The sequence below is a fragment of the Uloborus diversus genome, chromosome 7 (genome assembly GCF_026930045.1).
Source record: "Uloborus diversus isolate 005 chromosome 7, Udiv.v.3.1, whole genome shotgun sequence".
Classification (NCBI taxonomy): Eukaryota; Metazoa; Arthropoda; class Arachnida; order Araneae; family Uloboridae; genus Uloborus; species Uloborus diversus.
Genome location: NC_072737.1, coordinates 117,786,166 through 117,858,254, shown reverse-complemented (window position 1 = coordinate 117,858,254; position 72,089 = coordinate 117,786,166). Strand labels below are relative to the sequence as shown.

The 72,089-nt window shown below is 33.3% G+C and overlaps 2 protein-coding genes across 2 annotated transcripts; both read left to right on the top strand.

Annotated features, from left to right (window-relative positions):
* Positions 1-17,165: 17,165 nt before the first annotated feature.
* On the top strand, positions 17,166-53,911 carry LOC129226855 (uncharacterized). Its single transcript, XM_054861485.1, has 13 exons — positions 17,166-17,256; positions 19,641-19,708; positions 22,970-23,052; positions 32,768-32,874; positions 34,513-34,604; positions 37,433-37,527; positions 39,209-39,315; positions 46,259-46,438; positions 48,053-48,437; positions 49,609-49,664; positions 50,849-51,223; positions 53,721-53,801; positions 53,849-53,911. The coding sequence occupies exons 5-13, from the start codon at positions 34,513-34,515 to the stop codon at positions 53,909-53,911; spliced, it is 1,434 nt and encodes a 477-aa protein (XP_054717460.1). The 5' UTR covers positions 17,166-17,256; positions 19,641-19,708; positions 22,970-23,052; positions 32,768-32,874.
* On the top strand, positions 53,751-63,506 carry LOC129226385 (uncharacterized). Its single transcript, XM_054860987.1, has 3 exons — positions 53,751-53,962; positions 56,982-57,064; positions 62,673-63,506. The coding sequence occupies exons 1-3, from the start codon at positions 53,922-53,924 to the stop codon at positions 62,975-62,977; spliced, it is 429 nt and encodes a 142-aa protein (XP_054716962.1). The 5' UTR covers positions 53,751-53,921; the 3' UTR covers positions 62,978-63,506.
* Positions 63,507-72,089: the final 8,583 nt, after the last annotated feature.

Genomic DNA, 72,089 nt, shown 5'->3' with positions numbered 1-72,089 from the left:
AAAATGCATTAAATCAGGACTGTCCACCCCATAAGAACAGTAACTTACGTCCCAAAACGAAATTATGTACTAAAATATTATCCTTCCCCCACCCCCTCTAATGGTGCACATTTGATTAAATGGCCAGAAAAATAACGCTGAACTGTTTTTTGCTTTCAAATGATTTCTCCTAAGCTTGTAACAAAAAGTCTTTGTTATCAAGATGTTTTTTGGAATCTAGATCCTCAGCAAAATCGTTATTGTTTCAGCTATGTCTAACACAGTTTGTGCATATAATTGAGCACTTCAGTCCACTTTCAGACTTTTCAAACATTCACTATATCCAATGAACACCTCAGAGCAAGCACGAGATTTGAGATATAGAAACTGTCCTAGAACAGTTAATCAAGAAGTAGGGAAACTTTGGTCAATTTGAACTTTTTTTATGCTGCACAGGAATTTTGTTTTCCAGCGCTCTAAACAGTTTAATAACTCCAGTCACAAGTAATTTGGTCACTGAGCTCGCTTAGATCTTTTAGAATTATCATTCTGACATTACTATATCATTGTGAGGCATTTTGTACTTCGGAAAAGTTTAAGCCAGGGAGATTTTTTCGTGAACTTCACTGCAATAGTTGATTTTAGAATGTAAATTCAGGCCCCCCCCCCCTCAAAGCGATGGCACACCCCTTAAGTGTGACGGAGTACCCATCAAGAATAAAAGTCCTCAAAAAAGAAAGAAATACCCCTTGAAAAAACTGCCTTAAAAATTCCAATGACGCAAAGCTGTTAGGCATAAATGCCTGTTAATAACAACAGTAAATAATCCTATCCCATCACCTCACAACACCAATAGTAAAAGAATGTTTTTCCTTACTTATAATGTATTACCAATCATTCTGCATGACTGGGGTAAAAGATTCTTATCAGCACTCATTCACATTGGTCGAATCGACCGAATGTTTGATTCACTTTCGTTCACCTTTGGCGGGAACTCCGTTGTGGATGACGTCATAGAAAGCTTCTAGAAGGAATCTGATGGCACGTGTGCTTAACGATAGCAGTGATGTGTCCGTTCACGTGACTCGGATATGCTAATGACCCGGGGGGATATTTAAACTGCTCGCGGCTTTAGTTCGCTCTCTCTCTTTGATCATCTCTCGTCGTGGTAGGCGGACGCTCGTTCGGCATTCGAACTTGCTTGTTCGTGCCGTTCGCCCTTTATTAGAAATGATTAACTGGACTTAGCTTATTTCCCAATGGGTCTACTTCATCAAAGTTTTTAGTCAATAGTCATGCAGTTTGCGTTGCACTGTTAGTTATCTCATGCAGAAGTAGCATGTGGAGAGATTATGTTGTTAGTATTTATTTTTATCATTTACAGCGTGTTTTTATCTATTTACATTATCGTTTAAATAAACTTCATGAAAGTTAGAAATAGTTTGTCAAGTTCTTATTTCCGAACTCACTCTGCTAGTATCAAAGAAACATTGGGGAGATATTATTAGATTAGAAATTCTCCCCAACAAAAGCTGCTCCATGGACCCCCCGCCTGCGCACCCCTGTTAATTAGAATTTTTTTCTGTGAGAGTTTATTGTTTTACTATTATAGAGTGGTTTCTGCGAGGTTTGAGTTTTTTTTTAAGTAATAGAAATTATTTTTATTTAAATACAGGATTATTTCGTCCCCCTCCCTTCCCCCAAAACCCGACGCGCAAAGTGCTGGGACTTTTTACCCCTTCTTGCTGGAAGGGTAAGAAGTAATTTGCAACAGGTTTCATCTTCTTTTTTTTTTTTGGATGTTTGGGTTTGGCCATTTTTTGACCTAATTTTACTGTACTATAACTTAAATGAAAATACTCTTTTAACATATTTTAATAATGAAGACTGTCATAAAAATTAATGTTTGTTGATTCTTCCACTATTTGTACATGAGACTTTTATTATATTGGGATAAAAAAAATTCTTTGAAAGGTGAAAATTTGGCATATTTTTTAATTACAGCACAGAGTTACACGAATGTTTTCTGTTTTCATAATTTTATACATTTTCTTTTCTTGCTCTGACTGCATCGTCTATCGGGGATGCAAAGAGTGTGCAGGTATAATGGCAATTTTATGCCTACTCTAAGTTTCTTGAACTATTTTTTTTTTCTCCTGTCATTTAAATATTCTAGTGTTAAGATATTTTTACACTATGTATCGCTTCAATAATGCATAATCTGTCTCAAAAAATCTGAAGTAATCAAGAAAATTAAGTAATATATGAAGTTTTGGTTGAAATATGCTTGTTAGACTGTTTTGAAATGCAAAAGACTGAAAAATAATGATAATTAAAAATTATAAAAAAAGCTACTTGGATTTTTTTTCCATGTAATTTTTGAAAAATTTAGTTGGTCTACCTTCAGGGACGGCAAATAGGGGGATCAAGAGGGGGCGGTCTCACCCCCAAATGTTTTGAGAGGAATGATAAAATGTGAGCAAATTCAATTTACGTAAATCGCCAATCAATGTTCATGAAAAACAACCTTGCTGGTTCTCCGTAATGGTTGATGAAACTCGACACATTTGCAGACAAGAGCAAGTGTTTTCCGTACCTTAAATTATTAGAAATTCATCAAGCCTTTACCAGCTTTTTCAGAACAGAAAAAACTGATGAAGAATCGTGGTTAATTTTAACTAAAGACGTAATTTCCTCATATAAGCTAAATATCTCGTTCTTGTGTGCTCTGCATAACGATGGCTACGAGAGGCCCATGCAGTTATGTGGCTGCATGATTTTCACAAGAAAATCCCTTGGTATTTACCCGACTGCGTGACGCAAAGGAGGGTAATGTGTTTATCAGTCTATATATGTATGTCCGTTTCTATGTGGGGTTCTACAGGCTAAACGCCTTGACCAATTTTGGTAATTCTTATGACAATCGTTTTGCCTTAACATTGGGAGTGTCACTAAACACATGACAGTAATCAAAATTCACCAAATCAACAATCAGTTGCCATATTTTGTCAGTTCGGGATCGGCGCACGTTTGGTGTTGCTCATGATACCATTGATAAATGATATCACCTATTAACTTTAATACTTCTTGCAGAGTTAGTGAAAGAACTAACATTTCATCAATTTTCTGTGAATAACAGATGAAGAGACTTCTTTAAAATAAACTAAAATTTATTAACACATGAGAAAAAAGTAAATATAATTGTATAAACTATTAACTGAAGCCTAAGGTAAAAGATTAATTAAATCTGACTAGCAAGTTATACAAATACAAATACAAATGTGACGACCAGCAACAGGCTCTGGGCCCAGCTAGGCTGGTCCTGGTCAATTAATTAGTCCCCAATGAAGATCAATGGCCCTCTTAAAGCTATCCACTCCCTTGCTCATTACCGCCTCTTCCGGTAAGCTATTCCAAGTGCCCACGACCCTGCTAAAGTAGTAGTTTTTCCTGATTTCCAAGTTAGCCTGAGATTTAAATAGCTTAAAACAATGACCCCTTGTCCTGCTTTCCCCGCAAAAATTTATTCCATTTACATCTTTCATTTTGATAAATTTAAATAACTGAATCATGTCCCCTCTGACTCTCCTTTGCTCTAGGCTATACATGTTAAGCCTATTAAGTCTGGTATCATAATCTAAATCTGAGAGTCCCCTTACTAATTTAGTTACCCTTCTTTGAACCCTTTCCAATACAAAAATATCTTTCTTCAGATAAGGCGACCAGAATTGCACAGCATACTCCAAATGAGGTCTTACTAAACTCCTATATAAAGGCAGAAGAACTTTCTTAGATTTGTTTGAAATAGATCTATTGATGAACCCAAGCATTTTGTTGGCTTTGTTACTAGCAATACTGCACTGTTGACTAAACTTGAAGTCCTGATTTATAAAGACACCCAGATCCATAACATTTTCTGCCTGATTTATGACTGAACCCTGTAAACGATATCTCATACGCTTATTACCATGACCTAAGTGTAGCACTTGACATTTCCCTACATTAACTGCCATACCCCATTTATCTGCCCACTTAGTAATATGATCTAAATCCTCTTGCAGCTGTTTTACTTGTTCTTCATTTTGGACAATCCCCATAACTTTTACATCGTCAGCAAAACAATTCATGCTTCCAGAAATATTTTCATTGATGTCATTCATAAATATAATAAACAAAAGAGGCCCTAAAACTGATCCCTGAGGAACCCCACTTAAAACATCACTCCAATTAGAGTGATTTCCTCTCACAACTACTCTTTGCTTCCTACCAGTAAGCCAATTTCTTACCCAAAGTAAAGTTTTTCCTCCTATTCCAATGTCAGCTAACTTGCTGAGAAGAGCAACATGCGGTACCTTGTCAAAAGCTTTTTGAAAATCAATATAAACAACATCCACACATTTTTTGTTATCTAAAGCTGAGGTAACCTTGTCGTAGAAATGCAATAGATTAGTAGTACAGGATTTACCTTTCCTGAAACCATACTGCAAACTAGTCAACAGACTATTAGTCTCTAAGAACATCATGATCTTAATTTTGATCAAAGTTTCGAAAATCTTACAAATCACCGAAGTCAAACTTACAGGTCTATAATTCCCAGCAATACCTTTAGACCCCTTCTTGAAGAGTGGCGTTATGTTAGCCAGCTTCCAGTCCTCTGGCACCGTCCCCGAGTTATAAGAAGCATTGAAAATAATCAAAATAACATCCACTAATTCCTCTGCACATTCTACTAAAATTTTTGGATAAATATTATCTGGTCCCGGAGCTTTAGTTGCTTTAATCTTTTTCAAATGAAATAAAACCTCCTCCCTGGAAAATACAAAATCCTCAAGCTGTATAATAGCTTGTGTCTTGTTAGTGTCAACTGTTGAGATACAGTTATCGTTAAACACACTGGAAAAAAAGTTATTTAGAACATTTGCAATATCCCTATCGTTTTGGATTAAATTTCCATACTCATCAACCAAAGGCCCAATTTGACTGTTTCGAGCTTTCCCAGAATTAGCGTAAGCAAAAAACCTCTTAGGATTCCCATCAATGTCATCTGCCAGCCTTTGCTCCAATTCCCTTTTCTGAATCCGTACCAAATACTTAAAATTTCGCCTTGCCTTACTATACTGGAGTCTCTCTGCACTCTGACCAGTTTCTTTAAACTTACGAAAAGTGGCTTGCTTATAATTAAGAGCTTCTTTAGTCTCCCTGGAGAACCACATGGGCCAAATTTTAGTACTAACACCTTTTCTCCTAAATGGAACATAGTCCCCAACGGTTTTAGCAAGTTTATCCTTAAATTCCGTCCATTGCTGATCTACGTCGCTATTTTCTAACCCTGACGAAAAAACCTCTTTCAAGCTCTGCTTAAGTGCAACAAAATCGGTGTTTCTAAAATTGGGCACAAACCTAAAATTATCATCTTTGCACACTTCAAATTTAACCCGGAACCTAATGCTGTTATGATCACTATCTCCAATATGCTCCCCTACACTCAACCCCTGAACAAAACTACCTATGTCACAAAAAACTAGATCCAAAATTGCCTCCTCTCGAGTTCCCTGAGTTACAACTTGATCTAAGAAACAGTCACCAATTACTTTTAAAAATTCCTCTTCTTTGCCATTACCAGAATAAAAATTATTCCAATCAATACCCGGAAAATTGAAATCCCCCATTATGATAACGGATCCCTTACTGGACATGTCACTAATAATACGGTACATCTGTTCATCTTGTCCCTGGTTTGAATTAGGCGGCCTATAAATGTTTCCAAACCGTAGCTTTTTGCCCTTACTGCTCATCAACTCCAGCCAAACCATATCAATATCAGTAGGCTTATCATTTATGACCAATTCATTGCAAATAAAATTGTCTCTAACATAAAATAAAACCCCACCTCCTCTTTTGCCTACTCTATCCTGTCTGAACAAATTATACCCAGCAATATGTAATAACTCTGCATCAGATTCGGTAGCCCATGTCTCTGTAATTCCAATAACATCCAACTTCTCATCCATAACTATGCTTTTCAATTCATCCATCTTGTTCCTAATACTGCGAGCATTGGTATAGAAAACTTTAAGCATGCCTAAGTTGCTTTTATTTAACACCCTGAAATTTCCTAAATTACAATTGTTAACATTACTACTCTTGTTCATCACTTTATTTCCATTTCTAGCAATACCCAAAAAAATTTCATTCTCTCGATACCTGATGCTTGAACCATGCCCCCCATTCCAACTTAGTTTTTTGACTCCGAAGCCCTTAAAATTAATCCACTAACCATTTTGACCCCTGTAGAGCTCAGATGCAGGCCATCCCTAGCAATCCAATCCCGTTTACAATGACTCCATACATCAATGAACCTGATACTGCGCTTTTCGCAAATTGACTTCAGTAGCAAGTTCATACACCTCGCACGTTGATTTAGCCAGCTCCTATGCACTCCATACCTGGGAAGCAAACCAACCACTTGGACATTCGTCGAAAAGCTGGTTGCTTTATCCAACAGGGATTCCCATTCCCTAGAAAACTCCTCATTTTTACTGTGGCCTACATCATTTGTTCCCACCCACAAAGTAACCATGTCCTCCTTATTCAATACTCCCTTCTTTTCAGCAACCATATTAACGTCTTTTACCCGAGCCCCTGGTAAACAACACCTAGCCACCTTACGCTTTACTCTCCCAACTGTGTTACCCACCTCCCTTACCATAGAGTCCCCCAAAATTACACCCTTAGTTTCCCAATCTAACTCCTCATTTGAAACTTCCCCCTGAATCTCTGGAACATTTATACCCTCTACAACTGGCTTACACCCTAATGCTAACTGGGCATCCAAAACTAGCATCTTAAGTCTTAAGTCTGAGAGTTCAGCACATTTAGTGCAAATATAATCCTCCTCAAAAACAGACTCATTTTCCCCCTTATACAGGCAGAACATACAGTTAGTTAAGCTCATCCTAATACTGCTCGCTAATCTATTACTACGATCAGCTAAGCATCATCAGCAATCCGCCGAGCAATACGAGCTACACCCAAGCTACCTTTTACAGGACAGACATCACCGAACGAGTCTTAAAAAAGAGAGAGCGAATCTCAACTCCGTTCGCTGTTAAATAGCCTGTCCTCATCAGTATTCACATCAGTGCCCTCACGTCCACGCAACTAATGAGGATGCACCAAATGGCAGAGACGCCTCCCTGCTAAGCCAATGGCGGGAGTCGTTACGTCACGCGTCTGATCCGACCGCTCACTTCCGATTCACTCGGATCGTTAGTCCGAACGAGCATCTGTTGATTATCGTGAAGTTCAGTTGCATGGGCAAAAGTAAGTGTAGAGATGATTGTAGCAATTCTATTTCTAACAGCACACTGTGTCGGACGCAACCTGCGTGCGACAAATGCAGGTAATTTTCGCTGCCGGAAATTTTTTTGTTTACTAATTGTACTAATTGGGATCTCAGTGGCCGAGTGGTCTGATCGATTGCTTCTCCCACTTGAGGTGGTGGGTCAAGACACCCTACCTCCGGATGTACTTTCCCCTCTTTCTGATATAAATTCTTTCATGTGTTCTTTTTTTTTTGTATTCTGTACTGTAATAAAAAGTAGATTATGCGTAACGAAGGCAAGACACTCAGATTATAGTCCTTATCAAAATAAACCCGTTCAATAAGCATCAAAAGAAAGTAAGACTACTAATTCAATTTTCATCTCTAACATGTTGCATTTGTTTTTGCCTTGATTCAATGGACTGAGTTTCGCGACGTGTACTTTCTCGACTGGCTTTTTCAGTTTTGTGAGAAAGATTTGACTGACGGGCAGTTTCTGATTTCGCATCATCATGAGTTATACAGGCTGTTTATATAGCTGTGCTGTGGTTGACTTAAGTTCGTGCATTTTTGCCGAAGGTCAAGCACATGTTGCTTTAAGCGGAGTAAGGTCCCTAGAGGGAATAATTATCAGTAGTTTAGACCACCGCAAGTTACTTAATAGATCTCATGATACAAACAAACTCTTTCAATGAAATGACAATATTGTGAAATGTACCGTATCATAATCATAATAACTAAGTCAATGAAAATTAACTAAAAAGTGTCAAATAAAAAATTATTAAATAAAAACAAAAAACCCAACTGCGTAAAAACCAAAAAAACTAAAAAGAAAAATTTATAAACCCAGTAGTTTAGAATATTATTAAGTACTACTGAATAACTACACCGTTGAAATAGTTTTATAACTGTACACAGATAAGACAAATCATAAATTCAAAAGCAGAATAGAAGTATCTACAGTCGGGGCTCATTCAAATTTTACGGGGTTCCTTGAATCAGAAAGGAATGAGCCTCAACTGTTGATCCTTCTATTCTGCTTTTGAATTTATGATTTGTCTTATCTGTGTACGGTTATAAAACTATTTCAACGGTGTAGTTATTCAGTAGTACTTAATAATATTCTAAACTACTGGGTTTATAAATTTTTCTTTTTAGTTTTTTTGGTTTTTACGCAGTCGGGTTTTTTGTTTTTATTTAATAAATTTTTTTACATTCATTGTTACGCTCATACTTTAAAATGCGTCTGTTTAATGAGTGCTCATTACTTTCTTCTGCTAGAAACACATTTCAGCTGCTCAATGCATTGTATGCTTTCATAGATACTCTTTAAAAATACATACTATTTTTGAAAATAATATCTCACATCAACAAATATATTTTCTGTGGGCTCTTTAACTATGCATAGTCCGTGGAGTTTGTGACAAAAATAACAACAAAACATTTCACTTCGGGATACCAGTCTGAAACTTTGCACAATGCTTATGTACATATCTAAGAACAAAAATCCGCCGGGGGGCACTTGAACAGAGGTCACGAATCCCCTGTGATGACGTCATCAAAATGGCTGCCATTTTAAGAAGAGTACGTTCGTTTAGCTGCTTAGAACTCTATTATGGATCTTAATATTGTGATATTAAAGCATATCATTTAAAAGCGCTTTAAAAGAGCTATTTAATAGTGATTGAATTTTTTTTCCATCGCAAATAGTTTAAGAGTTATTACAATTAACGTCATCAAAATGGCTGCCTGGAAAGGTAAGTATGTACGTTTAACTGCTTAGAACTTCATTACAGATCTTTATACTGTAGTATTAATGTGTATCATCTGAAAGAGCTTTAAAAGAGCTATTTAACAGAGACTGATTTTTCCTCCGAAGACAAGTAGTTTTAGAGTTATTAAAATTTCCGTCATCAAAATGGCTGTCGTGAAAAGGTGAAAAGTTTCGTTTAACTGTTCAAAACGCCATTAGAAATCATTCTTCCGTAAAAAATAGGTGCACTAAATAAAAACTCTCAAATAAACTAGAAAAATATGCATTTGTCCCCCCCCCCCAGTAAATAGTTTTAAAAATTTCACTGCAATAACGTAACTACATGGAGCGGGAGGGGGGGATTCTCATTAAAATGTTCCAACTGTTCCGCCGCATCTAACCCGCAGTGAAATTTTTAATTAAAAATTCCTTAATAATTAAATATACATATGTATTGTCCCATAATAATTCACTTCTCTTGCAAGTGCGAACGACTGCCGTCTAGCGGCAAGAATCAGAACGACTACTCGATTTTTTCCCGGCAACAAGCTGTAACTTTGAACTGCAGTCCACCTATCTCGTTTCTTTCCAGTTCTGCTGCTCTCAGCAATAATTAATTCCATAGTGATATGTTTATTATTCAGATATAATTTTCAATAACTGAATATTTGACTGGTTAATGCTGTAGCAAGTAGTATCAAATAAAGGTGAGTCATATAATTCTATTATGATTTGAAATTGATAACTTTGATTGTTCGTTCCATCTAGCATTAAAATTATCATATATAGCTTGTATTCATTCCTTTACGTCATTTTCAATAAGCAAAACGTATTAAAAACTCGCAATATTTTTTAGAATAAATTTCTTCTTCATTTGTTCCATGTGACCTCAAAATACTAACATAGGTTGCAATCACTTCTTTAATGTGCTTTTGAAAAAGTAAAATATTTAATGAATTAAGTGTTTGTAATCTAAGTCCCATCTACGTGCCCAGCTAAAATCTGTTCAGTGGGCTATGCCGAATGAGTATGGCGAAAATGAAAAGTTGGTCATGTTAGGTGGCCTCCACATAGAAATGGCTGTTTCATCTGCAATAGGTTGGGCTTGAAGAAATAGGATGAACTGAATTGCTAGTAGAAACTCACGTAACAACATCGGGAAGAGAAGAAGGAACACTGAAAGTTTCGTATGTGAAGAGAAGTCGATACACTCACGATTTTGCAGTAACCACTCTCCAAGTTCTGTTAGAGAAAGAGTATCAAAATCGAAAAGATATAGACAAAACATTTACAGACTGGGTGAAGCGAAGATCAGAAGAATAATCTGCTGCGCATTATTCGTTAAGGAAATTTCTCAGGTTTTACTGCCACTCTTGAGAACATATGTCCATAGATGTTTGCTCTTGATCATACAAATTATGCCCGACGGCCTTCAGTATTTCTCTTCAATTGGAAGCAGTTACCAGAGATGCATCCAACTATTTTCCAAGAGTTTATAAGAAAAATATATCCGGTTCCAAAACTGTGAGGAAATTTTCTAGGATGGCACACGACCATTTGCATGAGCAAAACAACAAATTAATTTTAAAATCATCAACTAATCTATCCCGTTTAAGTCATATAAGGCCTCATTAATACAATGGATCTTTACTGGACCGGAAGTTGTGCCCATGATTGTGGAGTTTGAAGGAAATCAAAGCCTGAAGTCTGACGTCACTACTGAAAAGCTAGATACTAGATACATGAAGATACTAGAAGCTTTTGTATTCAGTATGAAACTCATGTTTCCAGCCTAGTTGAAACAATTGAAGAACACGGGAATCCTCTCGAAGATGATGATTTAACTGCAGTAAACAGCAACAAAATTATTCTCTCGGAAGAAAGTGCCATTTCTGTGATGTCTGTGCAAGCCAATTCAATACATTTGTAGAAGATCGCTTAGTGTTAAGAAAATTATCCATACATGATGTTATTAAAAGAAACAATCTCCTCTTGATGAGCAGAAAATATTTCTGTTCAGTCCAAAGACAAGCAAAACATCGTTGATTTGAGGAGGGCAGCACTCTTTTTGCTAAGCTATATGTTGCCAGCCAAGCAACTCAAATGGATGTAAAAGAATTTTTCCCATGAAAACAGCTCGCGTCCACCTTTTATATCCAACCTTGGCAAACTTAGAAAACCAAATAATAAGTCCGACGTAGTTTCTTGTATCGTCCAATCTACTGGGCTGGATTTGACGGCTATTCCGGAACCAAATGCTTCTTCTTTTATCATTTATGGGGATGCACTGATTCACCTGCTTGTTCCTCAGTCTACTCGAACTGTCTAACAGTACTGCGATCAGATTGTGAAGCCGTACATATTAATGAGACTAAAAAGCGTTCATAGGGTAGATTTAGTTTTTGATCGGTATTCAAAATGAAGTTTAAAAAGCGGCACGAGACACTCGAGAGGCTCTGGACCAAGAATAAGTATTAAATCCAATGTTTTGATACCAAAGTCATTTACCAAATTTCTTGCGAAAGATAAAAATAAAGATGAGCTTTTCGAATTTTTGTCAGAAAATCTCGTGAAGATGGATCTACCAGATGGGAATCAGGTTGTATTAACCTACAAAGACACTGTAATTGCTTCAGTCAAGAACAATTTTGAAACCATGTCTCCTGTATCCCACGAAGAAGCCGATGCGATGTTATTCCTTTATATGCATCATGCAATAGAAGACTCGAGTCATGCTAAGATCACCGTGAAAGCTGTTGACAGGGATGATGTAGTGATTGCTATATTCTGAGTTCAAAAACTGCAAGAGCTATGGGTGGAGTATGGAAGTGGAGAATATCTGCGGTATCTTTCCATCCACGTTTTGCACCGTAAAGTTCCACAAGGTGTACCAGATCTTCTGCCTTTTTTCCATGCCTTTACATGAGTTGATCCGGTGTCTAGTTTTGCCAGCATTGGTAAAAGTAGGTACTGCATGGATAATGTGGATGGCGTTTAGAGATGTTTACAAAGTTTTTTTGTACTATACTAAAGTACCTGAAAGCATCAATGAAGTCAATAAGCATTTCCTACTTATTCAGCGTTTTTTCGTCCTGACGTATCATTCATCAAGCTCAGTGGAAACCGTAAATGCGGCTAGGAGAATTTTCTTCACCCAGCAAAATAGACCAGTTGAATGTATTCCACCATCTAGCAATGTTCTTCTGCATCACTTAAGGAGAGCAATGATGCAGTGTTCACTATGGACAAAATGTCTTCAGCAAAATTTTCAACTCTTGGATCCATGTCAGTGGGGATGGAAAAAAATTGGGGAAAAATTTGAACCTTTTTGGTATGAACACCCAGAAATAACAATTGAAAAATTACAGGAACTTATATCATGCAAGTGCAAAGAGATGTCTACATGCTGTCGGTGCGTCAGATCAGGTCTGAATTGTACACTTCTTTGTAGTTGTGAGGGTCAGTGCAATACGTGAAACGTTCCTTTAAAAAAACTTATTACAGTTTTCTTTATAACAGGTACTTTTTCTTTGTATTAAAACGTGTAATTTTCATCTATTTCTCTTAAATGTTTAAAATGTAAGAATGTTTAACAAAATTGTTTTATTAGCATTAATAGTTAAGTCCTCGAACCATTTGGGGTGGTGACTTTGATTATTTCTGCGTTTAAACCTCCTTTCATTCAGTATACAGGTAAAATACTGACAAAAGGTGTCAAAACATGAAGTACAAATTTAAATTTAATGAAACTGGAAAAGGTTCTTTTATAATGCAGGTATAACAGTAAAAATTTTACTCCAATATTGGCGAATACAAGAAAGTCATTGTTTTCCTATCAATTTTCTCGTTAATATTGTAATAATTATTAAACTATTTGTCTTCTTTACTACTAATAATAATAAAGCTCAAAGTTTGGATATCTGTCGGGATGTCTCTCCGGCTGTCTCTCTGTGACGTGCATAGCGCCTAAATCGTTCGGCCTATTTTCACGAAATTTGGCAGAGAATTAGTTTTTAGCATGGGGGTGTGCACCTCGAAGTGATTTCTCGAAAATTCGATTTTGTTCTATTTCTATTTTAATTTAAAGAATATTTTATGGAGCAAATTATCATAACGTGGAACCGTAACACAAAAAAAAATTGTTGAGAAGGCCAGGGCTCACCCAGGGCTGTCTTGCAACTAAGGAAGGAAGGAAGGAAGGAACCATAAAATGGCCGAGCAAATTAACATAGCAAATTGGCGAAAAATTCATCATCCATTGTGGGCAAATATACAAGCGAATCAAATGACCTTTTAATTTTTTTACAGCAAGCAAAGCCGTGCGGGTACCGCTAGTAGAAAATAAAACTAAACACTGTTGAAGAGCTTTTTTAAACGGCTTTCAGATAATGTATTTGAATTTTGCAAAATTATAATCTATTATGTAGTTCTAAGCAGTTAAACCAACGTACTAACCGATACATGGCGCCCATTTTGATGACGTCACCACAGGGGGGTTTTGACCTCCAATCAATTGCCTCCCGGCGTTTTTTTGCTCTCTTATATGAACATAAGTGCTGTACAAAATTTCATACTGGTATCTGGAAGTGAAATGTTTTTGCACAAACTCCACCCCAGTCTCCCACCCAGGTTTTGCAGTCTCCCCCCATATCATGATTACTTGCTGTTAGTCAATATGTGTTTTGTTCCATACTGGGGTGATTCGTATTTAAGAATGTCGACCCCCCCCAAATGAAATGCTGAAATGCCGTCCCTGTCTGCCTTGTATGTTTATGTACTTAATTGAAAAACTGCATAGATTTCAAAATATAAAATTAATAAAAACTATTGGGTCATTCCATAGAAATGTCAACCTCAACCTCAGAAATTTTTTCCCCGCAAAGCCTTAATTGTGACCTATCATTTCATTCAGCATACTTTCTAGTACATAAATCCAGTAACAGTTTGCAAAAATTTCATTCGGTGTTTTTCTTCTGGCTCTAAACGTGCGAGGTTGTAGAAAAGGCTTAGCATGTGCAAAAAACATGCGTCTACGTTTTCTTGTGTAATGTAAAATTTTTTGAAAATTTTTAAAAGAACTATGTTTATTCTAAATGATTAGATGTTGTCCCAATAAATTGACTGTTCTTTTTGCATACATTATAAGATAAGTATTTTAATTAGTTTGGTTATTTCACTGAAAATATTTACGTTACGTTAGTCACGAAAATGTTCTATTTTCTGCTTAAAAACTAAACCAGATGATTGAACCAAACAGCACTTTTTATTTTCTTACATCAGTGTAATATCTACTTAAAAAGTGCAAAATATTTATTTTAGTATTAGTAGATAAAAAATAATTAGTGTGACTAATGTAACATTTCAGCTGTGACTAACGTAACGGTTTGCACGTGACTAATGTAACATTTTAAAAATCACCGCTAATATTTAAAATTTATTTAATTTAATGTACATTTTCATGAACAATTTTGAATATGTAGGCACTCTATATTGATTATAAATATAAAGGGTGAAAAATACCAGTAATATTACATTGTAGACCTTCTGTTTACTTAGAAAAATACTTTTTTAACAGTCTTTAAAAAGATACTTCCAATTTAAAGAATTATTAAAAAGGAAAAAGGTGAGTAAAGCAAAATGAGTACTCTGGTGAATGTGCATTCAACACAAGAATCCAAGCTTAAAAATTAAGATAATAGAAATACAGTCTTAACAAAGGAGAACGTCTCTATTTTTTAGAAAATACATCTCCACCTATTATTAAAATAAAGTAATGGCTGCTCGTTGGAAAACATTTGAAGATGTTACATGATACAGTGACAATAAGCGCTGCAGCCATATATTTCAGAAAATGCAAGAATGATCATTTAAAAATTCAAACATTTGCTGTGATATCTGGAATTAAAATGCATTCTGCAAAAACGTTCGAATATTTTTTTTTTTCAATATTACATTTTAATTCAAAAGGATGCACTACACTATTCGTTCGATGAATCAGTAAACCTTAAAAAATAATATGCCATTGAAAATACTAGGAGTTTCTTATGACGATAGCTAGTATATCTGCAGAATATTAGAATTCGGTGAAACTATCAACTTGCATTAAGTTAGTTTTTTAAAAGAGAGATATTTACGATTTATTTAGCCCAAAATAATGTTATTCAGCTTGTAAAAGCAGTTTTTTTTAATTTGTTTATTTTTTTTTTCGCACATTCAAATTGAGTTAATTGAACTGAATCCTTCCATTCAATTTCTTACACTAATATAGAACAAAAAGTAAAGAAAGAACCATAATGCAACACAAAGAAGGTTCCTAAAAAGTGTAAAAGTAATATAAGAGCAAGAGATTAATTACAAAAAGTTTTTTATATGCATTCATTGCTTGTTATTCGATGGTTACGTTAGTCATGTTACGTTAGTCACACACAGTTTTTCGTAAAAGTACCATTAAGGGCCAAAAAATTCATCTGTTATAAATCTGTAGTACATTTTTAAAAATAGATTGTTTACCTCTTACAAATATATCGGCCAATTTTAAATGCCTGCAGTGGTTTCAGAAAAATTTGCCTCGTAACATAAGCATTGTTTCTCAGGGTTGCAAAAAGGTTACGTTAGTCACAATGCCTTTTTTGGTGAAAAAACACCTGCCAGCGCTTATTTTGCTTCAAATTCTTGGCAGAAATGTAAAATAGTCACCTTATACATTTTAAATCTGCATATTAAACCAAAACACATTTATTTTTACTCCCGGTGTAAGTAAAAAGAGTTTGAAAATCAGCTGCGAATGTTACGTTAGTCACTATGGAATGACCCTATTTAGCAAACTTGCATTACCTTAAAAAATATAAGTTTCTAAAATTATTAAATCTGTATTTTATCTATAAAGCTTTGCTAGTTACAATGCATTAATTAGATTTTACTTTTTGCAGTAATATGTAAAATTTAGGAACACATTTGGGAAAAACAATTAACATTAAAAAAAAAAAGTTTTGCAAAAAAAAAAAACATATGGTTAAAAAAAACACTTGGTTTAAACCAAACAACCCTGTAATCATCATAGCCGAATGATCTTAATAATTATTTTTTAAACTACCATTTTTTCCATCTTTTTTTTTTTTTTTTTTGTTATAATTTCGACTTTAAAAATAGTAAATAGTTTATTTCAATTTGTTTTTCTACACTTTCCCTAATTTTCGCAAAATAATTTCAAAATATCATCCCTTTGAGCCAATGTTCGTATTATTGTTTATGAAATTACATTATGTTAACTAGACATGACATATGTATATTTATTCAAAATGGAAAAAACTGAATAAAAAAATAACATTACTTCAACCATCAGTTTATAAAAAAATAAAATAAAATGTGTATAATTTTTTTAAATCAAATCCAAATGATATTTAATAATTAATTTTTTGTGGAATAAAAAAATAATAATTTCTGAGTAAGTTGCAAAAATGTATGGTGTAATCATATAAACAGTCCAAAGGAACAAAATACCTGAAAAAAAAATGTTTTGTCATCAAAAATGAGGGTATCACAACAAAGTTAAAAAATCATCCTTCAATATTTCATTCAGTTTCACTCACTTTCTAAACAGTTTTTTGTTTTTACTGTGTACTCTTTCATACTACATACCTATTATAGTAACATTTGCAGAAAAGAACATTTATTTATTGATAACAATTGTTAACAACATCATAATTTCTTGTTGAAGGTATGCTTAAAAAATATTTTAGAAAATATTTTTTCTGCTGATCAATTCGTAAAACTTTGCTGATTATTCTGTGCATCACTATTTGCTATCATATGTTTTACTAAAAACATTCTTCTAAGTTAAAATTTTTTAAGCAAACATGTTTAACATAGGCTTTCGAATGTGTGTGTGTTTTTTTTTTTTTTTTTTTTTTTTTTTTTTTTTTTTTTACTGTATTGGGAATAAGGTGGTATAAACAGGAGCTGTTGTAGTTGAAATTGCTGAACTATGATTAATTTATAAATCTCATGCTAATATATTTTTTTTTCACACATTTAGTTAGAAGGCTCAAGAAGTCCTGAACAATGTGAATGTATGTGGAATAATTATTTGAATGATCATATCAACAAAAGTGTATTTACTCCAGCAGAAGATAAGCATCTGAAACAGCTTGCTAAGGAATTTAAAGAAAAAGAATGGGACAAAATAGCACAACTGTTAAATGTATTAACTTTTGTTTTAATTTGATTTTATTTGATTGCATTTTATTTAGAGCATGAGAACAAAGTTTGAATTGCTTACACCGCTGAGCACAAAAGTCGTATCTGCAACTGAGCTCAAAATTAGAAATTGCTTTTTAACGTTCTACTACCCTATTCCCCCCACATAACTGATGTCTGATTCAGGTTCTACTTCTTCTGAATTTTTAAAAAGGTTTCCTCTTTTAAAATGACCATAAATTTTTCTATGTAGGTAAAATATGTTATTAAGAACCACTTATTGACAGTTACTCAATTTTGATAAAAGGTACAGATACAACTTCTGTGTTTCATGGCAATACATACTTCCTTAATAATTTTAAAAATTCAATTTGAGTTTTCCAATTTTCATTTAATTTTTGAAAGTTATACCTGTTACACTTTTTCTTATTAATTTTATCTTTGTTGTAAATATGAAGCAGAACTTTAGAGCTAATATTAAGTTTTTGTACAGGGTAGTAACACAACCTGGAAAACCTGGAAATCAGGTAATTCTCAGGGAAATTTTTATTTCTTGAAAAAAAAATCAGGGAATTATCAGAGTATTTTAAAATTTTCTCAAAATATCAAGGAAAATTATAATTTTTAATCACCAAACCTGAAATTTATTTTTGTTTAGATACAAAAGAGTTTTTTTTCTTTTGCCAAACAAAACTTGCTGAACATTCTAAAATTATTAAGAACTATACAAACCAAGAAAGTTCTGAAATCAAACTTGAAGAAAAATTTGCAAAAATTACTCCAAATCAGATATGTCTTTTCATTACTTTTTATTTTTCTCCAAAGTTTCATTGCAGTAATTATTAATACTGTTTAAATTTTATTTTCGTACAACTGATGATCTCAGTATTTTTGAATCTGTTTAGTTTTTTTTTTCATATTCAATTTTTATTAGCTTTACTAAATGGCTTGTAAATAACAATTTGTTTATTTTCATAAAAACTTTTATTCAGAATTGTTAATTGAAATTCTGTTATCATTTTTTGAGTATGAGTTTTAAAATATCACAAGTTAAATATTGAAAAAAAAAAAAAAAGTTTAGTCTTAAAGAATTTTAAATGTCAAACTTACTGTTTTCTCTCTTGTTTTCTGATGTAAAAATTTACTGTTTTCCTCCTACTTTTCAAACTAAAATCTACTGCTTGTGTTTCTTGAAAAAATGGCAGGTATGCTATATTAATGTGGTTCTATCTTTTAGAAATGTGTGATAGCCACAATTGTAAAATCAGGGAAGTTTTTGGAGCTAAATCAGGGAATTATCAAGGAATGTTTTCTCAGGATTTTGTTACCACCATATTGTATTTAAATGTACTTTTAGTCGAATGTGTATATTAATTAGAGTCTAAATTATATGCTCTAAAAAGCATTAAAATATGCACTGACATTCTTATATAGACATACAGTTGTCTCATCTGAATAATAAAAATTCGAACATATTAAGTGTCTTTTCCAAAAACTTAATTGAGGATCGTTTACTGCCCCCCTCCCCGCAATTTTTTTGTTATTAGTTACTGAAAAAAGCAGCATTGTATTGTAATTTTTTATTTTCTAAAAAAAATTGTAGTTTTGTTTTTTTAAATTTGAGAAATAAATCTGGTGTAAAGCACAGTAATGTTGATTATTTTTTTAAATTAACAGTTTTATGGCTTTTTCTTATGCATTATATGCACTCTAAAGCCAAGATAATAAAATAATGTATAAAACTCATAGGTAAGTTGTACATCATGCTTTGAGAATATTTTTGTCAACTTTATTCCGAATTGAAATTAGAAATTGATAATTTTATTTTGTATTTCATTTTTTTCTTCTTTGTTTTTTGAGAATTAAGAATTTTTTTTATTTTCCCCTCTAGCACTTTTTCTTGCGAGACTTATTTTAATTCTTATTTTTATTTATAAAAGCTTTTCTCTGCTCATATAATTTTTTTTTTTTAATTATTATTTTTTGAATCCGTCGAAATGCAGCCCCCTAGCTGCTGTGCCCCTGGCGAGAGCCACTGCTGCCAACTCTTAGTTACGCTACTGTTGAGGTGTGGTTATATACATTTATCTTTAACTAAGTTAAATATTTTTCTAACCTTGTTTTTACTGGCCTTCTAGACTGAACCAAGCAAAAGTCATTGAAAATTTAGTAACCCCTGAATTTTGTCACTGATGCAGGGTAGTACGGTAACTAAAAATTAGTTTCATTTTTTAGGATATGTTTAAAAGCACACATTACAGTATGCTTTTCTTTTCTCAACAACATTGTAAAATTATTTTGTTGAAAATTCCATATTATAATAAATTATTGGCAATTTTTACATGTGATATCTTTCACTGAATTTTTGATAATGTTTATTTTTTGTAGACTGGAAGAACTGCAATTCAGTGTTTTGAGAGATATCAAATTTCATTGAACAATCATTTTACCAAATCGTAAGTATTTATTTTTTCTTAAATAATTTAGTTTTTGTTTCATGATTCTTTTAAATTTTAAAATGGTATAAAGTTTTGGTTTTTCTGTTATGACGTTCAAATGCTTGTGCGGGTTGCCCAAAAAACCCTTCAACATTTATTTAGGGATTAGTAAAATGGAAATTTAGGCCAACAGCATGGGTGCAAGACCTTCCGTCTCAGGACGGATTTCCGTCTTGGACAAAATTTCCGAGACGGAGGTCGGGACGGAAAGAAATTCAGTGGACTGTCTTTCAGTTTAAAAAAAAAAAGAGTTTGAAAGACATGCTTTAATATAACTGGACCTTTCCATAACCACGAATTTACATCAACATTCTATCGATTTTCTGACATGGGCTTGTTTTGTTTGCAACGAGCTTTTGGAGGAGTGGCTTTTAGACTCGCGATGTTTGACGTTTTTTAGGTAGTTCTGTTATTTCCAACTTCACTGCATTGCATACCGCGGAGTTGCTCGCTATTCTCGCTAATTTTTCGAATTGATCGCCTTTCGTTTCTATTTTTAACTTGCTATTTTCGATCATCCTTTCATTTTTTTTTTCTCATTTGCGTTTTTTTTTTTTTTTTGTAAACTTTATACGCATAAATGAAAATTGTGTGCACTCTTAAATTGCCTTAGAGTTGAATCTGAATCACTGATTGAGAGTGATTGCTGACGGGATGAAATGTTTACGCCACATCAAAGGGCGTCCACCATACCAGATAAAAAGGGAACTGCCTGTGATTTTGAAGATTTCAATGAGCATGCAAATTCTGGAAAGAATCGGAGGTAAATTTCAAGCTGGTTTGAAACACCGATGAGCAACTGTTCCTGCAGTTTTGTAATGTCTTAAAAGTGCAACTTTAGACCATCTTTAATGAACATAGAGGCAGAGGATGGGGTTCAGGGTCCCCCTCCCCCTTCAAAGCTGAAGTATTCAGAACTTTGCTTTAGGTAATCTTTGGGAGACTTAAAAAGGAGGAATTCGAGGGCTTTCTCTCAATAAATGTTAGAAATTAAATTCTTCAAACTTCAATGATGAAAAGGGAGAACCATAAATTTAAGTCAAATTTAGTTAACTAAAGCGAAAGAGTTCGGGGGGGGGGGGGGGGGGTCCTCTCTCTCCTTCTAAAATTTCTCCATGCTGAAGCATTCAAATACTATTTTGGCTATTTTTAAGTGAGTTAAGATTGGGGAACTCGGGGGTCTTTCTCGAAACATTTTCGAAATTGAAGTCTTAAAACTTTGGGTTGTCTTTGTCGATGTGGGAAGGGGAGTTGCTCTTTCAATAGAAAAATAAATCTTAAACAAACTTGCACTGCCTTTAGTGTGCCTGCTTTACACAAGGATAAGGGACTATTCCGACGCTCAGCCCGAAAAATTTTTCGTTTCTGAAGTTTTAAGAAGTTTTTTTTAGGCAATCATTGGATGACTTAAGTGGGAAGGAAGTTGAAAGATTCTGTCAAAAGTTTCCGAAATTAAAGTATTAAAACTTTTAGGCGGTCATACGTCACGTATGTAGGTAAAGGGGGTACTGTTCCTTGAAAAAAAAAATTTAGAAAGTGAAGCCTTAAAAACTCAAATAAGGGCGGCTGTATTTGACTGCTTTTGAGGGATATGATTCGGGGGGGCCCTCCCGAGGGTGAGGAATCAGTTTCCCTATTATTTTTTTTTAAATTTATTTTATTGAATTTTGGATAGTGTTCTTCGTTTAAAAAATATATCTACTTCACTAGGGGTCTCGGTAGCGCAGTTGTCAGCGCGTCAGTCTCATCTACTTCACTGGAGCTGTTTTTCCATTTGCTATCTTATAAAAGAATTCTTTTTAAAATGAAGACTGTTTGGGGGAATGGTGCCATTACAATAATCGCCCATACCTTCCCCCACCTTTCCTTCTTTTCTGGTTTGTTCGTCCTACCTTGGGTAGACTTTCTGATCAGAATTGATTTTGTTGCAAAAGTGAAAATCTTATGTCCCAAGCTTGCTGCAATAAAAATGTTTACGATCGGCAAAAAAGTAATGGCGGTGAGCCCCAAGCGCTTTTACCCCTAACATCATCCAACATCGTCTAAAATTGCCTTTTGGAACTTTAATTTCGAAATATTACCGTAGTAGTTCTTGAATTCCATCCCTTCAAATGCATTCAAAAAGCGTGTATATGTTATGAAAGATTGGAGTAAAATTTCGTTTTTAAAACTTCAATTTTAAAAGCTTCAACTGTACAATCTCAGAAGAGCAAGTCCCCCCCCCCTCCCCCCACTCTTTCTCCAATATTTTCGAAGATCGCCCAGTATTGTAGTTTTGAGACTATCAGTTTGAAAATTTTCATGTAAGAGAGTCTCTGAACTCCTCTTTTCCCTGAACTTTACTAAAATGGTCTACCATTCTGTTTTCTTAAACTTCAATTTAAAAAAAACTCTGAAGGAGAGCCTCCAGACCCTTCCCCCCCAGTTATTGGGGGTTTCTACATTTTTTGGAACGACGATATCAAGATGCTTAAATATTACAATTTAACTGGGTCCATGTTGTTAGAAAAGACAAGCTTAAAATTCAAATTAAACAGAGATTCTAAAACTGCCAAGGTTAAAATCTGCAACATTTATACTCATAAATTTTTCCTTAAGCACGCATGTGGTGGGGAGGGGGGGGGGGGGTCAAAATATTTTCCGTCTTGAACACATCACCTAACTTGCACCCATGGCCAACAGTCGTTCAAAATTTTTTTCAGGGTTGTAATTCCTATACTATGGTATAGGAAGTAATGGGGGGGGGGATATATTAAGATACAGAAAGAAGTAACTTTTATAATTTTTCCCCTCTTTTGATGTTGGAATTGATGAAAAATTTAATGAAGAAGAAGATGATGATAAAGAAAAATTTTTTTGATAAAAACTCATGTTACAATATTCTTGTTGTTTTTCTTATTTCTTTTTTTTTTGTTCCCTTTAATTGTGTCGCCAAAAAAAAAAAAAAACCTTAAAAGTGACTTGATTGGTTTTTGTCGTCAACTTACAAACTGTGTTTCCCTTTTAACAAAAAAAAAAAAAAGTTTTATCAAGTAGAATCTAATGCTTTCATGGAAATTTTCTGTGCTAATATTGCTGATGATTCCAAAAAAAACTTATTTTTGCACTCTGAAGCATTGAGCCATGATCTGCAGTTAAATGAAGAATTGGTTTTCAAATGCAGATTAATTTCTTGATTAACTTTTGAGTTTGTTTTTATGCTAGTGTGCATAATTTCAGGTACTGGACTCCTGACGAAGATAAACTGTTGCAAGAAACTGTGGATCGATTGAAAGTTGGAAACTTTATTCCTTGGAATGATGGTAAGTAAAAACTGTACAGTAGCATTTTATTCCATTGTCCACTCTTTCTCACATGTACCAGATTTTTGGTGACTGCAATGGAATTCAAATATAATTCTTATCTAATTATTCACTTAGTACTGAAATTTGAATTTTTTTTATTTTATTCTGGTGTCATTTTGATGGACTAGAAATAGGAATGGTCGGGGAAAACTCCCGGAAATTTTAGGAAAAGAAAGTCTTTGCCAAAGGGGTTGATTTCCACCTGGGAAATTTGAAAATTTCTTGCATTAAGTAGTATTCAGTCTCACTTAAACTTTAAAAATGCATGCAGGACAGAATTATCTCTATTAGACCACAGTTATTAAAAATAATTGTATTTATCATGATCCATTCAATGCTTGTTTTATGTGTTTTACACACATTTATGTAATTTGAGATTTTTTGGTGGCATCTAGCGGTATTTTTAGTACTGTTCTTGGTCGTAGAATGATTGCTCGAAAGAATAACAAACAGGCGACATGCATTCAACAGTTATTCATTAACAAAACAAAACACATACTTCACATATGCGTCGCCGATCAAAACAAGTAATCTCCCATTCTCTCCTGGGGACAGGGTTTGCACTAACTCATTTGAAATGCACTAACTTGCTGCCAGCTTTTTTTCTACATAAATTGTTTTTTTTTTTTTTTTAATTTTCAGACTCGTTGCATTTTTTTTAGAAACTGACTACCAATTGCTTCGATTACTTTTAAAGAGGCTTACTAATAAGAAAATAACTCATTAGCAATTTATCTTAGTTTAGCTCTGATGAGGTATGTGTATTGTATGCACAATAAACGAATATTAAGAAATGCACTTAACTATAAAAAGTAATGCATTTTATTTTAACGTACAATTTATCTCTAACTAGCCATTTTCTTAATTCCAAACCTCATCTATATCTGTTGCCACTCCTACAGTATTATTTAATTGGCTCTTTATGATTATTATTATGATACTCTCCCCCTTAAATTTTAAAGTTCAACCCAGAAGTTTTAACAGTTTATTTCTGAAAAGTCACGAATAATTTAGTCTATTTGGCGGTTTAGTTTTTCTTTTTGGTCTCGGTGTTTTTACAATTGACAGGTTTGGCAAAGACGCATTTATACCAACATCTATCTTTTCTGTTTTAGCTTCTGAAGATTTTGGCGCAGTTGCTTTGTTTTCTGCAACTGAATCAAATTTTAGAGTACTAGATACATCTTCCCCAATAACAGCTGGTTTTAAATTAAATAGCTCAGTAGGGATCGGAATAAAGGGTAATGGAGTATCTCTTGGCGCTTCTTTGTCTTCAGAGTTTTCAGTAACATTTCTTTTGTAAATGATCAGCGTGAACAAATCGCATTTGCTTATTCACCTCTGCTAAATATGTATTTGCACTAATAATTTTTATAATCCTTCCAGGAAAACATTTAATTTCATTATTTCTAACAGATTTTATCCAAACTTTGTCATGAACATTGAAATGTCGTTCAGCAGAATGCAAATTCGTACGTGATTGCTGATATTCTTGGTAGTCTCTTTCGCGAGTCAAATGATCAAACCCTAGTTTTGTGATTTTTGTTTGAGGAATAAATTTAAATAATAGTTCAGCAGGAGATTTTAAAGTGACAGAGCATGGCATGTTTCTATAAGAAAATAAAGTACAATCAATTCTATGTTGAAAGTTGTCATATCTTCAGTTTAAAAACTTTTGCTTTTTTAACATGTTCTTTATAATATTTACACTCTTCTCTGCTGCTCTGTTTCAATTAGGATGGTAAGGCAGAGAATTTCAAAATTTTATTTCATTCCATTTGCAAAAATTAAAAATTTTTTCCGACTTAAATTGGCTTGCATTATGTGAAACCATTTCACTTGGTAAACCAAAACAAGAAAATATTGATCTTAACTTCGTGATAGTAGAGCTTGAGTCCATATTTCTGACTACGGCAACTTCAATCCATTTAGAATATGAATCTCTTACAATTAGAAGATTATAGTTTTCAAATTCTATGTAATCAATGTGTATACCCTCGAAAGGTTTTTCAGTCAAAGGCTAATTGCTTGATGGAACTTTGACAACATTAAGTCTTGTCATTTGGCAAGGAACACATTTGTTGACATAATTTTCAATTTCTTTATCCATATGAGGAAACCAAAAATATCCTCGAGCAAGATATTTCATACGAACTATTCCAGGATGTTCTACATGTAACAGTTCAAGTATTTTACTTTGTAAACCTTTGGGAATTACTAATCTGTTAACTCTCAGCAAGCAATTATTTTCAATGCTTAATTCATTCCTGATTTTGTAAAATTTCTGTAAATCTTCAGAAATAATTTGAGGCCATCCAAATTTTGTGTAGTTAATAACTTGGCTAATTTGACCGTCAGTGACACTTGCATTTTCAATACTCCTTACCTGTAAAATTTTCGAAATCTGAGAAATAACAAACAAAATTTTCTGCAAATTTATCCACCAGTTCATCTTCAGCAAAAGGAAGCCTAGAAAGTGCGTCGGCTATAAAAAGATCAGAACCTTTCTTGTGTTTCATAGTGTAGTCATAATTAGATAAAATTATTGACCACCTTTGCATTCTTGCATTTGCCATCTCAGGAACTGGTTTATTATCACCCAGTAAGGTAAGTAAATCCTTGGAATCGGTCTCATAACAAATTTCTGACTTTGAAGGTACTTATTGAAACGTTTGATGCCAAAAATTATCGCTTAAGCTTCTTTATGTACTTGGCCATAGTTTTGCTCAGCTTTTGACAATGTTTTTGATGCGAAAAATATTGATCTCAATAAACCTGGAGAAAGTTCATGGAATAGAACAGCACCAAGTCCATATTCAGAAGCATCATATTGTAGAACAATAGGTTTTGACATGTCAAAATGAACTAACACATTGTAATGGTTCAAAAATGTCTTTCTTTTCTTGAAAGCCTTTTTACATTTTGAATTGAAATTCCATTTAACATTCTTTTCTAACAAACTGTAAAGAGGTTTTGACTTTGTTGAAAGATTTGGAATGAAATGTTGATAATATCCTAATAAACCTAAAAAACTTTTGAATTCAGTAACATTTCTGGGAATTGGTATTGTTGTGTTAGAAATATGACACTTGTCTTTGATCGGATGTAAACCTTCTTCATCTTTTATATGAGCTAGTACTTTTATTGATTTATTGAGAAAGTCACACTATGATATGTTGATTTTCACATTAAATGATTGAAGTTTTTGAAAAACTAAAATAGTTCTTTCTATACATTCTTCTTTAGTATTAGCATATATAAATAAATCATCAATGTAGCACTGTGTAAATGTGAAATCTCTTGAAATACTGTCCATTTTTTGTTGAAATAAAAATGATGCACATTTCATGCCAAAAGGAAGTTTAGTGTATCGCAAAAGATCCTTTGGTGTATTTAGAGTTAATAATTCTTGAGAGTCTGAAGCAATAGGTAATTTTGTGAAAAGCCATTGATAAAATAATTTTCGTAAAATATTTAGGTGTTGCTGGGGTGATATTTTGCTGCTCCTGAGATAAGTGATTTTTTACTGTAATTGCTTATTTTACTGCTTTAATTTCAGTATTTTTATTGTATTAAAGTGTTTTTCTATTCTTTGTAGCTAAGCCTAAAATGTGCTGATTTCTTGTTGTTAAGCCTGAGTGCTCTGTTAAGTGTGTAACTTGTTTAATTTACTGCTTGCCTTAGGATTTTGTAATTTTTGTACCTTTTACTTCCAATGCTTTCTAATTCTAATAATTAGTTTTATTTCTTCAATTTTGCATTTTTGTATTGACTTTTAAGTGTATCATTTTGAGATAGAATGGGGGTTATATGCATAATGAAGGAGGTTAAAAGTGGTAAAGGGGACAAGTTGATTTCTTGTGACCTATGTCAGATGTTCTGCTTGTTTAAGGGGAAGGATGAGTCTGAGAAGGATTTCATTTGCACGAACTGTGTTGAACTCTCAGAAATCAGAGTTAGGGTGCTTACTTTGGAGGGTGAGTTAGCATTAGGCTGCAGGAGTGTAGATGGGGTAAACACTCCAGAGAGAAAGGGGGAAGTTAGTAAAAAGGAGGTGGGCATTAGCTGTGTATTAGATAGTGGGAATATTCCAGAGGTAAAGGAGGAAGTTAGTAAAAAGGAGGTGGGCATTAGCTGTGTGTTAGATAGTGGAAAAATTCCAGAGGTAAAGGGGAAAGCTATTGCTGAGGTGACAGACTGGGAAACTAAGGGTATAATTTTGGGAGATTCAATGGTGCGTGAGGTGGGAAACTCAGTAGGGAGAGTTAGACGTAAGGTGGCTAGATATTGTTTGTCAGGAGCTCGGGTGAGAGATGTAAATAGGGTTGCTGAAAAGAAGGGGGTATTTAATAAAGAGGATGTAGTTACTTTGTGGATGGGAACTAACGATGCAGGCCATAGTAACAACGATGAGTTTACAAAGGAATGGGATTCCCTGTTGGACAAAGCAACCAACTGTTCGGCAAATGTCCAAGTGGTTGGTTTGCTTCACAGGTATGGAGTGCATAGGAGTTGGTTAAACCAATGGGCTAGGTGTATGAACCTGGTACTCAAGGAAATTTGCATTAAGGGTAGTATCAGGTTTATTGATGTGTGGAGTAAATGTAAACATGATTGGATTGCTAGGGATGGCCTGCATCTGAGCTCAACAGGGGTCAAAATGGTTAGTGGTTTGGTTTTAGAGGCTTCAGAATCAAAAGACTAAGTTGGAATGGGGGGCATGGTTTAAGGAGCAGAATTCAAAAGGGTATTAACTATTTGGATTTTAGTAGAAACGGAAATAGGGTGGATAATAAGAGAAAAGATTTTAACAGTTGGGATTCAAATAATCGTGCAGCATTAAATAAAAGTAAGATGGGCTTACTTAAGGTTTTTTATACAAATGCTCGCAGTATTAGGAACAAGATGGAAGAATTGAAAAGCATAATTATAGATGAGAGGTTGGATATTATTGGAGTTACCGAGACATGGGCTACCAAAAGTGACGATGATTTATTATCTGTTGCTGGGTATAATTTGTTTAGACAAGATAGAGTAGGTAAAAGAGGTGGTGGGGTGTTATTTTATGTCAGAGACACTTTAACTTGCAATGAATTGGTAATTAATAATAAACCTAATGAGATCGATATGTTTTGGCTGGAGTTGATGAGCAATAAGGGATATAAACTACGTTTAGGGAACATTTATAGGCCACCCAACTTAAGCCAGGGTCAAGATGAACAGATGTTTAGTATTATTAGTGACTTTTCAAGCAAGGGGTCAGTCATTATAATGGGAGATTTTAATTTTTCAGGAATTGATTGGAATAATTTTTACCATAGAAATAGCAGAGAAGAGGAATTTTTGAAAGTAATTGGTGACTGTTTTTTAAATCAAATTGTAAATCAGAGTACTCGACAGGACGTGATTTTGGATCTAGTTTTCTGTGATATGGAAGGTTCTGTTCAGGGGTTATGTGTAGGGGAACACATTGGAGACAGTGACCACAACAGTATTAGGTTTGGGATTAAATTTGGTACGCACAAAGTAGAGAATTTTAGGTTTGTGCCAAATTTCAGAAATATTGATTTTGTGGCACTTAGGCAGAGTTTGAAAGCAGTTTTTTCTTCTGGATTGGACAATAGCGATGTGAATCTTCAGTGGGCAGAGTTTAAGGAAAAGCTAGCGAAAACGGTTGGGGATCTTGTTTATTTTAGGAGAAAGGGTGTTAATGCTAAAATTTGGCCAATGTGGTTCTCCAGGGAAACTAAAGACGCTCTAAATTACAAGCAAGCTGCTTTTCATAGGTTTAGAGAAACTGGTCACGGTGCAGATAGGCTCCAATGTTGTAAGGCAAGGCGTAAATTTAAGTATTTGGTACAGATTCAGAAAAGAGAGTTGGAGCAAAGACTGGCAGATAACATAAACAGGAATCCCAAGAGGTTTTTTGCATACGCTAATTCGAGGAGAGTTCGAAATAGTCATATTGGGCCACTGGTTGATGAGCATGGAATTTTAATTCAGGACGATCACAATATTGCTAATGTTCTTAATAACCTTTTTTCGAGTGTTTTTAACGATAACTGTATCTCAACAGTTGACACCAACAAGACACAAGCAAGTACAGCTTGAGGACTTTGTATTTTCCAGGGATGACGTTTTACTTCATTTGAAAAAAAAATTAAAGAGACTAAGGCTCCGGGACCTGATAATATTTATCCAAAAATTTTAGTTGAATGTGCGGAGGAATTAGCAGATGTAATCGTAAATATTTTCAATGCTTCTTATAACTCGGGGACAGTGCCAGAGGACTGGAAGCTGGCTAACATTAAACCGCTCTGCAAGAAAGGGTCTAAAGGGAGTGCGGGAAATCATAGACCTGTGAGTCTAACTTCAGTGGTTTGCAAAATTTTTGAAACATTGATAAAAATTAAAATAGTAAATTTTCTAGAGACTAATAATCTATTGACTAGTTTTCAGTATGGTTTCAGGAAAGGCAAATCTTGTGCAACTAATTTATTGCATTTCTATGACAAAGTTACCATGGGTTTGGACAATAAGAAGCCTGTAGATGTTGTTTACATTGATTTTCAAAAAGCTTTCGATAAGGTACTGCATGTAGCTCTACTTAGCAAATTAGCTGATATAGGAATAGGAGGGAAAACTTTCATATGGGTAAAAAACTGGCTGACCGGATGGAAACAAAGGGTAGTTGTAAGGGGAAATTATTCTAATTGGAGTGAGGTTTTAAGCGGGGTTCCTCAAGGATCAGTGTTAGGGCCTGTTTTGTTCATTGTTTTTATGAATGATATTCACAATAATATTTCTGGGAACATGAATTGTTTTGCTGATGATGTAAAAGTTATGGGGACTGTAGATAATGAAGAACAAGCAAAACAGCTGCAAGAGGATCTAGATCATATTACGGAGTGGGCTGATAAATGGGGTATGGCTGTTAATGTTGGGAAATGTCAAGTGCTACATTTAGGGCATGGAAATAAGTGTACAAGTTATTATTTGCAAGGTTCAGTCATTAGTCAAGCAGACAAAGTTACTGATCTGGGGGGTCTTAAAAAGTCAGAATTTAAAGTTCAGCCAACAGTGCAGCATTGCTAGTAACAAGGCCAATAAGATGCTTGGGTTTATCAATAGATCTATTTCAAACAAATCTAAAGAAGTTCTTCTGCCCTTATATAGAAGTTTGGTAAGACCTCATTTGGAGTATGCTGTTCAGTTTTGGTCTCCTGATCTTAAGAAAGACATTAATGTATTGGAAAGGGTTCAAAGGCGAGCTACAAGGCTAATAAATGGACTTTCTCACAGACTATGATTCCAGGCTTAGAAGGTTAAAAATGTACAATCTTGAGCAAAGAAGAGACCGAGGGGACATGATTCAGTTGTTTAAATTTATTGAAATGAAAGATGTTACAGGGCTGAAGTTTAGCACTGAAAACAGGACAAGGGGTCATTGTTTTAAGCTATTTAAATCTCAGGCTAACATGGATATTAGGAAAAATTATTATTATAGCAGGGTAGTGGAACCTTGGAACAGTTTACCGGAAGATGTGGTAATGAGCAAGGGAGTAGATAGTTTTAAGAGGGCCATTGATCTTCACTAGGGTTTATAAATTGACTAGGACCAGTCTAGCTGGGCCCAGAGCCTGTTGCTGGTCGTCACTTTTGTATTTGTATTTATTTGTATTTGTATTTTCCACTGCCTATGTTAGTTAGAATGTCGCCTTGTGTTGGTAAAGGGTAATATTGTGTTTCACAAAATTTGTTTACAGTCACATAAAAATCGCCACAGATCCTGACAGACTTGTTACCTTCTGTCGAGTTTGGGAACACCTATCATGGGTGTAGCCCATTTAGAATGACTGACGGTGCAAAATTCCTTTAGAAATAAGAGTCCAATTCTTTTTCAATTTGGCTTCTCAGCGCATAAGGAATTGGTCTGGATTTGCAAAATATTGCAACAGTTTCCTCCTTCATTGCAATATTAACAGGTTCCCCTAATATTCCACTATAATCAGTAAAGTCAAAACAACCTGGAAACTTTGATTTGTACCATTTAATTTTTGTAGCAATATCTTGATTAGAACAGTCAATTTCATTAGCGTTAAAATTACATTCATTGCTTACATTACTCGTAAATGCTGGCTTGAAGTTATCAATATATATATTAAGTTGTTCTATCCAAGAGCGATCCATTAAAATTGGTCTGTTTGGTGTTTCAACAACAACCAATGGTAAAGACAAAATTCGGCCATAAAATTTGATAGGAACTAAATAATTACCTATTATTGGCAATAAGTCTCCAGAATAAGATTTCAACCTAGGAATTTCCACAGAAGTTAATATTTTTAAGTTCAAGTCCTTAAAAATTTATTGTGTAAGTGCTGCCAGAGTCAATTTGCATTTCCAGATCACTTTCAGCTATATTAACTTTCACAATGTTTGGTTTTGGAACATTAAATCCATAATTTGTAACCATGTTGATATGCAAGTTATTGGCTTCAAAGTCTTGAGTTTTATTTTCATCAATAAAATTTGCTGTTACAGCCCTACATATCAGAGCTATGTGACCTTTACGTTTGCATTTTTTAGGAATTGCGTTCTTATAAATAGTCACCTTTATGAAATTTACCAATGTTTACATTTTTGTGCTTCATTAATTGGTTTACAAAAATTTTTTGAAGCTTTTTCATGAAAATCTCTATTACTTTTCTTAAAATTCTGAAATTTAAAATTATCATGAGTTTTTTTTTGTGTTGGCGATTTTAAAAACGCTACCTTCATCGCCAAGTTAATTGATTTAGCTTCTTTGATTGCAGTTTCCATTGCCATGGCGATATTGCACGCTTTTGAAAAATACAAATCTTTTTCAATCAACAAGAGAATTTGATTTCTAATCTGTTAAGCCACAGACAAATTTATCATGGATTGCTTCATTTAAAAATACGCCAAAGTTACATTTACTGGCTTTTTCTTTTATTTTAATAACGAAAGAAGAAATATCTTCTGCCATTTGCTTCACATTGTGAAAACAAAATTGCTTCATAATTACAGAAGTGTAAACTTCTACAATATCAGTATAAGGAATATCTTTTAAACTTTTTGGCTGAACCAGGTTTCTTGAAACGAAAAATACTTTTTTTTTCGATAAAAGTTAATAAAAAGTTGCCCTTTTATCATTATCATCAGTAATTCTATTTGCTTCAAAATAGAAATCAATTTGAATTAAATAATCATCGAAATTGTCTTTTTCGTCATAAGAAGGCATCCTACCTGTATGTGAATGATAAGTTTTATTTATTTCATCAGAAGCCATAACATCATGACTGTGATCGTCTCTTTCAGACATCATTATCAAAAATTTAATTGAAAAGAAATCTGTTACCAATTTTGAGATGAAAACTTTTGATGTTGCACACTGCATTAATCTTTTTTACCTTGTCGCCATTTGTACTGTGAGCACAATAAATGAATATTAGGAAATGCACTTAACTATAAGAAGTAATGCATTTTATTTTAACGTACAATTAATCTCTAACTAGCCATTTTCTTAATTCCAAACCTCCTCTATAGCTGTTGCCATTCATACAATATTATTTAATCAGCATGTTATGATTATTGTTATGACAGTATGCATATGCAATTATTTACTGAAAATGTTCTAAATGTTTTTTTCCAGTTTGTTCTTACATAGAAGGACGGACCAGACAGCAAATTATTAATAGATATGAAAGAAGTGTTTGTAAAGAACTTGTTAAAGTAGGTTGGTCAGCTAGAGAGGATGCTGTAAGTTAAATTTTAACTTTAATATTATACTTGAACATAAAATTTTTCAAGTTGAGTCCTAGCAGATCATTCCCCCTCCCCCCCCCCCAGCCTTTAGGACACCAATTTGTTCAATAGTTTTGTTTATGCATCATGCTAATCACACACACACACAAGAAGGATTATAAAACTCATAATGAGAATTGATTATCACTTAAACAAGGCTAACATTGTTTTATTCAGTAAGTTACCCCCCTATAGCCAGGGCTAAGGCAGAAACACATGAAATACACCACCAGCTCAGTCAATTCCAGTCGAGGACTGCAGCTTCGTGCTTATTAGCACTCATCAGCCCGGCATAGGAATGACTGAGCTGGAGGCGGAAAACCTCTTAAGGAAGCCAAGAGTGCCAAACGAACTCGTAGCTAATACAGAATTAGCACTGACCAGACGAGTGACCGAAGCAACTAGCCTATGCCGGGCTGATGAGTGCTAATAAGCACAAAACTGCAGTCCTTGGCTGGAATTGACTGAGCTGGCGGTGTATTTCATGTATTTCTGCCTTATTCCTGGCTATAGGGTGGTAACTTACTGAATATACCTGCCTTTCCTTAAATATTCGAGTTGTACCAAACCATTGCTTTGGTCACTCGTCTGGTCATTGCTAATTCTGTATTAGCTACCAGTTTGTTTGGTACTCTTGGCTTCCTTAAGAGGTTTTCCGCTTCCAGCTCAGTCACTTCCTAAGCCAGGCTGATGAGTGCTAATAAGCACGAAACTACAGTTCTCGGCTGGAATTGACTGAGTTGACGGTGTATTTCATGTAACATTGTTTTATTCCCAAACTCCAGTAAATGTGTTATTATTAGTTTACTTTTTAAACATCATCTCAAAGATAATGATTTTTGAATGAATTTTAACTACCATCATCCAAAAAAATAATGTTAAGCAATGAAAACTAGATAACAGTTCTAAAAAATGTGTAGAAAAATGAAGAAATATGTAGAGCAATACATAAATGCTTATTAGAAAATATGATTTAAATGTATCATATGAAGTGAATTTTTATTTTATTTATTTATTTATGTTTTAAGGGTGGGGTGCAGCGGGTGCAAAATTGCTAGATTTGTAGGTGGAAATTAGTGGTGGTCTTTACTTTAAGAACCTCTGTTCTAGAGTACCCATGAACTTTGGTACTAATGTTTGGATTCAGGGGATCATTTTTCATAAGAATAAGCAAGAATGGTGTCAGAAGGTTGTCATCTAGAAGAATGTTAAGTTTCTTGACTTCAGAAAAGAACTGTGGCACTCATCTGAGTTCCCCAAGCAGAACTGTGAAACGCAATAATAGGGTTTGCTCCTTAGAGTACCACAACTATTTATTCGAGCAACACGAGAATTTCCAGAAATGATTACTAACAAGTTCCAATCATTCAAAAGCATCACAAAACCGGTTTCAAAACATCATGCTTGGACAACTCCTTACTGGCTCACCAAATCTAAATTGTGATGTACCGCATGTCGATTGAACAAAAGAATGGATTTTAAAAAATCAATGGCTGATAGTTACCTGAATATATATTTTTTTATGATAAACTTTAATTTATTTTTATTTACGCTTTTAAATTAGTGACATTAATTTTGCTTTTCTTTCCTCAGATGATAATAGCTTGTGTAAAACTACTTGGATGCAAATGGAATAAAATGAGAAACTTTTTGCCTCGTAGATCTGCTTATGCTATTCGAGAAAGGTGATTGTTTCAAAATAGAATTACAGAAATTTAAAGGAATTCTATGAATAATACTTAAATGTACCTTTTGAAATTTTCAATAGTTCAAAACAGTATGGTTCAACTCACAGGCCATGTGTGAGCCAACTATTCATTTCCCCCTTTATACTAGAAAGTTTAACTCCTTTGGTAAAAATTGTGTTCCCTTCTTATTGCTTTGAGTTTTGAAATGATACATTTTTTTTAATGATGGAAACAGCAGCTTGCAATTTTTATTCCACCTGCATGGGGCATTCATGATCTTACAGTGGACATTGATAAAGTTGTATGTTAGAATATACATGATAAACTTGAATGCGGTGCCCATCATTGATTTCTCAACTATAAAATGGAGTGGTTTTGAGCTAGTTTAATTAAATTCTTTTAAGATAGATTTCATAAAATTTTTTGAATAAAATATATAATTTATTATTATTATTTTTTTTTTTTTTTGAAATCTCTCTGGCTGGGTAACTATAAGTTTTAGACCACACTGGCCTAATTTTTTTTCTTTCTTTTTTTTTCTTTCATGGACCTCACATTGGAGTTAAAGTTTACAATAAATATAAACTTTTTTATGACCGCTTCTCAAAATTGAAACAAGGTGAATTCTAGCAGTAACGAAAGGACGGTTTTTACAAAAAAATTGTTGGATTTCTGTCTATGAGCATATCAAAATACATATTTTTTCAAAAACTGATGCATAAACTTTTATACACATCATAGTAAGTTGCTAAAAAAGTCAAAGCCAAGAACTTTTCGTTAGAACCCTTTTTTTTAATCAAATTTAAAAAAACGGTAACGGAAGGACATTTTTGTGACATGATTTTCACGCTATCATGTTCTCCCCAAAAGTTCAGCTAAACTATAAAAGGGAAAGTTCTATAAAAATTAGAGCTTATACAGAGACTTATACAGAGACTTATACTACTTATTAGAGCTTATACTATAAAAATTAGAGCTTATGTTAAATATTTACAATTTCACCTTAGTTTTAAAAAATAATTATTTTAAGCATATAAATTATGCATTTGTTGAGGGTAATGGAAGGACAGTAACGGAAGGACAAAAGAAGTCCAAAGCAATTAAACTTGGTAAATTTCAACTGAAAAACATTTCTTCAGCTAATACAGCAGTCTGAAAAAATGATATCTAATGAATGATCCATCTGTTACAATTCTGAATTCTTTAAATACTCAATAATTTTATCAGACTCCATAGAACATTTATCTGCCTTCTCAGGAAATACAAAGATCATTCCAACATTATTATGCATTCTCAAACAAGCTATTTCTTTTCCTTTGCCTTCTATATGAAGTACCTGTCCAATATTGCTCTTTGTTAGTTTCTTTCCCTTCCATCCAACTAACAAAACTTGTCCAAACATTAATGAATCATTTGGCATATTCTTTATGATTTGGTGTTTTTGATTCAGCTGTATCTTCATTTTTAACATTATTTATAACTGTCCTCAGTCTGTTGACTTTGAAGTGAAATCTCCTTCGATTTGTTGAAGCAGATTTTTTGAAGTACTTACTATATTCAATAACATAACTTGTTACAGGATTCAAATATTGCATATTTTGTGTGTCAGGGTGAGAATGGATACTACTCCATCTTTTTAAAGTTGATCTTTGAATTTACTAATCTCTTCGTAGTACGTTTAACAGTTAAATAAGTGCCCTCAACAGTCCTTTCTTGTGACTTGTGGCAACAAATCTGAAAGCAGTTTCAATATTGTATTGTTCCAATTTAAATTTCAAGTTTGTAAGCAAATGTTTCTGCTTGAATTGTCTTGTCATATCACAAATATGCCACACCAAAATGATTTTCACTTGCTTAGGAATTTTTAAGCGTAGTTTTCATGATTTTCATCTCATAAAATAGAAAAAATAAAATCACAAAACTTTGCGCAAAGCATGTGCTTTGCCGAAAATTGCAGCAGATTTCAATCCTTTTGCATCTTGAAAATATTTCAACTATTTTGAAAGTTCAAAGTTATTGTAACATGTACTACCCTATAACTACTTATTTTATATTTTATTTTCACTATATATTGATTTTTTTTTCGGATTTTACCAGATTTTAGTAATTAAATTTTTGTAACTACTTTTTATGTAGAGACTGGGGAATGTACAAAACTTAATGCAACTTCCTTTTCAATATATTTTTCTTGCTGCTTCCAATTAGCTTAGATCTGTGAAAAATCCCCATTTTACTTTAAATTTATCATTTGTGTTATTTAAAAGCATAATTTAATAATTCTGTTGTGAAGATATGTCACTAGTGAATCACCTATATACCTCTAGTGGAATCTCCTGTTTTTTTTCTTCAAAGTTTGGCAAGTATGTAGATAAACCAGATTTCAATAAAAAAAAATAAGATTGTAGACATAGCAATTAATTTTCCAAGTTAAAAAAAGATTAACGTTTAGAATTGCTAATGCAACGACCCATGGGCACTGAGGTTTGTTGTCAAAATTGGCCTATAAATCTTACAAAAAAAAAATCTGAGAATTTTTTTTTTTTTTTTTTAATTAATCTATGGGGAAAAGTTTCAGTTCTTCCGCATTGGGCTACTGTTTTTAAAATATTGCTTTTTGAACTTAATTTTGAATGAAGCGAATGACCTGGAATTTTCTAAAAAACAACCTGGAAAAGTCGAGGAATCTTTTTTAACCATAAGTGTATGAACCCTGCAATAAATAATGTGTTTTGAGCATTTCAATCTGTGTAAAAATACTTAACATTTTTATATATTTTTTGTTTTGTTTATTCATTTATTTCAATTAGTTTGATAATGTATTTCAGGTACTGTAATTCTTTAGACCCTACTTTAAGAATTGGAAATTGGTCTATTGAAGAGGATAAAAGACTTATAAAGTATATAAAAGAAATTGGTTATGGTAATTTTTCAACTTTTTTGAAATTAGTACTTATTACTGAAATAATATCAATATATTTTTTTTAGATAGATTGATTGTTAGATTTTTAAAATTAGCCATGTTTATTTTAATTTTTTTTCAGTTGCTTTTCAGTTTTCAGTTACTTACATCAAAAGCTAAACTTAAGAATCTCTTGGAACTCTCAAAAGAAAATTCTGTATTACTTTCTTCTATGTTTAATAAAGTTGAATTTGATCTATTGTTTTTCATATGATGCATGGGGGGGAAAAAGTTGGAAAATGATGAGGGTGTTGAAAAAAAGGTGAAAAAAAAATGATTTTCATGCATCAATGCATGTAATGTATACAGTATATCATCGTCTCAGAGCAACCGTAAGATATTTTAGTGTTATTTATGGAATTAGCAATCTTGCTATTGCTCTGAGGCGACAATAAAGTAATTAAAAGCAATTTGCAAGTAACTAGTTTGTTAACAAAATTAAGCAAAATTGTAGAAAATTTAAGTGTATTTATTCTTAAAAATTATGAAATCAGAAATTTTATGTTGAGTAGAGGAGAGAAACATTTTGAAAATGCTTAATGCTGGAGCAAGACTTTTGATGAATCTAAAGCCATTTAGATTTTTAAATCTATTCAAGTTTTTTGGGATGTCAATTTTTTTTCATGATCAAGTGAGGGAACTGCAATTTGTTCTATTTTGGAAAACCAGTTATAAAAGATTCATTGTTTTCAAACCAATGATGATATCAATCGCTTTTACAAGCATAACTTGATATGCTAGAAATGAAGGAAAAAGTAATTAAGCTAGAGATGCACTGAATATTTGGTTGGTATTCGGTATACTGCATATCCGGCAGACAAACAGAATATTCCGTTTGGCCGAATACTTTAATGTTCAGCAACCAAATAGTAAACAAATTGAAACATTCAAGAATATTGGTAAATGAACACATTTTTTTCATACAATAAGATGTGAACCATAGTACAAAATTATTTGAAATTATTACTTATTAAAATTATCACATTAAAAGTAATGTTAATGTAAAAAGAACACTTAAATGTTGGTCATAATTTTGTTGCTTTTCATTTTTTAAAATTCTTTTGACACGTTTCAATACTGTACTATTACTAACTTGGCCTATTACCTTTGTGACTGTCTATGTAAAGTAAATGCAAGATTCTTTATTTGTAACATAACAGGTTACTAGGATCATTCATTATCAAATCGTATAATTAAGAAAAAAATTAATTATCAATCTGTGCAGAAGGCAGATGAATCTAAAACAAATTAGCCATATGCTGTATTAACTTGTTTGCCTTTTGGAGCGATTAAACTGATTTCTTATTTATTTTAATCTAAACATTATAGTCAATGTAGATAAATTTAGGATGTTAAATGCATTTAAGTTTAACAAGAGACACAAGATAAATAAAATATTTTCTATTTTAAATTAATATCATACAAATATTACATAGAAGTGTGTAAATTGTCGGAATGAATATTTGAAATGTTTAAAGAATAAATGCCCTTTACCAACAAATTTAAACATAATTTTGCTCTCTTTAGACTGTTGAATATGACCAATTTCAATCAAACTCTGGGTTATTTTTAAAAAAATAAATTTTTTTACTTTGTTGCAAATTTTAAAAACATTCAATTTTAAATTTTATTCCTCTAATAGGCAAATGGGGAAAAATTGCTGCTCATATGCCTGGGCGTACAGATAATATGTGTCTTTTCCGTGCTGACCGTCTAAAGGCCCACACAGAGCTAAAAACGTTACCTCATGTAAGTCTAATATTTTTCTAAAATAATTTGTAATGTCTATACATGGTTAGAAATTTTTTTAAAACAATTATTTACTGTCCCAGTGGATCAGGAGCAGTAAAATGACACTGGTTCGTACATGCTTTGGCTGACCCATTCTTGCATCCTAGTTAAATAATGGATAAAATCAGAAAACAAAATTAACTTGACCTAATGAGTCTATCATCAGTTTTCATTAGTTCTGAGTTACTGTGGAAATGAAAAAAAACAACAATGGGAACTTTCTGTAACACCATACTTGTTAAATTTGGCATTAAAAGTAGTTATTTTTCAATGAGAGGAATAAAAAATCAAAGCAATAATGCAGTAGAATTTTCTTAACGTATTTTTTCTTGTAAAGAAGACTTTAACAATAGGGGAGTGTGGGAATACTTGATCCATCTGGAGACATTCATGCTGTCAAATCTCGAAACTAACTACACAAATTTTTAGTAATGGCAACATTACTGAGCAGCCAAATTAAGCTTACATCCCCAGTGCCCAGGGCCTGGTTACCCAAAAGACTCCTCGGGAAGCTTGAGGGGGCCCAAATATAACTGTAAAACTGTGTTTAACAATTCCATTTTCTGCTTTCAACCAGGGGTGCCCACCCGGGAGGAGGGGAGGGTCATGGCGCAGACTGCGTGTTTTAGAGAGATTGCAAACATTTGAACTTACTAAACAAAAATGTTTGAAGGAATTAAATTATTGAAAGTGAAGACACATTTGAAAAAATGTAATTACGAGCTAGATTTTCACATGTATGTTTTGATTTAAATTTGTTACAATGTACTTTTATGATACTTAGTTTCCATTGTAAAGCATAAAATATGATTCAACAAGTTATGACCCAAATTTGCTTAGAATTCAAGTACAACATATGCAATACGCAAAATTTCTGTCAGGTCAGTAAAGTGGAATAAACTTAATTCTGAATTCTGCAGGGCACTTAGCATTAGTCAGTGTTGCATCAATGCACATAGAATGTTTTGAAAAATCTCCCCAAACAAAAAGAGGGGTGCCAAAATGAGACGAGCTTCCCCTAATTTCAGAAGTTAATTGGGCCCTGTAAGTGCCTCAAGGTGGCGGTGTCCTTTAATACACTGGTGGACATTAGCTAAAGTTGGATTACAAAGAGCTATGTACGTGTAAAAAAATAATTATGATTGAATGCCAAGTGAAATAAACTAATGCCAGACTGTTTGAACATTACAATGACGATAATTGTTTGTGAAGAAGACTTTGCAAAGTGCTCATGGGACAAAATGGTCATTTTATGCTGAATACTTACAACGTCGAAAAATACAATTACCCTCTGCAGGCATTACAGCCTAATCTATACTAATAATGTAAAGCAGTAGAGTTTGTTGGATTGAACGCGTCAATTTCAGGAACTACTGGTTTGAATTGAAAAATTCTTTTTGTGTTGAATAGTCCATTCATTGAGGAAGGCTACAGGCTATACAACATTAGACTATGACTAATAGGAGTGGAGTAGCAACAAAAAATGTTATTAAAATGAGAAAATGTATATCATAATATAAAATGCTTAGAAAGCAGAAATGCTAAGCCACGGTGGCTTGACCTGAAAGCGCGGGCTTCGGGAGCCAGTGGGTGTAGATTTGAGTCAGCTGTGAGACATAACCAAGAGTACTTTTCAGAGAAAATCCTAAACAACGCTAAAAATGATTTGTAAAAAAAATATGTGTATATATATATATATATATACGTATCAATGTCTTTTTGTCTTATTGATTTACTAATAATATAAAGATAAATTGTTTGTTCGAATATGCTAATCTGAGGAACAACTGGTTTGAATTGAAAAAATATTTTTATGTTGAATAGTCCATTTCTTGAAGAAGACTATAGGTTTTTTTTTTTTTAAATCAGATTGACCAAAATATTTGTTAGTCCATTACTTGAAGAAGACTATAGGTTTTTTTTTTTTTTTAAATCAGATTGACCAAAATATTTGTTATTGCAAATTAAATGTTTAATTAATTGTTTAGTTCTATGAATTCCTAATAGATGGCGGGGTAAGTTTAGTTTTAAGAATTTTTAATAGATGACGGGGTAAGTTAACTCTTCGAGAGAGTGCTGGCCGATAGTATTGATAGTTGCAAAAAACCATGCCCATGCTACGCTGTTGTGATCAGCAAACAGATTTTTTAATGTGTTTTTTTGTTTTTTTTGATGTTCACACTTATTCATAATCTAATTTTGTAGGATTTTTCTGTTAGGTTTTGTTTTCCATATTTCTTCAGCATTTGTTTTTGTTCTTTTAGTTGAAGATAGCTACTTATCCAAGTAAATAATTTGATTTGTTGTATTATTCAATTGTGATTGTTCGTTACAGGGTTCGTACAGGTCTGGAAATCCTGGAAAGTCATGGAAAAAAAATAAGCAAATTTCAGACCTGGAAAAGTCATGGAAAATTAAAATTTTCTTGAAAGTCATGGAAATTTATTTCAAGTCATGGAAAAATGTCCTGGACAAAGAGAAAGTAACTGTAACTAAAAGAGCATTAGAAATCTGAAGTGATTTAACACTGTAGCGCATAAATGCTATTAAAAGGGAAAACTGAACGATCCCAAAATCATATCTGAATTTTAAAATCTCATTGCATCCACTTCTGTCGCAGCCGCTTGCCTTTTTTTGAGATGTGTTTTTTGTGCTTGGACATCACTGATTTCGAATAAATTGTTATTTTCAACACTTCTTATGTTTCATATTCTGTAGTAGCGAACTTGCACGTTCTTGGTTTTGCCACGCCCACTCAAAAAAGGCAATTTTATTGCATCCGAGTTAGGTTCCATCACTTGTAAGAACTTTATTATTAAATTTATCAGAGTTGATCTTAATTTATTGAAGATTTTAGAAAATAAAGAACTTTAGTCAGGCGATAGAATACAGAAAAAGAGGAATTCTAATACTTGAAAAGAGTAGTGCCCAACATACGGCCCACAAAACTAATCTATGCGACCCACTGCTACGCTCAATGTCAGGAATCTAACTTGTTCTGGAATTTCTGAGCGTATTAATTTATATGCATTTGAAAATGTGCAAATAAGTAAACAAAACAAGTATACTTTTAAATGAGAAGATTGAAAAAACCATTCAGTGAATCAAAAAAGATCTGGTTTAGAAACTTAAGGAACTAAACTATGCGGCTTTATTTTAAAGAACCAAAATACTGTCAAGTTACGTAGATGATTAAATGTTCTGTTGACACTAAAAGGCAACTTTTGAAGCAAATGTATTGAAACTGAGTGATGACTCACTCATTCAACCTTTGTCGCATTCAATATCATTCTGCCTGTTTATAAAAAAAAAAGTTACATATTTAAGCATCATGTTCGTTTCACTTCATTTTTACGTTACTTATATTTATATGATGAAGACAAATAAGAATAGTTTAGTTTTTTAATTGTACACTTATATTTTTTCCATTACAAGTAAGTGCTTCAATGAGGCTGTGGCATTTATGTAGATGTTTTGTTAATGCTCATTTCCAAAAATTAGTAAGTTTGAGATTGAATAGTGCTATTCTCTTCGTATAGCAAGGTCATGAAAACTTTCATTGAAGTCATGAAAAAGTCTTGGAAAAGTCATGGAATTCTTTCATCCAAATAGAGTATGAACCCTGTCGTTATAACGTTTTTATTATAACATTGTTTATTTGGCGAAATACTTTAAATTGCATTGGGAAAAAAAACCGCTTCACTCGTTAAAGGGCAGGGTTATGGTAGCGTGGTTCCTTGGCATGTTAAGTGATGAACTATGTAGTTGAAGGATTATTTTGAGTTTTTAATCTATTATTAATATTTTTATGTGTTTTGGCGAATAGTTTTAAATCACAAAGAGACTTTAATAGGTCTTTTGAAAAGGTGTGTACACATTTTAGTTTAAAGAAAATGATCATTTTACATAAAAAAAGGGGGCGGGCGTGGAGTTTTTATGTTCAACGGATTTCCTTTGACTTCTTAGCACGGGCATCGCTGTGCGGGTACTGCTAGTATGTCAATACTAGATTTGCCCACCATGGAGTGCAGGGAAAGTTTTCATACTTCGTGTTATGCTTTGCGCAACATTATCCAACAGCTGCTGAGGTAATTTATCCCATTCCTTTGTTAGTGCATGGATGCCCTTGTTTATTGGGGGGCATTGCCAACTAGCAAAACCCACCAAAGCATCCCAAACATATTCAATGAGGTTCAGACTTGGATAGTGTGGCTGCCATCCAAGGAGTTGAATATCATTGCTCTCTAGACACTTCTAGACAACGACCCTTCAATTGCATGTTGCATCATCATCCATGAAAACAAATTCATCACCATCAGCTCCACAAAACATGTGAACTTGAGGCAGCTGAACATGATTAATGTAGATTTGGCTGGCCATTGATTGGGATTCCACTCCACACCATGACACTACTTTGAGGATATTGGACCCATTTTGTGATTGTCTGCCTGTATGCAGTGCCACTTTAATGCCAGATCAGTTATCCTCAACAGAGGATAGACTAACCTACTTTCATCTAAAAATAGTACACTAGCCCGGTCGCAGTCAGAGTCGACTTTGATTGCAATGCGGACAACACCATCGCAAACAAGGTAATGCTGACTTCTAGCCAGTGGGATGCACATACCAGAATAAAATGAATAATTGATTTATTCATTTTATGTAAAGAAAAGGAAAATCAATTCCACTTGTTTGGAAATCTGTGGTCTGCTATATGTAACTTGGTTTTGTTTTGTGATGGGCAGCTGCATTTTAAAATTTCTCTTTCAGTCTCGGTTATTTCAGAATATCTTGACTCAGTTTTAAAAAAATTTCCAATGTGACCCCTTTCTATTTGTATATTATTAACCCATTAAGCGCCGCTATATGAACCACTTTGAAAATACTTAAGTTTTCATATGTTTTGATGTTCAATGCACATCTCTAATCATATGTAGCTGAAATTTCGCAAAAAATATTTATTAGGTTAGGAGATATGGTATGGTTCCTAAATGGGAGACTTGGCGTTTAATGGGGATAACATACATATCCCTGCCACTATGTTGATACTTGAATAATTTCTGGCTAAATCCAATTAGAAAGCCCTAAAATCATTTTTATGTAATTAATACAGCTAGTTATTGGTACTTTAAGTACATATTTAACATATTCAAGCTTTAAAATGTAGAACTTTTAAGTATTCATGAGATCCAAAGCTATAAATTTTGGGCCCCCTTGCAACGAAAGCTGTAGAGGCCAGCCCCAGAGGCTAGCAGTGTATATTTGCAACGTTAATAAGTATTAGTCTGCTAGTTATTTTCAATTTCTTTAGCCGTTGGGCCCCTTAAGGACGTTCCCCCCCCCCCCCCCTCGCTCTGCCCGTACGTCATTCCGGGTCTGGTTTTCATTATTGTTTCATTCCTTCTTCTTATACATTTTTGTACAAAACGGAACTTTTCCCACACATTTTACTACCTTTCAGCAAAAAGGCTTAGGATTTTCATACACAAAAAGACAAGAGGTAGGTTTTTTCTATTAACCATGTCGTGTATCGAGCAAGGGTGAATGACAATAACCCGAAGCACTATATAAAAAGGCTCTTATAAAATGGAACTAAGATATTTTTGGGCTCCCTGACGGTGTATTTGTGTTATTATAGGCAAATGTTTTTTTACAGTCAACATTTCGGTTTTGCTTCACAACATGTTTGATGACATATGATTTATGCATCATTATAATGTTTCTAGAGATAAATGTCCAGCATGCTTCACATTGAGGAATTATCAACGGTTATAGCTCCGATTTCATCCAACAAATTACGATAAATTGTAAAAAAGTAAATTGAGAGTTATCACATTCTCTGTGATCTAAGCGATTTCCATTAAAGTTTTTTTTTCTCAACTATCTAAACAAAATTTGGCAATTTACAAACAAGTGGTACTGCACTCATCTTCTTGTTTTAAGCTTAAATATATTATTTTAATATTGTTTGAAGCTCGTAGCAAAGTCAAAAATTCTAATGACATTTTTGATTTAAAAAAAAAAGTGAAGAAATTTCTCAATTGAAATTCAACCTCCCTTATTGAAGGGGGAGCCCTCAAGGGGAGGGGAGCATGGCGCTGACTGAGCTACAAAATATTTTTATGGGGGGGGGGAATAATTTTAAAGGGAATTTTGATGTCCTTTTACGGGAATCTCTTTCGTGATCTGTAGAAATTCAGAGAGATGCGTCATCCTCCTTAGGGAGGATTGGCACCCCTGTTTTTCCAGAACTTTCTTCTAAACGAATGGAATGTCACTTGTTTTGATAAAAGCACCTGCTCTTGAACTTGAACAACAAAAGGATGTTTACAATGAGAAAATACAAAGGAGGCTGTGGCTTCAACAGGAAAAAAGGGGAGAGTTCATTCATACAAAATAGGTGAAGACAATTTCTACTAGGCATGACTTGCTCTGCTAATCAGAACACGCCAAGTCTCCCATTTTGGGACTTTAGTAAATAAAGTCATATAAAACTCCTTGAAATTATTTTTCTCGGCCCCTGTTTGTTGTGATTTGAAAAAAGGTCTATTGAGCTTCATATTCCATGTTTCTAATTTCCTGCATTCGCATTAATTATTTTTAGGGAATTTTTTTCCCGTGTAATGCAAAAACAAGAAATTTTTGCAAAATTAAATTTTTTTTTAAAAATAATTTACATTCCAAACCTTTTGGAAAAAATTACCAATAAAGTTTGGTTTTCTATCATTCATTTTAAAAAATTTCAAAATGATATCTTAATTACTTGATGAAGAAAAAAATCTTAATTGAAGGTTCCCAAAATGGGAGACTTGGCACTTAATGGGTTAATTTAACAATTTTTGATTCATCAAATATATCCTTGATTTTTTTTCCTTAAAAAAAAAACTTGTTTGATTTTCAGCTCAAAGGCAAGGAGGCAGATAAGCTAGATATACTTGTTGAAAAGCTAAGGCCATTTGCCCCATCCAAATCCTGTGTAGCACAAAATTGTAGATTGCAAGAGATGCGAAATACGGCTTTTGAACTGCTCTTAAAAGTCTTACACAAAATCAAACCTGACACAGAATTTGATTCAAATATTGTAAGTATGTTCAGTTTTTCTTTTGTTTTCTTTTTCAAGAATTTTTTATTAATAATAGAACTTCACTTAGTTGTTAGTAACGGATCTTAATTAGGGATGCACAGATTTATCGGTAATAAATGGCCATAATCCGACTGGCCATAACTTCGTCAGCCAATTATCACTGATTAGAGGACAGAAAACACTATTTCTATCACTTCAAGTACACCTAGAATGAAAAACTGTGCTGAATGAGTTTATTGATAATAAATAAATGTAATTTTCTGCAACATTAATAGCATGTAATATTATGAATAAGGTTAATTATGTAATGAAATGAAATAGAATTTGTATAAGTTAATTCGTGCATTATCAACAGTTGCTACACTACGGCAAAAGGGAAGGGCTACACCCTGAGGTGACATTAAAGTGTGTTAATAAGTATTTCATTTACAGTAAATTCTAATTTAAATTCTCTCAAAGCAAGCGGACAGTGATGTTTCAAAGTGTTGTGTAATGATATTTTTTAAATCCTGTTATAATGTATGGTAAAATCTTGGGTGTGTATTCTTGAAGACCAAACAAGACTGCAACTTTCCCTCCTCCCTAAAGTTGAAGGGGTTACATCTTTTCTTGTCATTACTGGTCACAATTACAAGCCCATCTTTTTAAAATCCGACTGGCCAATTCTCCACAGTGTTCACTATGTGAAGGGACTGTGCAAATGACAGTGGAGCATCTTTTTAATTGCTGCGTTCTTCTCGACGTACTCAAGGATGTCGTTTTCAAAGAGCTTTTCCGCTCTACTACTACGTCATTGTTGTACTGGACTGCAGAGGATGTTGGCGGGTGTAATTTTAAAAATAATAATAATAGTGTATGATTGCATAACCTTTTGGGAGAAGATACATTCACATAACTAGTTAAAGCATACAGAAATCAAGTATACAAAAACAGTGAAGATTATGTGGTTTTTTTAAAAAGTAGCTAAGTATTGAAATGTGATATTTTTTTAAATTGCCGTTACTTTTTTACCATTTTCCATGCTAGTAAATTTTTATTTAATATGAAAAACATAAAAATAAACATCATGTATCATGTCATACTTAGTTGAAGTTAATGGTGAGTTTCTGAATGAATAGGAAAATTATGTATGTAAAACAATGAACTTAAATTGCTATAGAGTAATCCACTAGTAAATGACCATTGGAACCCAAAAATGTATAAAACAAGAATAAATAACTAGATATTCTTTATCTAATTGCTACAACCAATTTCTAGCAGCCCGGGAATTGCTCTGCTAATATAAAAAAAAGTATTATGTGCAATTAACTCTAAGTCTAAATTTAATAAGTCAAAAAAGCAAGAAATTCCTGTCTCTCTGTTAAGTAGTGTTATAATACTAGTTCGAAAAATTAAAATACTGTAAAAGTTCCTATTTTCACAAGTCATAATTTTAATGAAATGTAGATTTCCATGATTTTATGAGGATTAAACTTTTATGATTGTGGTGGTGTTGTAAAAATAGGTGCTTTTATAGTACTCAAGTAACATAAACTGCACCTGAAATGTATGTGCGCAAGTTATATTTTATGTAGTGCCTAGATGAATCAAATGTTCTTTTTTTTTTCGCAGCACACTCTTGATCTATCATCCTTTCGAGTATCTCTTTTATACGAGATTCAGAATGAGCTTAAAAAAAGTATTTATGATGATGATCATGAGCAAGCACAAAAATACCAAAAGAGAAGAACTCCAACCGGAATTCCCAAACACAAGGGCCGGAATTTACGTTCCTCGATTAGGAGTGATGATGAAAATGATGACGAGGAATTAGAGTTGAACGATGATGATGAAAATTTTGATGAAAAGGATAATAAGGAAGAAAGTGATGCAGATGCACCAGATAAGGAAATAGAATATTCTGAAGATGATGTGGCATTCAGTAAAGAAATAATAAATAAGAGATTCACAGAAGCAGGACCAATAATGCCTCTTCATCATGGAAAAGTAATTACTGGTAAGTAGTTATGTTGGTTCCCATTCTTCTTTTTTATTTATTTATTTTATTTATTTATTTATTTGCTTGAAAAAGCTTTCATTTCAGAAAATTGATTTTGTAGTCATCAGTGGAGCCCAGGCCTTTGTATCTAATTGCACATTCTAGAATGCCTGTCAAATAGCTGATAATGTTTATTTTTTGAAGTGGAATATGTATAGTTGAGCTTAATGAATAATGCAAACACATAATATACAAACCCTTAGTTCTTAAATTGTGGTTTAACAAATAAAAATTATTTTCAATATTCTTATGTAAATGAAAAAAAAAAATTCAGTCTTTTCCAGTAGAGATACTTCATTGTTGTAATTGTCCCCCCCCCCTCCCCCTAAAAAAAAACCTAATGCTCAGAAACCTCTCATCATTGTTAAGGCTGCTCTCAAAAACGATGGTAAACTCAAGCATGGTACATCAGGGTAGCAAATATATATTAAGAAAGCGCAAAAAATTAAAAAAACAGAATGGACTTACTGTATACACTCATGTATGGGTTTATCTGCCTACTTTCAAAGAAAAGCTTAAGAAAAAAGTCTTTCAAAGAAAGAAAGGTATGTGTTTCAAGCGATACGCAATTTTTGGGGACAAAAATCATTGATGTTTTGCTGTGTTTCTTTGCTAATAAACTCTTAACAAAGAAAGAAAAGGTCAATTTATGAACATGTTTGCATCAACTACTGTATAAGGAAATATACAGTATGCTAACAAGGAGAAAGGGTATCCTTCGTAAAGGGCCTACTGTTCAAAATATTTTACATACTGTGCAAAGTTTTTTCTCTAGCATGAAAAATAAATCTTGATCACGTTATCTTAAATTTAATGTAGTTATTTTGTATGCTAGCATTATGAAAAAAAATTAATGCTTTTTTTTTCCGAGTTTTTGAAAATCTTAAACCGAACATTTTATTTGTTTTGCAAAAAAAAAAAAACTTGCCAGTTAATAAATGTACTATATTAAATCTGCTTAATTTTAATACTTGTCTGGGCTCGTTTCTTGCTTTAAAATTGTACCTCAAACTGCTTGCTGACCAGAATTAAATAAATTACACCAAAAGATTGACATAATTTCCCTGGTAAAGATTTCTATGTTGAAACTACAAATAAAACTTTTCTGATGCTACACTTTCTTTTACAGCATGCAGTCTTAAACATCATTTGGAGACCAAATTGTACCTTAAGTATCTTCAAAAGGTAAGAATCTTATACATTTTGTGGTATTTAAATAGTAAATCAAATGTTATTAAAGAAAAGAAATCAGTAAAAAAGACTTTCAATTGAAAAGTTCATCGTGAATTCTGTATCATTCCACCCCCAAGTTTTGCAATCTGCATGCTAAGCAGTTTCTTTTGTTGGCAAAATTGTATGTTTCAGATTACCATCAAGTAGTTGGAAGAGTAGTGAGAATCGATTGCTCAACACTCTCGTGAAGGTGGTGACGTGAAATCCATTGTAGTTTGGCGAATCTTTGCATGTCCTCTACCACATCACTATTAAGTTCAAGGTTTTGTGTAGTTTGTAGAGTACTTATATGGTTTTATTTGTCGTTATATTGATCAGTAGTCCCATCGATGGTGAAGTGCTTACCGTTATTCCCTTTTCAAACCAAAAAAAAAAGGTTGTCTCTTTGAAATTCACCTTAAACATAATAGTGGTGCAGTAGGGGACTTGCAAAGAGTGGCCAAATTAGAACAGAAGTCACATGATAACCTAGACGCACGCAGTGAGCAATCGGTTCCTATTTTAAGAATGACCCTTGTATAATGTAATGCAGGGGTCTACAATCGTTCTTACTACAGGGCCCCGTTCTAAATTTTAGGAAGCAAGGCTGGCAAATGATCCAACAATATTTCAGTTCCGATGGTCTAGTTAGTGCTACCCTCCCCCCTCTCCTGGCCTTCATCCTCCCATACACACAACACCCACCAAGTTTTTTGTTTAATTAAGTACTCAGTTGTAGTTTTTGAGATAATCTGGATTTAGTGTTGTTTGAAAAGGCTTATAAGGAAATATATTATGAAAAAAATAAAAAACTTTATTCTGTTTGTAAGCTTCCTGTGGAAGCTCCCCCACGGCTCCTCCCTGACAAAATCTGTTTGTGGGCCAGATGTGGCCCACAGGCCATAGTTGGAGACCCGCGATGCAACATGTTGCTAATTTTATGTACAGCAGAATTCCTTTAAGTAAACATAATGCAAATAATTATCTTTTGCAATTTTTCTGGAAATTCTGATATTTAGCTCTGACATACATACTGTTCTGCCTGTGGCAATAGTTTCTATTGACATAGAGTTTTTAATGGCAGTATTTTATGCTATTCTGTAAAATGTTTTTTTGTTTCCTCAATCCCACTGAATGTCTTTTCCTCCTTTGCGTAGGAATTTGGTGTTTCTGAAGCAGCAGTTAAAGAAGAAGAAGAAGATTATGTGTTAAATGGCAAAAATTTGGCTCATAGTGTTAATGAAATTACTATTCGCTTTATTAATTCGTATTCCCCTGATGGCTTTGAGGTGCAGCCCCCGACAGTTGCCTCAATGAGTGCCTTAGAAGTAATGAAAGAATCAAAGCCTAGAATTGAACGAATGGCAGATTTTGTGCAACATAGTCAGTCATATCTTGAATATCTTTTTGGCAGAGAAACTGAGCTAAAATGTTTGAAATGTACTCATGCAAATATAGATCTAGATAGTAATGACACATTATGTAACCCTACTAGAGGCTCAGCTTTTATGAAAAGTCTTCACAGACCATTGGTGAGTTAGCAAATTTTATTGTATTCTTGTAAAAGATTCGATAATAAATAAGAACCAGAATTGATTTGTAAGCATGTAAATTTGTACTGATTTTTGTATTCCGATATGCTAAATTAGCTTAACTTTTAGAGAATTTGTTCTTAGATCTAAATCTTTGATTACAAAGATTTTAAAAGATTTTAATTTTATAAGCTATCTGTTTCTCAACAAAAAGTATCAAATAAGAAACTCTTGACTTCAGCAGTCTCTTGGGCTTCAGCATGTTATGGCTGCCTCAAAATGTCATTATGGTTACGTTGTATTGTACTAAATAAATTGTGAGATTCGAATTCTCGACACTCAAATTTAAAATAATTTTTAAGGCTCATTTTGTGGGTAATGGTAAAATTTAACAAACAAAGTTAAACAGCTGGTCATCAACATCATAAAAATTTATCAAAATTGCAGTTTATTGTAATTTTCTATAAAGCTTAAAAAATAAGGTAGGTCAGTTTGATAGCTAAATGGAAATGGTCACATGAAATTTGTTGAGTTAACAATGGAAAATCTGAAGAGCAATAAGGTTGGGGACATAAGGACGAGACATTAATGTTGCAAGATTGATGTGTTAAAACACCAATGTTTTTACCATCAATGTTTTTTTAACACTGATATTTTGTGTTTGATGTTGAGAGGCTTTCAAAAAGGATGATTTGTCTCAGTCTCTATTTAAAAATATGTAAAAGGGAATGAGAAATTATTTTAAGGTGAAAAACGTATTTGTCATCGCCTGGATTAGTTTACCCGACTTTTAGCTTCGCACTCTAGTTGCAGAGCTAGAATTGCCATTCATCTTTTTCACTTTTTTTTTTTTCAACTGTTCAATATCCCCCTTTCAACCTTGCTTTGGTTTATATTTATTTATTTTTAATATATATATGTTGCGTGTACTTAGCCTTTACAGAATATATTTTTTTGTTTGTATTTGTGCTTGTTTAAATTTCTACTTCTTTCCCACCACCTAATTGATTTTCGCATATTTTTTTTTCTTACGCCAAAACGTCTGGCATTAATGCACCATCTGGACAGAATATTGCTTTCGTACTTCTCATTTGCTCATTTCAGGCAGACCTATGTGTCCTATTGAGGAGCATGTAATTCAACTTATCCCCGACTTTAAGTACTGGAGCAACATTTTGAAGGTCTGTGGATCAAAACCCCTCCAAGACTTTATATCCTCTCTGGACTCATTCACAGCTATTATGCTTCATGTATGCCACACATAACTGAACTTCGTTCTAGACCAATAGTGATCCATGTACTGAAGATGATAAAAATAAAATACTGCAAGGTTATCTGCAGGATGAAATAACAAGTTGGTAACTTCCTGTTGGCCTTTAGCAATCAGTCGTGTGTATTGAAAGAAGTGTTAGCTACTGCTAAATACTGGGTCTTCGAAAGGTTACATAATCATCACCAAGGGTGCCCATATAGGGGGGCAAGGGGGGGGGCTCAAGCCCCCCTTTGAAATTAGAACTTCCTTGCTTTCAATACTTTTTTCTTTGCAAAAATGTAAAAACATTTATTCTCCGGCCATTAATGAATAAATTATTAAAAATGAAATATTTTAATGACACAAATCTGTCCTGAAATCGGTTTCCATGGAGAAAATACCCTCCTAACGCATGGGGAAAAATATCTGAGCCCCCCCCCCCCCCTTACAATTTTGCATCTGGGCGCCCTTGATCATCACAGCTGTTGATTATAGAAATTGGAGGTAATAGAGCGGCCAAATGCTGCAAACTACTAAAAGTACAGCACTCATGAAATTGCACCAAGCACATATTACCTTATGTTCAAAAAAATTGTGTTCAAAAAGAGATTTTGAAGAAAGACCAGAATTTCGGTAGGGTTTTCACATGTCTGTGTTTTTCAAAAGATCCATGTTTCTTCCTCTCAAAGTTATATATTAAAACTGAAACTTTTAATGTCATTCTCACCCCTGGATGGTGGATTAATAAGAATTTGCCTCGCTGAGACCACAGCCTGTTGCTTTTCATCTACTTTATTCTTGCATTTATGTATATTTAAAATATGATTCACATGATTTTTTTCAGTGGAAAAGTGCTGCTTAAATTAGTAAATTCTTCTCTCACCACATCCAGGCTTTAATCTCTATTAAAAGAAGCACAAGAGGCTAGTCTTTGAAATTTATGTTCATGCCTGACTTTGGTCTTATGTGTGGATATTCATGTAAAATTGAAAAAAAAAAAAAACAGCAGCCAAACTCTAATGCAAAATGAGCCTACTCTATGTTAACATTTAATGCAAACAAGTTTTATCTGTATTTCAAAGTTTTTTTTTTTTTTTTTTTTTCAGTTTAATTTTGAACCAATGTTGATTATAAATAAAACACTTGGTGCATGTTTTTTTTTCTATAGTTAATGTTTTTATTAATATGAATAACTGTGCACATGCCCTTATTATTATTTTTTTTTTTTCATTACTTTCAACATAGAAAGACAATAATTTTGTTCCTGAAGAAAGACTTGTGGATGCTCTTGCAACGGAAAATTCATTTTGTGATGATGATCCTTGCGTTTGTGCAAAACTAAAAGAATCTAAAGCAGCTGTGACATTGCTAAGGAAACGACTATTATCAATTTTCCTTTGGCCATACCTACTTTCCAAGACGTATTTCACAGATGATCACAATGCTATGCTGGAAGAAACTGAATTCCCAGAAACAGCAATTCGGGAGTAAGGTTTTTTTCTTATATGCTGTGATTACTAAATTTTTTGTATCTTGTGCACGTCTTATCTTTTACACTTTTGCTTATTTCCTTTGTCAAGTTTCACACATGTCTTCATAATCTTTTCAGGGAATATGGTTTTTTTTTTTTTTGTTTGTTTGTTTTTTTAAAAAATCTCACAAACTTAATTATTTTTTATTACCTCTTCATAATTAATTCATCATTTAATTCATGGAAAGACGTTCAATGTTAATAAATATACCATCTGCTCATGTAAAGGTATGTTCTACATTAAAAAGAAAGAATCCCCCATGTCATCTTCAAAAAAAAAAAAAAAAAATCAATGATAAATTGTTAAAATGTGTACTACAGTAGTCCCTGTTTATACAAAGTCAAATTTACTGCACTTCCAACTATTATCTAAGCATCTTACCTCCTTTCCTTATGGTTATTAAAGGGGTGGACATAGCAAAAATATGAATATGCAGTGTAAAAAAAATTGATTATTTTAAAGTAATTTTATTAAAATTATTTTAAAATAAAAAGCTTATATATAAAATGAGTAAATGCTATATAAACAATGAAAGCAAGCTATACAAAGTTTGAAACATAAAATGTATTCAATTCAAAGTCAACATGATTTTCAGAACATTTTGTTGGTCATTGTTTCGTAATTAGTCCTAGGATATTTTTATAGGTAGTAAGGAATCGTTAAGGTGCTCACCTGTACTGCCGTGGGAAGACAAAGTGCAGTATCTACAGAAATAAGGTTTTAAGAGATTCGGGGAACAAATATTATTATTACCATTATTGGGGATCAAATAATAAGCCAAATGAAGGAAAAGTATTTGTTGTAATTCCTAAGGAAATGTAAGACTTAAATTACTTTAATGTGAAAGTTCATGTGCAGCGCTTTCTTTTAATTGAAAAAAAAACTTTCTCTCTGAAGTTTTCCTCCAATTTACGACTGTTGGAGCTTTACCAACTAGAATAATATTTTGAAAGAACTTTGGTGGAAAAGTCGCTAAATGCTCCCTCAATACAATGCAGTCTCTTATTATAAGGAGGTTAGGATGAATTTGGCATATTTTGCAGCCACGAAGATGCCTTAGTGATTGTGTTTGGTAATGTAATTTGGCATCTGCAATAAGTTCTTTCTTGTTTAGTTTATTAAGCATAATACCAGAATATATAACCTGAAATACATGCTACATGAAAAAATTATGGATAGTTTTCAATACTTATTGCCAGCGGCGTGCACAGATATTTTGGGGCCCGTCACAAATGACATTTCCGGGACCCCCTATATATTGTTTACCCCTATATTTCACCCCTAGTTTAAAAATATTGGGCCCCCTTCAGCCTCGGGCATGGGCCAACAGGTGTCTCTTGTCCCTCCCCTGTGCACGCCTCTGCTTATTGCTATATACTGCACAGTAAACAGATTTGATTGAAAAAAAAAAAAACAAGGTTTAATTTTTAAGAAAAAGCTGTAAAATGAAGGGATACTGCTGTTACTTGCACAGCCAGAATCATTCTTCTAGGGGGTGAGGGGTTGCAGTTGTTCTTACAGGTGTTTAAGTGCCATACTGGGATCTGTAATTTGATGCAAAACTAGTTTATGAGAGATTGGAACTCCCCCCCCCCCCCCCTCCCAATACCCATCAAGTAAGGATATAGAAACATTGAAACCCCTCCCTTTATGAAAATCTGGACATGGTCCTAGCCGAGAGTATGGAAGATAATATATATATATATATAAGGTGATTTTTTTTTTGTTCAGAATATACAAAACTTAGAAAACATGATACAAAAATTGCAGCAATCTTGTATTTTGGATTATTTTAAGTAAGGTAAGTTGTGCATCAATACTTTACTTGAGTACATTTGTACATAACTTTATTCTGAATTAAAAATTTTGAAATGAAACATTTATTGATTCCATTAGTTCAACTGAATTGAGAGTTTAATAAAACTGATAGTTTTGAACAAATTAAATTTCACAGCGAAATTATGTTTCTTTTGTAGTTGCTTATCGTATGAATCACTTATATGATCACTTTGCTTATAGGTTAGTTTTGGTAAGTCCCGAGGGGTGACCTTATATCAAGGTCCGACTGTATATATATTTTTTCCCCTGATCGCACGCGACAGGCACTAACCCTTGGTGGGCACTATGGTGCTGCGGGCTTAGGGTTTGGTAACCCCTGCTTGACGTTATCAAACTGTTTATAAAATAGTAAAGTAAAATAGAAAAAAATCTAGCAGATGTTTACAGATTGCTACTCCATCTCAGAAATGCTGTAAAATAAACTAGACCTAGTTTTCCGTGTGCTTGCACACAAGAGAATGCATCCCTGAAGTTGTTGTTCAACTATCTGAACATCGGCTTATCTTAACTGGTCTGTTCCTGACAGATTACAACTTTATGTCAATAATAGTGTTATCCCTATAAAAACATCAAATAACTTACTACACACACAATTTTGCCTTGTGTGTATGCATGTTTTTGCTGAATATGACAGTAAACTTGCAAAATTAACAGATAAAATTTGATTTATTTAGAAAATTTGAAAAAAACAAACAAACCGTAATTTGCTTCTATTAGAAAGTATAAAGTCGCCTGTGAAGGTTTGACAGCTGAAAATTGCTTCTACTCTTCTACATTTGAACCAAGCAATTGCCTGTTTGGTGATATTTTGATATTTGAAATTTTAACCCTAACTCCAGTTGATTAACCCTTAACTCCCGTGGATAGCATTAATTTTCAACCACTTTTTTGATTCTTCATTCCCCTAAAATGACTGTTTTACCAGTAAAACAGTTAAGTTAGTGGATCGAGTTCAGCCTTGTCACAAAAAAGCCTTTTCCTGCATGGTAAACATTACCAAAACATATTATCAAATTATCATGCCGTGGCGAGAGTTTCATTGATGAAACTCATGAGTTTACTTGATCACTGGCTATTATTATTTATAAACATTTCAGTTTACTTATTGTGTATGATTTTGTCTTTTTTATTTAAGTAATCGTCATGAGGTGAAAAAGATTTATAAAAACAGAAGAAAGAAGAAAAAGCGTGGAGTAAAAAAGGGCTCTAAACGTTCAGGTATACCTTTTATTATTCTTACCAGGGTTATATGCAAATGCATATGAATATGCTAGCAGTGCCCATTTCTGGAAGAGTGATGGAGCCTCTCCCCCCCTCCCTCCCACACAAACACTTCAAAGCCCTCAGAAAATGAAAAAAATACTACCACTCTTAAAGTTTTAATTGTGCATTGTGCTGTTCCATGACCCCCCCTCCCCCATTCTTCCATGGTGGTCAAATAACTAATGTTTTGAATAAATGCATAGATATTTATATTTTATATGTGCAATTTTCACTTGCTTTTACACCTTTTTTTTAAAAAAATTGTTCAAGGGATGAAAACAAATCTTTTGCTCTTTTTGAAGAGCAAAAGAAATAGTTCACCCATAGAAAGCATTTGTATACAGTGGCTACTGCCCCTTCTCAGGGGTGCCTACAGGGGGATTATGGCGCAAGTTGTGCCTTCCAAATGGGGGGGGGGGGAGATTTTTTAAATATTCTTATTTATGTAAATTTATTTGTTAATTTATTTTTAGTTTAAATTATTTACTTTATTTTATTCTGCTTATATTTTATTTCATCTATTTATTTAGTTTGTGTGTGTGTCTACGTATGTCATTGGTGTAGCGCAGAACTTTTCTAATAAAATAATAGCAATAGTAATTAAAAAGTAAACAAATAAATAAATTGAAAAATATATATAATTAAAAAGAGCAAAAATAATAATAAAAGGAAAGAAAGTTGAGAAAAATGGGGGAGGGATTGCACCATTGAACTTGGGGGGGGGGGGGATGGGCACCCCTGACCCTTCTGGTTACCAAGAGTAAAAGAAAAAATATTTCCTGTTGAGAAAGAGGGAGGGCAGTGGTCTACCTGAATGAGAGTATTTGTTTCCGTGGGCGGATTTAAGGGGGGCGAGGAGGGGCAGTGCCCCTTCCAGTCTTGGATGGACTTTATACATAGTAGCAACACACCTTCAGAAATCTTAAAAGAAAAAAATCCTATTTTTTTTTTTCTTTTTTGAATAGTTCAGATGTGAAAATGAAGAGAATAGCGAATCTCCTTGGAGGGGGGGGGGGGGGGCAACATACACTGTATTACAAGTAGTAAGGCTCTCACTGTGTTGCTGAAATGTGTTGAAAACGACTATTTTGAACTGAAAACTTCTGATCGAGCTATGCGTTCAGATGCAATACCTGAAACAATCGACGATTATTTCAATGAATTAGAGGCTAAAACACAGATAAAAAACGGATTTACCTATAAACTTAACAAGCTACAGCTTAGGGCACCCACTTTGTTAAAGCCTCTCAACTCCCAAAAATTTCATGATTTGTTCCAAAAAAAAAAAGTTCTTAAAAAAATAAATGTTATTTTAAAGTGCTTGAAAACAGTGAAGATTAGGACAAATGTGAATACAAATTATAAGTTTTTAAATTTGTAACAAATGTGAGGGGGGGGGGGGGGTAGGGCAAGAAATGCCGAAATGTGTCAAATTCAGCTTTTTGTGATATCCTGCAGCAAAAATGTAAAAATCATGGTTCTCGCGTTTCTGTAACATATTACTTGAGATAGTTTTTTGTGACTCACATATTTTATATCTTGCTTGCTGATTATTTAATCTTGAATGCTGTATTTTTTTTTTTTTTTTTTTTTTTTGTAGTACTTGTTTTCATCTTACCTCTTCTATATATTGTTAATCTGTTTAGCCCGAAAAAAAATTTCACTACTTCTATTCCTTTTCGTTTTCTGCACTACTTGTAATTGAAAAACGTTGGTGCATTGGGAAATCTTTTTTCTTTTAAACTTAAAATAGTTGCTCTTACAAAGAACAATACATTAAAACCGTACAATCTAGTACTAAATTTCAGAGACTGGAAAGGACAAATGACGTGCCTTAAATAATCTTAATTGTTCTCGGGTCCTTGAAAAGAATTAGATCAGTCTTTAAAATTCCTAAGCAAAGTGTACTTCAATTTTTTTTAATCAAATTCATAAATTATGAATTGTCCAAATGGGCAGCATGTTGCTCTTGTTACCTATTTTCAAAATCTGTACACAATTTCTTTTAAAACATCTTTTACTATTTATCATTTTGTATTTAATTCAATGCTGTATTTGTGGGTGGGTTAGAGGCATGATCAAAAACTAATTGAATTGAACCAACAGTCGATGTTAATTAATTAACAATGCATAATCTTTTCTTCCCCCTCGCTTTTTCTCTCTGAGGACTGCTGTTATTGATTTGTTGACCCGTAAACAATTTTTACTGTGTGTTATTGTAATTTGCAAAAATAATATTTTGCCAATTTTTTCCGAGATTTTTGTAGTTTCAATAACCCCTTATAAGTCTTCAAAATGCAGAATTTTACATCTATTTTACAAGAATTCCTTTGGGGGGGGGAGAAACCCCCCCGACCCCATTAAATTAGAGATATTCTATACCCAATTAGGGATGCCATTTCCCCTCTTAAGTTCAATTCAAAACGACAGAAAGCAATGCAAACACAAAAAAAGTACCTAAAGGCATGCCTTTACAAAATCACGGGGGGAGGGGGGGCTTTATAAAATGGCCTTTTTTAGCCACCGACAGAAAAGTTGTCTGGACTCCAAAAGAGACTCAAAAACTGAAATAGCTTTGGACCACGTTAAGTCTAAATCCAGTCTCGATTACAATTAATGTTGCTCAAAAAAAAAAAAAACACTCCTGCCCCCCCCCCCCCCCCAGGAACTCAGTGCGAAATCCACCTATGTTTGTTTCAGATGCATTCAATGGGTATGAGCAAATTTGAGTATCTAGACCAGGATGTCATTTTTTACAGTTGTTTTTTAAATTTTGTAAAAATGGTTGAAAAAAAGAAATAAAGAAAGAAATGATAATTCAAAATAATATTCCATGTTCAAATGAGCTAATTTATTAATCTGAGCATCTTTTTTTTTAAGTAGTGAAGTAGCGACTACATTTAAAAAAAATAGTTGTAGTCAGAGGCGGCGACTGGGGCTTATAAGTGCGGGGGAAATTTTTTTAGGAAGTTGCAGACTATTTTACGCTATGTTGAGTGACTGGGGGGGGGGGGGGGGGGACTTCTGATGATTTCTCATATAAATGTTTTGGAATAGTTGTTTAAGAAACACCATTTTGGTATGGTTTTTTATTGTTTGGGGGATGAGGCGGTTGGCCCCTGTAATTTCTTTTTTAAAATAAAGTCTAATTAATAATAATAATCTATACTAATATTATAAAGAGAGAGGGCAGATTTTTGTTTGTTTATATGTTTGAGGTAATCTCCAGAACCACTGCACCTATTTGAAAAATTCCTTCACTATATGAAAGGTGCTTTCTTACTGAGTGACATAGGCTATAATTCGAAAAAATCCAATAAGTAGTTCTTTTTTTATTCCAATGTTGGCCCAAATTTCACATGAATTCCTGAATATTTGAGTGAAAAATTACTTGCACACATTAATATTATATGTCGTTGAAAAGGGTAGAATTTTCCAGTTCTAATCAATTTGTTTCAATGCTTGAACTTTTTTAGGCTTAGCTGAAATTTAGGCACTACTTTCTTCATTAAATCTGTCAATAAAAAGTGAAGGAATTGTCCCCCAATTTTCTTTTTGACACCATTGGAAAAAGCAACATTTTTTACTCCAGATCTCTTTTGACCTATGGTCGAAAAACTTAGCTTCTATTTTCAGAGGGAAAAAAGTTACAAGCGTTTTTAAATCAAGTTCGGAAAATCATTTTAATTCAGGTTGTCAACCATTTTACTTTCGTGTTTCCATGTTTACGCCTTTTGAATCCATTGTTTCTTTCCTTATTTTGCATTTAATTTCTTAAACTTATTTTATTTCGTGTTTCCATGGTTACGCTTTTAAAATCCATCTTTTGCATTTTAATTTCTTAACAGTATTTAATATCTGTCGTCATTGTTTGGAAGGGTAATTTTGCATGGTGTTTTTTTTTTTCTTTTACTAAAGCCTGATTGTTGAATATATGTCACTTGATACAATTTTTATTCTCAAGGTAGACTGGGCAACACAGCTCATAATGTATAAAGATTTGAAAAAAAATGTTAATGTGATTTTATACTTTTTTGTTTGTTTGGCAAACCATTTATTATTGCCAAAGAAAAAACATCCGATTCACTCGCAAAACGGCTGGGTTCCAGTAGCGTAGTCGCTTGGTGCTTTAGGCCCTGAGCAGGTCAGTGTAGTATTATTGTTTTTAAGCAACCATAAATTTAATTCATTGTTTTGGCGATTTGTGTTGAAAGAAAAGAAACTTTTGATTTCTTTTTATCTGAGTGAAATGTACGACATTTTCTTTTTTTCTGACGGTGATTTTTGAATGTTCCACAGGATGTTTTTTTTTCCATTAGACGGATGGATTATGATAGCGAGGTTGCTTGGCAAGTTTGGCGATAAACAATAGAGTTGCAGAATTATTTTTACATTTGAAAAATATTATTTGATGTCTTTTTTTTTTGTGTGTGTGTGTGTGTGTGTATTTGGCGAAATATTTTAAATTGAAGTAAAAACCGCTTTACTCGCTAAATAGAGTTTTAAAGCAACTGTAAATCTAATTTAATGATTTGGTGAAAAGTTTTAGAAATCTCTTCCTGAAAAAAATCTTAAACTGATGTCTTAAAGATGCAAATTAATGCCATGTTTAGCAAACTTAGAGCAAGGGGTTTGGGGTTCTCTCTTCAAAATTTTGTAAATTTTAAAGTTTTTAAAATTTTTTTAAAAATGTTATTTCAGACTTATCTTTTATTGATTTAAGAAGGAACGAAAAGGTTTGGAGGTTCTCCCATTATTTTTTTTAACTGATGAAATCTTAAGTACTCAGTTTTGAACTGCTTTTGGAGACTTCAAAAGAAAATCTCCGGATTTTTTTTTCTAACTTAGATGTAAAACGCAGTTTTACGGTATCTAGGAGGATTCTCTTCCTGATTCCCCCCCCCCCCCCCCCCCCCAAACTGGTGTCTTTATAACGCAAATTTAGGTCATCTTTATATTCAAAGGAAGGAGGGATCGAGTTCAGGGATTTTTTCCCGGAAAATTTTCAATATTGACATTTTAAAACTGAAATTTTAAGCAATATTTGGTGATGTTAATGTTTGGGTAATTCACCCAGAATGTTTTGAAATTAAACTCTCAACATTTTAGCAATCTTTGATGATGAAAAAAGTGCGGGAACAGTACCTCACCCCACCCTCATGCTCCCTGAATCGCCCCCACTGGTTGTAGTTAGCATTTATAATAAAGTTGTTGTGGTTTGTTACCAAAAAAAATGTAGTTTTTCCAACCGCTGCTCTTAACTATAGTTTGTCTTATCTCAACAATAATCAACAATAATCAATAGTATAGGGATCACAATTATAGTTTGTCTTATCTCGACAATAAACAACAACAAGTAGTAGGATAAGAATCACAAATGTGGTTCATCTCAGTAGTTACTCATTTTAAATGTGTACGAATTAACGAGGTTCGCCTGTGTAACAATGCTATTGTTCTTTCATTTGATTTTAAGCTAATAATGTTGTAAATCGAATACACAATAATAATCATTTTTTTAAATGTTATATGAGAAGTGCATTTAGTATATTGTTTTGCATTGTAGTTTCTGTGAAAAAGGCATATGGAATTAAAGTTCCACCTGCAGCTGTTTTGAAGAAAACTAAAGATGTTGAAATGCATGCATCAGAATTTATCAATAGGAGGAAAAGAATTAAACTGGAAGAAAAAGACTCGAGTGAAATTGTGCAAAGTAGCACTTCTCCAGGTGGAAGCATTGTTCCTAGCAGTCCCTTTCCAAAAAATACTAATGGAAATGCTTCTTTGCCTTCGCCCAATGCTATGGGGCCAAAAACGAATCTAAGTTTACCTGCTGTACGTAAGAGGAGTAAAAGAAGGCGTTTGAAGTGAACAAATTTCCGTTGTTTCTTTGTATTACTCTTTTATTAAACCTTACTGTTTTTACAAAAATAATTTAATTTCTAGAGCAATATTTTTTTTGTTCGTACTCACAAATGTGTATATATGTATAAAATCATTTTAATTTGCTTCATTATTCATTAATTTAAAAAACTGGTTTTTATTTTTCTCACAAAGATGCAGGACCGGATTTAGGGGAGGGCAGGCGGGGCTACTGTCCCGAAGCCTCCACAACAAAGGGACCCCACAATAAAATTTTTACAAAATATCCTAACTTTCACGAGTCGAAAATATCGGATATATATACAGTAAAACCTGTAAAGTTGACCACCCTTGTAAGTTGACCACCTGTCTATTTTGACCGCTTTTGTCAGGAACGGAATTAGTCCTAACCCATATAATGAAGGAAAACCTCTGTAACTTGACCACCTCTCTATCTTGACCACTAATATTCGCCAAATTTGGTTTGGAGTATTGTAAAAAATCCTTTGTAAGTTGACCACTTGGTTTATTTTTTTAAACTTTCTTCAGCAAATTATTTTATTTTATTATTTATTTATTTATTATTTTTTTCATAGCTTTCCAAGAATGCTTTTAATGCTTTGATGACAGAAAAGCATTTTACTAACTAAACAGCAGCATAAAGCTTAATGCTGCTCTTTATTCTCCAAACTTGTTTTTCATTTGTTGTTCTATTTGAGATAGCTTTTTGTACTCTGTTCAATGAAAATAGGTGTCAGTAGAAAAGTTCTAAGTCTTTCCTTTCAGTTGCAATATGTTGTGACAACACAGGAATTGTGCTAAAAAGAGCAGGCCCGGATCTATACATTTTGATTCCCCTGCAACAAAATATGTAGGGCCCCTTCCTAGTGGCAGCAGTGTCTATTAGTAAAGTGAATAAGTCTCAGTGCTAGTTTTTTCTATTTTTTCTTCAATTTCTAGGGCCGTAAGCCCCTTTAAAAACATGGGCCTCTCGCACTGCGGGTACGCAGATCTGGGCTTGCTAAGGAGTAAAGTTACATGTTTCTGGTGCAAAGGATTAAGAGATAGGACATTTTGATTTTGCCTTCATGAACTGGGAGAGTCGAGCTTGTTGCTCTTTGTGCTATAAGTTTTACATAAAAAGGCTTCAAAAAGAAAGTTAGCTGAACTTGAGATTAATAAAAAGTATGAAATATTAAAATTAACTGAAAATGGAAAAAACCAGAGAATATTAGCTGGCATAAATGGAATTTCTAAAAGTAAAGTGTCTAATATAATTAAAAACGAGGAAAAACTAACAAAATTATTTGAATAGTATTTTTAATTATTGTTTCACTTTCAATAATGTTAAACAATGAAAGTGAGTTGAACAGAAAGAGTAAGGGTGAATTCCTCAAAAAATGAATACATGGTGCAAGAAATAACAAAAACTAAGAAAAATGATTACCGCCATTTATAAGTTGACCACCTGTCTAAGTTGACCGCCAAAGTACTGCACAGCGAGTGGTCAACTTACACAGATTTCACTGTAAATATATATATAAAAATATTCGAATATATATCAAAGTATCGGATATTTTCGAAAATATGATAATCTTTTCGAACTCTAGTTAGGGGCCTCCACACTTCCAAATCCGGCCCTGCAAAGATGCCTCCTAAGGAGTTATTTTTATGTTTTGAGACATACTGTTTTGATACTTGATTTACTAAAAAAGTTGAAGAAATAGTTCATCAAAATCAAAAGAAAAATTTAGAATTATAATCAAAAGAGCAAAGTTGGATAATTGAGAACCTTATATATGAATTTATGTTGAAAATGTAACATTCAACTTTTTTTTCATGCAAACTACCATTTTTAATTGAATGGTTTACATGAGTAACTGATTTTATTTTAGAAATGTAATACAAATGTTTTCCTAATCAGCCTCATTAAATATTTGAGAAAAGTATCCTTTCCTTGCTGTAAATTTAGTTTATTAAAGCAGTTATGTTTTGTTCATACTTTATCAGCCTCCATTTATCAGATCAAAATTGCATTTCAAGGCAAAAATGTTTAGTATGCTATATTTCACATTTTTAACCATTGTATATAGTATCTGCAATTAAATTTTTTCTTTTTTGTCAAAAAATATTTGTTCTTCCTTTTTTACAATGGACAGGCATCCATTGAATTGTTTTAAAAGACAAAGTTTTACAGCTGATCCTTTTATGTTTTATTCAATTCTTAAATCGTGATTATTATAATGATATGTCTTTTCTAAGTTGTATAATGGCTGCTGTCATGTGTTCATCATTTGGTAATAGAATATTTGTTTGAAGATAAACTGTTTGACATAAACTTATGTATTTTTGTAATTACTTTATTTCAAAAACATTTATAAATAAGTAAAATACTGGCAAAATACCTTTTTCGAGATTAATTGAGACATAAGTGTAATAAAAGCTTTATTCCTCGTATATGTAACTGTTATTCCTTATGATATTCTGCCCCCCCCCCCCCTTAATTAAAAAAAAAAACGAAAAAAACAGAAAAGTTTTTTTATCCACCTAAATACACAATTATGCTTTTCTCTTCCTTTCACAAAGTTTTCACCCCAAAAATATATAACTAAATAAACAAGTACAAAAAAAGTACATCAATCTTGTTATATACATCCATTAAACAATGCTCCAAAATTTTTTGTTCTATATTTATGTGTGAAATAGATCTGTATGTGTTAATCAGTAACACTAGCATTGTTATTGTGTGTCCGTCTATTGGCAGACATATTAAATTTTTTAAAAATATCATTTGGAAACATACTACTTACTCTTGAACAGTATTAAGAATTTAAATAAAGTTAGTTTTATGTTTTGCCGTTCTTTTGTACATTTTTTGTCTTAACATGAATTATTGTTTTTTTCTACAGTTTATGTATTTATTATTTTTTAGGAATTTATTAGTGAAATGCCTTAAACTCTCTCAAAGGTCTCAACATGACAAAATATTTTGTCATGTTTGTTTTAAACGAATTTTCGGTGGTATAAGTTGCTATATTTTGTGAAGAAACACCAACTTGTAAAAATTCTTTGTTAAAAAAAGCTTGTAAATAAACTGACGCCAAATAAAAGTTGCATTTATTTTCTAAACTGAAGTTAGCATCTGTTTTCTGCCTTGATATTGTCATATCTGATTTGCGATAGGGATGATATCACATGTATTGCTTCTAATAGCGCCTGAGGGGGTATTCAGTTGTGGTTCTCAAAGTTGAGTTGAATTCTAATGGGATTTTAGAGAAACAAAAAAGTACTGTTTGACCACAAATTGTATGGAAAGGCAACATCCAATTTACTGGCTGAAATGGACGCATCTATTAGTTTTCAGATATGTCTGCTTTTACCGATGAATGTTAGCCTCTGAATTAAGCAGAGTCTCCTTCAAATGAGCGCGACACATGCATCAAATTTTTATCTTTCCCCCTCATTCAGATAGACTTGTCTGAACTGGACGTTTGCCAATTCCTCACAATCCGTGGTTAAACTAAATTCTTACACAATGAAGAGTAATAATATTTTCTTTTTTTTTTTTTTTTTGAAATAATTTCAATTACACTGGTGTAAGAAATTAAGAGAATTTTCTGATTTGGTCAATTATTTTCAGAACTACTGGACCGGTTTTAATGAAATTTGGTATGTACATACATTGAAACAATACAAAAGAAATAACCATCTAAAATTTTAAATACACAAGCATGATCATAATTAACAAGTCGGATGGTATGAAGCAGCAGTTGCAAAATTTAAAAAAAAGGGGGTTAGTAGAGGGCTCGGTCCCCTCTAACAGACATATAGGCCTTGCAGTGTGACTCCATACTTGAAATAAAGCAGTTCATGGGATCCTTAAGCAATTATTTCCACTCGTTCAACAACGCCGTTCTCAGGCTATGGATGGTCGCCGGAGGGGTGTTGCGAGTTGTTATTGCCCTCCTGAAAGCGTTCCAGACATGTTCTACAGGATTGGAGTCTAGAGATCTGCTTGGCCAATCCATCGAGTGAATATCCTCCCCTTCTAGAAATTCGTCGACCAGAAGAGCTGTATGTTGTCTTGTGTTAACATCCATTAAAACTAACTCAGGGCTAACAGCGCCCCTCAAGAGGGGATCATGGGGCTCCAAGACCACATCCCTATACATCTCGCAACTGTCACACAGCGTCTCTCAAAGACGTGGAGGGGTGTGCGACCATCCAACATGATGCCTGCCCAGACCGTTAAACATCTTTCTCCATAATGGTCTATTTCGCAGATATTGGAGTGTTATTTATGATCATGCATGTGTATTTTAAATTTTGGTGGGTTAATTATTTTGTATTGTTTCAATGTATGCACATACCAAATTTCATTAAAATCGGACCAGTAGTTCTGGTGATAATTGACCAAATCTAAAAAATTCTCTTAATTTCTTACACCAGTGTACTTTGAATTGCTACAAAATAATGGAGTGTTTTTTATGTAATATATTCTGCGACAACCCTCGCTTGCGAGAGAAAAGCGAAGAAATCAAGAAATTTTCTCAAGATATTTTGCTTTCTTGTCGAAATTTTCTATCAGCTCGAAAGCATCATAATCACAAATATTGTAATGTCGTATAACCGGAAAATTGGAATGACGACACAATCGGGTATCATTCCTCTTGCTATAAAGAATTTAGAGTGAAATGAAAATATTTATGTTATGAAAGGTAAGTCGATTGACTATTTTTTCATTTTATTTTTAAAATATATGAAAAATAATTTGTTAAGTAGAAATTTTCACGCAATTATGTAAAAAAAATTGGAGTATTTCCATGATAAAATTATTGCTATTTTTTTAAACAATCATTTTAGTAAATACATTATACTTTACATATTTTTCTAAAAAATTTGGAGTATAATGCATATAGTACAGTAAAATTAGGCCAAAAAATGGCCAAACCCAAACATCCAAAAAAAAAAAAGTGTTGAAACCTGTGGCAAATTACTTCTCACCCTTCCAGCAAAAAGGGGTAAAAAGTCCCAGCCCTTTGCGCGTCGGGTTTTGGGGGAAAGGGGGAGGGCGAAATAATCCTCTTTTTAAACAAAAATAATTTATATTACTTAAAAAAAAACACTCAAAACTCGCAGAAACCACACTCTATAATAGTAAAATAATAAACTCTCACAGTAAAAAAATTCTAATAAACTGGAGACCACAGACGGGGGGGGGGGAGTCCATGGCGCAAATTGCGTCATTGGAATTTTTAAGGCAGTTTTTTCCCAAGAAGTATTTCTTTCTTTTTTGAGGGCTTTTATTCCGGATAGGTACTCCATCGCACTTAAGTGGTGCGTCATCGCTTGGGGGTTTAATTTTTTCGTGTTATTACAGATTTAGATATCACAGACGAACAAAATGAGGAAGATACTGATGAAGATGAGAGTGATACTAGCAGCGACGATGATGAATATTTGTCTGAGTCGGATGAAAATTTATTTTTTGTGTAAAAGTAATTTTTTTTTTTGTTTATATAAGATAATAAAGTTGATTTATTTCAATAAATATACTTTCACTTGACGTTATGTTTCGCATAGGAAAACGAAAATTACAATTATTGTAGGACTAGGGATATATACTGTTTTCTCGTAGGACATTGTTTTATTTGGGCACAAAACCCACTTATCTATCACGTGATATTAGTGTCCTACGGTGACTTAAAAAAAAATGGTCCTATGGGATTGACAAATTTGGAGTGTCGGACCAGAAAAGCATACCACATAATTTGTAGTCTATGTGTGTCTTAAATTAACTAACTGACAAAAAAAAATTCAGCTGGTTAGTACTTATATTACATGTCTTCGTAAATAGTACATGTTTCAAAAGTGGGACAGCTTTGATCAAATCGTGCATTTTGTAGGACAATTTTTTTCCGACTAATTTAGATAATTATGAGAATTATATTAAAAAAAACAGTTAGTTATAAATATTTGATAACCGCCAAATCCACAAACTATGTCCTTATTACCCCTGTTAGCTACCACTTACAAAATTTTTGTACTGGCTAATGTTGGGTGTCTCAACAAAATGAAGCTACTAACGGAAAATTAGCTTGTTAGTAATAAATAACGAAAAAGGGCGAGGGATCCTGTGCTATATGTAAACGGCTAATAAGTCGTTATATTCAGGGGAGTTTTCCCCACACCTGCTGACAGTTTGTGCACATATCGTCCAGGGTTTCCAATCTCGCGCCAATTTCAGTCCCGCGGGATTTCAGGATTGGAAGGAGCCAATCCCCCGGGATTGACTTTATTCTTCTAAAAATTAGTGTCAAATAGAAAAATTTGTTCTTTTTAGGAGAGACTGCTTTTGTTACTTGAATCAGTAGTTTTCTCGATTTTCGTACACTATTTGCAGAGTACTCCAAATGTCACATACAAATTAGTAACTATCGTTTGTTACGCAAAAGTGTGCCCTTCGATTTAAATGGGATGGGAAAAGATTTTCGGGAAAAAAATAATGTGTTTGATGAAAGCACATGATATGGCTCCACTGCAATTGGTTTAGCAAAGTTAAAATAGTTGGGGACATTCATCAAAAGATCCCCATAAACTTCATAACTTTCTAAAATAGAATTTTCTTTTCTCATAGAAGTCATGCTTGACTCTTGTTCAAGAACTGCAAATTTCGAAAAAAAACGATGTCTATTTGAATAGTGTAATGCTGTAGCCAATTCAACTTGCATTGAGAATATGCCGAACCTTATAGCTACAATACCATTGGTAATTGTATAAGTACATTTGATTTATTACAGCAGAGAGGGATGCTGATTGGTTTCACTAAGTCGCTGTCTCAGTCTAAGTTTTTGGATAACTTTGCTGATTTTACCTCTCACTTAAAAGAAACATGCAAAATCTTGAGCTGCGTAACGTACTGCGAGTCATCCTATGGTTCATTTAAGTTTCTGTCTCCTCTTTTAGAGTCAAGCCGAATAGTGCAGATTAGGCCGCTAATTCATCCAGCATAACATTCATTGTACCAACCACATTTATAATATCATCTACTTGTTGACAAAGACATCGACAGGCACTTTCGACAGGTTCAAGTGCAAAAATAATTTTAAGATTTTGATAGCTTTATTCCTCGAAGAAAAATATTGTGTACTTTTTGTAAGTTGAAAACTTTGAGTGCTTTTCTTAAGCTAACTGAAGCGTTCGAACATTGTATTCATGCTACTCCAGCGGATTTTGCAATCTATTGCACTTTCTCAATTTTTTCGAAAGCGCAATTTTCTGGGTTTCAAATTTTAGTAATGGTTTATGAAAACGTTTATAATTTTTACAAGTATATTTCTGAGTTGCTGAACGTATGAAAGCAAAACAAGAGAACATTTTATTTTCACAAAAATATACTCTATTTCTATTCTGTTCTTTAATAGGAAGTCCATCTTTTATCATATGAGACACAAAGATTTTCTTGCTCTTGCAGAAATACGATTAAGGAGATTCAAACTTCAAATGATGCTTGTGAAAGCATTCGTTTTATGAGTGACAAAAGTTGGAAAATCTTTGCCGGATTGGAAATTTTGCGGGATTTTGCTCTCAATCCCGCGAAATATCATGCGGGATCCTTCGGAATCGGGATCGAAAACCCTAATAGCCGCGGCAAGTTTTGAGGGTGCACACTCCAGAAAAAATACTAGGTTTGAATTGGAATAACTTCTTTGAGGAAAATGTGTTTTTGCCTCTGATTGAAATCAGATTCAGTGGGTTTCGAAATTACAGTGACAGTGAAAAAATTTCATGATTCTAGATATATTGAGCTTAGAAAATAGTGCACCAAAAAAAATCATAAAAGGGTGAAAAAATTAAATAATGAATTAATGTACCATTTCAATATTTGATTATGGTTTCTTTAGCTTTTGAACAGCCTAACATTTGCCTTAACATACTTTCTATACAGAGTTTTCTACATTTTTTTCATCTGGAAATTGGTATATCATATATTCTACGTTTTTGTTGCATTGTTTTTTTATTTATTTATTTATTTTTTTTTTTTTTTTTTTTGTGGAAATTTGGCACTTAGCAACTTTATAGGAAGTTAAAATTATTTGCATATAAAAAGAAAAAATCTCTAACAACCACAAAACTAGGATGTTACTATCCTTTAAAAGCATTGAAATTCTTGCTTCGTAGCAAGGTACAGAATCTCGCATAAAAACAAAATATTTGTCATTTGGGGTCTTTCACGAAGCTGCGGTAATAGGCGAGTTTGCAATATTTCTCTATATTGGTTTTGCTTCATGATTTTTTACTCAGTATGAAGTTATCCATTATCTATCTCCTTTTGAATTGATTAAAGAGCAAAATGTTGCTCAAATAGGATGCTTTGCTCTTTCTAGAAAATCAGAATCGTACTTTTTCCTCAAGAGCCGCCGCATGAAAAGACTTGTTTGCCTGAATTTCAAATGGGGACTATTCTGCAAAGTATGCTTAAAATTTTTTTTTTTAAATAAAACAAAAGTTCCGTCCAGAACTAAAGGAGCCTACTTTCCCGTATACCAATAACGACTTTCTAGTATAATTAAAATCACAAGTTATTTCTAGCATAACATTTTAACCTTATTTCTAGAAATAAAATTTGCCTCCCACATCTGAAGAAATAGATGCGTAAAAATAAAATAAAAGAAAAAATAAAGTAGTAGCATTTTTTAAACAACAGCTAATATATTTTTTCCATTAAAAGAAACTTTAATCTCTTATAAAAAATAAATGAATAACTGTACTTTCAAAATGAATAAAAAACGGCAAAATGGCAACTAAAAGAAATAATTTTCATGATTTAAAAAAAAAATCGTCAGCGCATATCTTTATGTTGAAACATAAAGGACTCCGAATTTTTCCACCAAACACTGAATACGGTGGCGGCTCGTGCCTTGAAAAAGTAAGGAGGCCAGATGGGTGTACTTGTACCCCCCCCCCTTGGTAAAAAAATAATAAATACTTTTAATTTTTAAACTTTCTTGAAAAAATTATTTGATAAATAAATAAAATTAAATTCATTTTAAACTCAAGCCAAGCTACAAAATACTTAAACTACTAAGTAAATCACGAAAGATATTAATCTCATTTAAAT

Coding starts and splice junctions, on each gene's coding strand:
- LOC129226855 (XM_054861485.1), top strand. CDS start 34,513: ATGATAATAGCTTGTGTAAAACTACTTGGATGCAAATGGAATAAAATG. Junction 39,316..46,258: donor AGCTAAAAACGTTACCTCAT/GTAAGTCTAATA, acceptor TTTGATTTTCAG/CTCAAAGGCAAGGAGGCAGA. Junction 49,665..50,848: donor ACCTTAAGTATCTTCAAAAG/GTAAGAATCTTA, acceptor TCCTTTGCGTAG/GAATTTGGTGTTTCTGAAGC.
- LOC129226385 (XM_054860987.1), top strand. CDS start 53,922: ATGCTGGAAGAAACTGAATTCCCAGAAACAGCAATTCGGGA. Junction 53,963..56,981: donor CCAGAAACAGCAATTCGGGA/GTAAGGTTTTTT, acceptor TTTTTATTTAAG/TAATCGTCATGAGGTGAAAA. Junction 57,065..62,672: donor AAAGGGCTCTAAACGTTCAG/GTATACCTTTTA, acceptor TTTGCATTGTAG/TTTCTGTGAAAAAGGCATAT.